This window comes from Notolepis coatsorum (genome assembly GCF_963971535.1).
Source record: "Notolepis coatsorum genome assembly, chromosome: 7".
NCBI classification, from domain to species: Eukaryota; Metazoa; Chordata; class Actinopteri; order Aulopiformes; family Paralepididae; genus Notolepis; species Notolepis coatsorum.
The window spans coordinates 177,478,988-177,551,076 of NC_140171.1; the positions used below are offsets into that span (position 1 = coordinate 177,478,988).

General features: G+C 46.2%; 1 long non-coding RNA gene across 1 annotated transcript; it reads left to right on the top strand.

The window, feature by feature from the left end:
* Positions 1 to 5,042: 5,042 nt before the first annotated feature.
* Positions 5,043 to 43,512, top strand: LOC311231901. The gene is made up of 3 exons (XR_014619890.1): positions 5,043 to 5,919; positions 42,867 to 42,968; positions 43,408 to 43,512. It is a non-coding gene; the product is annotated as an uncharacterized lncRNA (long non-coding RNA).
* The last annotated feature ends 28,577 nt before the right edge of the window (positions 43,513 to 72,089 follow it).

A 72,089-nucleotide genomic window follows, 5' to 3' on the forward strand; every position in this document is an offset into this window, starting at 1 on the left:
TGCCCAGGTGCTCGCTGTGCGGATGTGGCGTTTGCGGAGGGCCTCCTCCCTCGCTGTCAGCGTCTCGCGCCAAGTCTCATGCGGCCTGTACTTTCCGGGGGCAATCGGGATGAAATCACGTATCGGGCGGCCGAACACGCACATGGCCGGGGAAATCTTCGTGTCTGGGTCAGGCGTATTGCGGTATTGCAGAATCGCCCTCTGCACAGCATCGGTGTCGAGGTCGCCCTTCGGGCCAGTGTTGTCGGTGATCAGCCGTTTCATGGTCTTCACCCCAATCTCCGCACGGCAGTTGCTGTGGGGGAACGCCACTGATGAGAGGCGGTGGTGGACGCCCCATCTTCGCAGGAAAGACCTGGTCTCGGCAGAGGTGAACTCAGGCCCCCCGTCTGACGAGAGCTCTTCAGGCGTCCCGTATGTCGCAAAGGCGCGACGTAAGTGGCATATGAGGTCTGGAGCGCCGCCTGATGTCCTTGAGACAATCGGCCAGTTCGAGTAACGGTCCACCGTCACGAGGTAGTGTACCCCCCTGTGCATGAAAAAGTCAGAACACACCGCTTGAAATGGGTAAACGGCGGGGATGGGCGGGGTCGGTGGGGCCCCAGGTTGCGAGGGCGCCATCCGGTGGCACTGCTTGCAGCTGTTCCGAGCGGCGCTGATGTCGGCTGACATGCCCGGCCAGAACACAGAGGATTCCGCACGAGCCGTCATCATCGAGACGCCCTGGTGTGCAGCATGGAGGGCGCTCAGTACCTCACCTCGTAGTGAAGGCGGTATGATCACCCTGTCCTTGAACAGGACCACCCCGTCAGTGGATGTGATGACCTCACGGTACTGGTGGAAGCCGCGAATCGCCTCCGGCATCCCGACCCTTGACTCAGGAAAGCCATTAGCCACCATCTCCTCCAACGCGCGCATATCGCCGTCGCTGCTAGTGGCATCCCTGACACGATCCCATGTCACAGACCGTAATGACTCCAGCCCCGCGGCGCACCACGTCAGGTCACCATCCTCAATGTCGCTGTCGTCCTCCGGCTCAGCTCGGCGCAGGAGAGACAGCACGTCGGTGTGCATGCTGGGCGAGAGGTGGGTCACCTCGGCGGCGCTGTCGTCTGGAAGGTTCATGAGTGACGGCCGCGAGGTGCCGACCGGCCTGCGGGACATGGCATCTGCCGCCTTGTTCTTCATGCCCGGGACATGGACGATGCGGAAGCGATACCGCAGGGTCTTCTCCTTGAGGTTCCTGAGGCGGGGGTTGGGTATGTCGTCAAGTGCTCTGTCCACAAGGAGTTTCAGTAGCGGCTTGTGATCGACTGCCACAATCAAGTTCTCGCAGCCCAGTACGAAGTAGCGCGCCTTGTCTAGGGCGTCTGCAACCGCGAGGGCCTCGCCCTCCACAGGCGCGTATCTGGACTCCGCTGCGTGCGTGAACCTGCTGCCGACTAGGGTGATCTTCCACCCGTCAGTGCAGCAGAAAGGTCTGACTGGTGTGCACAGGCAGTGCTTCTGAAACAACCAAAATCCGATGCCTTCCTTCGACCAGTCTGTGGCAAGGCATGTCGGCCTGGCCTTGTCGAAGATGCGGACACCGCGCTCGATCTCCTGGACAATCATGTCCTTCGACTCGCAGAATATCTCCTCCAACTCTGGGGACCACTCGAAGCGCGCTCCGCTCTGCAGGAGTGTCCGGAACGGCAGCATACGTTTGGCCATACTGAAGGCGTAGGCCACTTGGTTGACAAGCCCAAACCATGATCTGACGTCAGTGATGTTGCGTGGACGTGGAAAGTCGTGGATCGCCTCCAGGTAGCGGCCACACGGTCGTACACTGTCCATGGTGATCGTGAAGCCCGCAAAGTCTACCGTGGACGCGCCGAAGACGAACTTCTCCGGGTTGAGGATGATCCCGTTCCTGCCGCACACATCCAGCCATTCTATCGCCTGGAAGTAACTCTCCTCGATCATGTCAGCCCACAGCAGTGTGTCATCCACGCATTTGGTTTTGTTACCAATGTCCGCAACCACCTCGTCGTACCGTCGTGAGTAACCATCCCCCGATGCCATGTACCCCTGCGGGGCCGAGAGGTATCGGTAGCGCCCCCACGGAGTGATGAACGTTGTCTTGTGGCGGTCATCTCTGTGCAGTGGGACGCTGTTATAGCCGTTCCACGCGGCGAACACGGTTTTCCGTTTCCCGCTCGGCACGCGTCTCGCTTGGTGGAATGGGGACTGCGTGTGGTGGGTTTCGCGGAACGCATGCTTGTTGAGCGCCTGGAAATCAACTGTGCGTCGCGGTTTGCCGTTCTTCTTCGCACAGATCACCATGCGGTGACACCACGTCACCGGTGTACCAACAGGTACCTCTTCCAACACCCCAAGGCGAACGTCCTGGTCGAGGGCCGCCTTCACCTCATCCTGCCAGTGTATGGCTACGGGGATGGGGGTGTGATGGGCGACCGGCGTCGCGTTCTCGTCGAGCATGAGACGGAGCGGCGGGCCAGACATTCTTGGTAGGGGCTGGTGGGGGCATGTATTGAATGTCCTTTGAGCGTATGCCTTGAGTAGGTGCTCGCGTAGGGCCTCCCTGTTAGCTTCCATCGCCGGCATGGGGAGCGTGGTCGACCTAGTTGGCGGCTCCGCACGCTGCGGGCAGTCGCATAGTCCTGAGGTCGCCAGATTCACCTCCCCAAGCGTTGGGAAACTGTCGGAGATCATACCCAGATCCACGCAGGCTGAGCGGGAGAGGAATATGCGATCGGACGAGTCCGTCACATACGCGATTTGGCGCGTCTCCAACCTCCGAGCGTCGTTGCTGTCACCGGAGAATCTGACCCGAGTATCCGAATGCCTTCATTGTTCGCCGCCTTCATGGTCATGGACACGGGAATGAGGTCTTCCGTACTCAGGCCCATTCGTTGTGCTACCTTTATCCCGATCAGGCAGCTCTGGCACCCCGTGTCGGCCATGGCGGGCAGGGTTACCGTGCGGGTGCGTTTCGGGAGGTCGAAGCCCAGTGCTCTGTAATCCTCACGCTTGGCAGTGAGGGAGAGGTTAATTTAGGGCTGCGGGTTGGATGTGCGCTTCATCCACTTGTCACACATATCGTCGTATAGGTGGTGAGCGAGGGGGAGCGTGTGTAGCTGGTCGCCCGCGCTGGCCACGGTGAGCGTGCATAGCTCGACAAAGGCTGCCGTCTGCTCGTCGGACACCTCGTTTGTCCTCTCGAATGGGGGCTTATCCGACCGACCACCCAGGCAGACCTTCTCAAGGTGGTTTTGGCGGCCACATTTCCGGCACGTCTTGCCATATCCGGGGCACTCGTCACGCCTGGCGCGCCACGGGGGCGTTTTGCCGTGGCCCATCCCGCCACAGTAAACGCACGTTCCTTCAGGCTTGGCCTTCGGTGTCTCAGGCCTGGTAGCCCCTCTGGTGCGGAGATCCTGCTATTTCCCCCGATGGTATGAGCTACTGACCATATCCGTGCTCTGGGGGTCGAGTAGGCGCAATGCTGAGCGCTTCCCAGACTCCTTTGCTTCGATGTATTCTATCATGTCCCTTAACGGAATATTCTGGTTCCTTTCACCAAGCAGGTCGAGCTGTATTTCCTGGTCCGCGATGCCGCGGGCGATCACGTCACGTAGTATTTCCTCTGTGAAGTCGTTGACTTGATCGCACCCTGTACAGTTCATCTTGTATTTGCATGTGTCCGCCTGCCCTTTCAAGCGGGCGTGGAACGACCGGATGGGCTCCTCGTGTCCCTGTCGCATGTTAGACAGGGCCACTCGGGCTACCATGATATTCTCCGCGCGGACGGCGAGCGTCTTCATGGCCGCGAGGACATCTCTCTCATCACTGTCCACCAGGCTCCTGCCCGCCGAGCGAGTGAGGTCCTTCCTCAGATCCTCCTCGCAGCACTCTAGAAGCTGTGTGACAACATCGGGTCCGACGAGTTTGGTGCCCCTCTTGTACTCGCCCCAGCGGGTTATAAAGTATGACCAAGTCTCTGCTGTCCCGGCAAGCGCTATAGAGGGGCGCCTGAGCTTCTCCATTTTGGTATTAGCCCTCGGCGTCCTGGAGGCTGCAGCATGTTCCGTTGCATGTAGGTTTAGCATAGCCACTACCACTGCTACCTCCTTATGTTCAGCTACATATTCACAATCCTCGACAGGGCATTCAACTTGCACAGACGTCATTGGCACTGTATTCCCAATAGCTCCACGAAATTAGCAAAGTAGATTTATCTACCAGTTTTGTCCTGCAGGTGGCACCGTTTGTATACAGATTCCCGGGTGGCGTTAGTTGCCGACTTCTCCGTGATCTGTTCGTGTATATACAGATTCCCGGGTGGCATTATTTACTGCCGTCTCCGTGATCTGTTCGTGTACAATACATGTGTCCTCCTTCTTGCTGGCAGTCTTCACTTGGCTGAGCTAATTTGTTTGATTATAAATAAGAACAACATTCTATTTGTTCACTTGCTTTAATAGGCGAAATGACAATAATCAAACAAGTCATGAGCCGGGGTGCAATATTCCCTAGTTACGATTATTTTTCTGTTGATCAAATAAAAAGCATGCCTACTGCAAATCAATATGATTTGTCGACCATGTCACAGCTTATTGTGGTCTGCAACCCCTTAACAATTGTGTGTATTGAGCTGTACTGTATTGTACCCATTCTGCAATCTGTTAATAACGTTTTCAATCACACGGACCACACAGGCTATATAAATATAATGTCTAAATGAAATGCACAAAATAAAAAATGTATGTATCATAACGTTACCCTGGTATAGATCTGTATGCATGTTGTGATGTATTAGGTTCGGGTTTGAACCTCTTTGATTGTCGTTGTTATTGTGACGTCACCAGGAAGGCGACACACACACGAGTTGAACGTGACAGATGTGAGCGACATGAATGGATGCAGATATACGAACGAGTCAATAAAGGAATCTTATTGAACCTCGGGTTAAGCCTCGTCAATATAACATGGTGTCAGAAGTAAAATTGGAATAAGAGGATGGCGCAGTTTCAACCTCCGATGCCATTGAGTCTGCAAGGCAATCTTGCTGAAAATTGGAGGAATTGGACACAGCGCTTCGAACTATTTAGCATCGCCAGCGGCGTCTCAGAAAAGTCTCAAAAAGTGCAGTGTGCGACGTTTCTTCATGTCGCCGGAGAGGAGGCGATTAAAGTATGCAATACTTTTGTCTTTACTGCAGAAGAAAAAGACAAAGTAGACATACTGAAGAAGAAATTTCAGGACTATTGTGACTGTGAGCCCCGGAAAAACTTGCCATATATAAGGCACATATTCTTCACACGTGCACAGAAACAGTCAGAAACAATAGATGCCTATGTCACGGATTTAAAGTATAATGCCAATGATTGTGAATTTGGTCAGTTGAACGAATCCCTGATAAGAGACAGGATAGTGTGTGGCATAACTAGTGACCAAGTAAGAGGCAGACTGTTAAGAGAAGCAGATCTGACACTAGCAAAAGCCTTGGATATTTGCCGTGCGAGTGAGATCACAACCAGTCAAGTGAAAGCACTGACAGAAGAGGTGGATGTGAACAGACTGAGAACAGTCAGGCCAAAAGACAGTAAAGTTGCAGATAGCACAGGTCATACTGAACCAGATGAGTCAAGTTGCTACAGATGTGGTTACAGACATGGAACAAGGACATGTCCGGCAATTGGGCAAACATGTAAATCATGCCACAAGAGAAATCACTTTGCCAAGGTGTGTAGAGTGCAGGGCCCACCACCGCACCAATATAAAAAAAAGCTGCATGCAATTGAGCAGAGTGAGAGTGATGAGGAGGAAATGTTCATCGGCACAGTCGAAGTGGAGCAGGAAAAACACACCAGACTGATGGAGACAAAATTCAAGGAAAATCCGTGGAATGAAACAGTGAGTATAAACAGAAAAGCAGTGACTTTCAAACTGGATACAGGCGCTGACTGCAACGCCATGTCAGTGAAAACGCTGAATGAACTGGACGTTAGAGGCAGACTCAGGGTGAGCAAATGCAAACTAGTTGCTTTCTTTGGGCAAAATATTTCACCACTGGGCAAGAGAGCACTGACATGTGAGTACAAAGGCCAAAAGCATAATATAGAGTTTGAAATTACACAGCAGGATGTACCAGCTACACTAGGCGGAGCCACTTGTGAGAAACTAGGTTTAGTAAAGAGAATGCATGACATTTCCAAGGAAAGTGACGTTCTTTTTTTTGTATTTTATTTTTTTTATTATTTTTTAAACAAACACATAAACAAACATGACAACACACGATTAGATATACAAGCATTGTTAACAGTGCACATCAATTAAATCACAGTTTAGATAAATGTCTTATACAAGATATACCCCTAATACCTGCTATCTATTCCCCTACACACATATGCTCTTGCTCGCACCCCCCACCCTGGACCCCCCAATGGATAATCCATCCATTATCATTCGCTCCTAACCAGACACTACCATTATATGCTAGCTTTTATTCTCTCTACCACTTCTAACCACATTGTCAATTTGGATTCATTGAGACCCAAAATTCTTGCTGTATATATTTCTAGATAAATCACATTGAGATATGTAAGAATCCAGACCTTTCTGCAATTTTTTTCCGGTTGAAACCATCGTGATGCTATCAGTTTTTTAGCCACTGTAATACCAGATAAAACCAATCTCTTTAGCTGTATAGGTACTGCATACTCAAAAACATCATTCAGCAGTAATACAGATGGGGTGTACAGGTATATTCAGAATTAAGAGATTTGATAATTGCTGGGTCACTTCTTTCCAGAATATCTTAACTGGTGGGCAGTCCCAGTACATGTGCATAAATGTCCCCTCGTCCCCATTTGTACATAAGGAGCATTTGGAGTCTTGTTTAAGACCCATTCTGTTCAGTCTTATAGGAGTCAAGTATGTCCTATGAATATAGTTAAGATTGATTTGTTGATGGTCCGGGTTCCTTGATGCGTCGAACATTTGCCCAGGCTTCTTGCCAATCAAAATCTTTTTCCAGGTCTGGTATATCCCTCCTCCAAACAGAGTCTAGGTGGAGGGTTTCATACGAGGCCGTTAGTAATTGATGATAAAAATCTGATACAAAACCTCTCGATGTCTCTCTTTCATAGAAAAAGTTGTGGTATCTGTGGTGTACAATTGGTATCCTTAATGGAACACTGTGAGCCTTCAAACATAACAATAATTGTGCGTAAAAATAATATGTGGAACCGGTGAGATTAAATCTTTTTCTATTTCATCATAACTACAAATACCCTGTTTGTTGAAAACATCTCCTAATGTATGTATTAGGGGTGCACCGATATATCCGTCGGGTATCGGCCGATAAGTGCCTTGTTGACTGCAATCGGCCTATCGGCCGATAAGCTCAAATGTGACGATAGCAGTCGCCGATAAATAACCATCAATTTGTGTAGCGTCAAAAGGCAAAAAAAAAAGTTCACTCGCGACCTACCTGCACAACGCCCGCCGTCCCCCACACACACACACAAGCTACTGCATCAAAGTTACTACTTATGATTAACAAGGCATTCGTTTTGTGGCATTAACGTTATATAGTTAGTGTTACACGGACAATAACATCAGCATATTATTATTACCCATAGCAGCAAGGCATTACTCCGAGTCCGTTCATTAGCTACCGGGAGATGCAAGACTAACGTTACTGGTGAAAATGTGATTTGCGTTGGAATACTCCTTTGCCAACTTGCTGTACTTTGCTTGCCGGTCTGCAGCCATTATTGCTGGATTATGAATAGCCCCAACTTTAGCCAAGGTAACGTTATGGCTAAACCTTTAACAATAGTTAACGCTAGCTTTCGGTTAGCTGTTCAATGCTATTAATAACACAACTCCCCGTCAACACCCTCTCTCGGGAAGATGGCATTTAAGAAAGTATCTGCTGTTAAAATGACACAAACATTCGTTTTGTGGCATTAACGTTATATAGTTAGTGTTACACGTTCAATAACAAGCATATTATTTACCCGAAGATAGCAGTAAACAAGGCATTACTCCGTTAGTCCGTTCATAGCTCAGTTCCATTCCGTACCCAACTACCCATTCTGCAATCTGTTAAAGGTCCCATGCATTATAAATGTCATTTTTCAGTCTCTAGCATTGTATTATAGTAATAGGAGTTCGTATCAATGTGTTTTAGGGTCTAAATACCATATTGGCGAATTGCTCCGTTTCAGCCCAACCCCTCTGTGCCTCTAGTAAATCGGGTCATTTTGATTTGAAGTCCCTCGTCACGTCACTGGGCGCTGTGGATAGACACAGTGATGCGATTGGCTCTGTGGTTGGAGCTAATGCCCGCCCCCATTCTACCTAGACTAGACAGCGAGTGGGGCTGCGGGGCCGAGAGGAAGAGAGAGCCGAGAGGGAGCCGAGAGAAAGGAAGAGAGAGGGAGGGAGGGAGAGAGAGGGGGCACTTGGGGGGGGGGGGTACCTGCCGGCCGCGCGCCACACGGGAGATTGAAAGAAAGAAAAGAAAAAAGTTGCCTCATCTCATCAGCGAGAGCCGAGTGGGAGAGAAAGGAGAGAAAGGAAGAGAGAAGGAGGGAGGGAGAGAGAGAGAGGGGGCACTTGGGGGGGGGGGGGGGGGGGACCTGCCGCACGGAGGTCCGCGCGACACACACCTCCGAACGGGAGAGTGATAGAAAGAAAAAAAGGAAGAGAGAGGGAGGGAGGGAGAGAGAGGGGGCACTTGGGGGGGGGGGGGACCTGCCGCACGGAGGTCTGCGCGACACACACCTCCGAACGGGAGAGTGATAGAAAGAAAAAAAGGAAGAGAGAGGGAGGGGCTTCTCTCTCTCTCTCTCTCTCTCTCTCTCTCTCTCTCTCTCTCTCTCTCTCTCTCTCTCTCTCTCTCTCTCTCTCTCTCATGGTATAAATGATTATTTGTGTAAATAAGGTTATACGCCGACCATTAAGAAAATACATGTTAGTTTAGGAATAAGGGGCAGGTAACTATATAACTATAAGATTTATTCTTCTTCCTGCTCCTTTTGTCCATGGAATGACTATTTATGATTTTTTAATGAAGAAACTAGGCCTGCCGCGATAAGCAATAAATCGATTAATTGCCGCGATAATTAAAATTAATGCAATGATTTTGACGGGCGTGATTAATTGCTATTTGCGCGTTTGTTTTAATGAGGCGGAACCAGTGCCCCTTGTCAGTCACTGTCCGTGTTGGGAGGCGGGCCGCTGGCTTTACTACAGAGCAGAGAGCACAGCACAGGAGCTCCGTGGGGCAACACCACATAGCTTAACTACATTTCTCAATAGTGTTGCTCCTTTTAACAAAGTAGCGTTATTTGTAGTGTAACGTTAGCGTTTTAACGTTAGTAGCTAACGTTAAAACTAACTTAAAGTTAGTTGTTCACCAACAATCTCAACATTTGTTTTATCATTAGCTCATGTCGATCTACTAGTAGCATCAGCAAGCTAACGTTAGCTGGCCCCAGTCCACTAGCAGCATGTCGATCTACCAGCAGCATCAGCAAGCTAACGTTAGCTGGCCCCAGCCCATTAGCAGCATGTCGAAGTAGTAGTAGCATCAGCAAGCTAACGTTAGCTGGCCCCAGTCCACCAGCAGCATCAGCAAGCTAGGATAATAACAACAATACTTCCGGTCCGGTCGGTGGGCTTCAAAATAAAAGTCTAAAACACCGGAAAAGACGGAGCGGTGGGCTTCAAAATAAAAGTTTTGGGAAATAAATTTCTCAAAAAAAAATTCTCTAACCGGTCGCAATAATATCGCTTATCGCGATATTTTCGGGGGCAATTAATCGCCCAGCAAAATTTGTTATCGTGGCAGGCCTAGAAGAAACTATGATTGTATTATTCCATGTGGCAAATAAAAACTCTGAACTGAACTGAACTCTCTCTCTCTTCCCCCCCCTCCCTCCCTCCCTCTACCAGTGCAGACTGTGGTCTGACTGTCACTCAAAGTGCTTATGGGCGGAGCCAGGCCATAACAGCCTGATTTCTCGAGGCTGAAAAATGATGGTTTCGAGTACTTGATTAGAAATATAAAACAATGAATTTTTTTGAAAAAAAAATTACAAATGTCTTCAATAGACTAACAGGAATTGTGTAAAGTTGCCCAAATAGTGCTAGGAATAGCAGTGCATAGCCCCTTTAATAAAGTTTTCAACCAGACAAATGTATAGAAAGGCTTTGTTTTATTATAACATTTGTTGCAGTAAAATCATTATGTCTCATTTGGTCATGCTGTGGAGCGCTGGTCGGCGGGCCGGGCAGCTAACGTATTAGCTACGTTAAGTTTGTTGTGCTCTCGCAAACAGAACAATGGCGGCATGCCCGAAAGTAGAAAATGAATAAACGCTTGCCGATTGGTGGTAAGGACAGCAGGAGGTGGGTGCTAGCGGTGTGGCGTAATTGGCCGAATCGACTGTCAATCAAAATGGTTATATTGCATTGGCTGAGAGCTCTGGTTGAGAGAACAGTATCTGTAACTGAGGGGTTACAAAACCCTGACTGTATTAAAGATTGTGATAGATTAAACCACTGCTAGTTAATTATGTACTTTAATTACTGGCCAGACAGTACATCAAATATAGATGGTGAACACCCACAAGAACACGGCATTGACAAAGAAATAGTATTTGAGGGTATTTTATTATTATGCAACATTAGGTTACAGAATGAGAATTAGGGTCGCGCTTGTATGGCGAAGAATATGCGTAAAGTCAGTCAATAGCATGAGTCACTAAGAATAGCAGGAATCCTACGATGGGTCTAAGTTGACACCACCTGTCGTATAATAGCAACTATATAAGGCAACGCTGGTACCGCCTGGAGACAATGGGTTCCCTCCGGGGTGTAAGGCCTGGAGGGTAGAGGAATGTTCGGATACTCAGTCTGATTCAATACAATGCGATGCGATCAGGTCTAGGAGGGATGGTTCTGGGCCGTTGGGGTCACGGTGGTCTCTCTGCCGCCGAAAACGCTCTTGGCGGGCTGGGGGGAGCTTCTCCAGTATCCGCTCCACATTAGAATTTGCATACAGTTCATATCTCCCCTTCTCCTTTTGGGACCCCAGCATCCCCACGAGGGATTGTACCTTGATAGAGAGGTCATCCAGTGCTCTATTGTCTTTGGCTGGGGGGAGGCGGTCGATATCCCGTATTTCTTGGATCACGTAATCCCATATGCGTCCATAGCGCTGGTCGAGGGCCACCAGAGCCGCGGAGTATGGGGTGCTTGAGTTGGAATATGCCAGCGCTATGTTATGCGCTCTGGGCACCTTGAGATGCTTGAGGAGGATGGCATATTTGTACGACTCGTCGTGGACATCGGACATCATAGTCTCCAAACACATGCGTAATTCCGTGTACTGTGCTCTGTCCTCGCGCGTAAAGTCTGGGAACGTCGGTGTGCCAAGGTAAGATGCCATGGATGGCTGGTACATTGGTGAGCGAAGGGAAGAGGCCTCCTGGGCGAGTCTCCCCGTACGTGTGGTCGTGGGTTAGTACTTGGTGGGTACCAGAGGCCGGGTCCCCAGGTGCTGTTCCTCGGTGCTGACTGTACGTCAAACTCACCCTTGAGTTGGGTCGGGGGTTTGTAGTGCAGTGACTCGGGGCTGAAGTTGGGGCTGTACTGGGCCTCCTGGTCCAAAGTATGTTCGTGCTGGTGGGCTTGATATTCCTCCTCTTCCTCTTCTAGGTCCTGGAGTCTTCTAGTTAGTCTCTCGGCGACGTAGGCCGGTTCTTCCCGTTGGCTGGGTCTCGTATGGACCGGTCGGGGAGGGGGCTCGGAGACGTAGACAGGTTCCTCCTGTTGGCCGGGTCCCGGGTAGCTTTGTCGGGTAGGGGAAGGTGCCCTAGACCCTTGTCGTGATGATCTCCGGGAGCTCCGTGCGGAGAGAGGGGGTGTCGCCCTGGCGATCAATTGTTCTATCATCTGCGCCTGCAGCCGGTCGCGCTCTGCTTCGCGCTGCGCATTGGCGGCGTCGCGCTCTGCATCGCGCTGTGCATTGGCGGCGTCGCGCTGTGCATTGGCGGCGTCGCGCTGTGCATTGGCGCGGTCTCGTTCGATGTTCTCTTCCGTCTGAAGGCGCCTCTCCTACAGTCTGATGCGGTCGTACTCACTCCTTTGTTGCGCCTGGAAGCGCTCTCGTTCCATTGCAGAGTGTTCGTGCTCGCTCAATTGTTGCGCCTGGAGGCGCTCTCGTTGTTCGCGCTCGCTCATTTGTTGAGCCTGGAGGCGCTCTCGTTCCACGGCAGAGTGTTCGCGCTCACTTAATTGTTGCGCCCGGAGGCGCTCTCGTTCCGTAGCAGAGTGTTCGCGCTCACTAAGGGCTTGTGCTTGGAGTTGCGCGTGAAGGCGCTCTCGTTCCGTGGCAGAGTGTTCGCGCTCACTCAGCGTCTTTGCTTGAAGCCGGTCGCGCTCACCCTGGAGTCGGTCTCTTTCGGTTGAAGCTGTCAGCGTGGCGATCAAGGCTTGCGCCAGTCTCTGGTCCGCCTCGCTGGGGGATGACACTGACGGAGGTGATCGGGTGCTGACAGGGCTTGTTGGAGATCTGTTCTCCTGGCGCGCTCCGAGGTCTATCTCCTGGGCGCGGTACTCTTCTCTTGGTTGTGTGTCGGGTTCTATCCCTGGAGCGCTTTCTTTATCCTGGAGCGCTCCGGGGTCTATCCCGGTGACGCTGTCTGGAGGTATAGTCACGTCATGTCCCACTTGGTCCCCCCTGTAACTGTCACTCTTGCAATGATGAAGCAACTCGTCTTTGATGTTTACTGATTGGCTTTATTTCCGTTCGAAGAGAACATCTTTATTCCGAACCGTAAAACTGTGAAAACATACATGAAATACAATCAATCACGGATCAAACCATAACAACATACATACAATTTATCGGTCGTTGCAAGGGTGGTTGTTAACCCAATGAACTTAACTACAAGCGCATTACGGCCCCAAACGTACCTTGTTGACTGCATGCAATATGAGAGGACAGTTATGGAGCTCTGGTGTCGATGTGGCTTGTCTGAAGATGGTGGAGAAGTGAAGGAACGAACCTTATAGGGTCTCCCTATTTATACACTATGGGCGATCTATTATGACATCACAATGTTCCAGGGCATTACACTATGGGCGATCTATTATGACATCACAATGTTCCAGGGCATTCTAGCCTGTTCTAACCGGTTCTATTATGACATCACACTGCAGCTAACTAGAATTACACTATGACACTCCTGCAGTTACACCCCCCGTGAGCTAAGTCAGTTTCGTTTGAACCCACTGGGGTCTCTACTGGTAGGATCGCCAAGTCGATAGGATTGGACATGCTTAAACTATCCGATTTATCCGTATTTAACGTCTGTTTAGATAAGCTAGGGGGTAGAACGAAAGCGAAGTCCTCCAGATATGGAGGTAGCTGACGTTTGCGCTGCGGGCGTTCTAGCTTAGGGGAGCCGCTTGGAGAGTGTTCACCGCTGGCCATGTCAATATTAATATTATATTAAATATTACACTGATACCCTCCGGCTCGAAGGACCAATTGTAACTGAGGGGTTACAAAACCCTGACTGTATTAAAGATTGTGATAGATTAAACCACTGCTAGTTATGTACTTTAATTACTGGCCAGACAGTACATCAAATATAGATGGCGAACACCCACAAGAACACGGCATTGACAAAGAAATAGTATTTGAGGGTATTTTATTATAATTTTTTTTTAAACTTTGACCAGTCGGCTGGTTCTTTTTAGCGTTTATCGCTTTTTCATCGCACTCATACTTGGTCAAGTTTGACCGACAGAAGCAGGCTGAAAGGGTTCAGATGGGGGGGAAGACACTCTGGGAAAGGCACGGCTGCCGTCCGGGATTCGAACGCGCTCAGCCCCAGATCCGCGCGAGCGCGGTTGTCCACGGCGCTGAAATAGCACTCGCGGTACGTGGTGAGCTACTGGAGCTCCCCGAGGGTATTTTATTATTATGCAACATTAGGTTACAGAATGAGAATTAGGGTCGCGCTTGTATGGCGAAGAATATGCGTAAAGTCAGTCAATAGCATGAGTCACTAAGAATAGCAGGAATCCTACGATGGGTCTAAGTTGACACCACCTGTCGTATAATAGCAACTATATAAGGCAACGCTGGTACCGCCTGGAGACAATGGGTTCCCTCCGGGGTGTAAGGCCTGGAGGGTAGAGGAATGTTCGGATACTCAGTCTGATTCAATGAAGAATAAAGAGACTCCAAGTACAGGAGTCGGTCCTTGTAAATCCCTCGATCAGCAGCAAAGCAATAATTGTAATCCAAATGCTCGATAGCACTGATGACAGCTAGCCAGCCTCTGTCCACGAGGCCAGCCCGAGTTGTAATCCTCACGAAGTTGAATCCCAAACGACAGTGGGAATCAACGATGCTCTTCTCCGGGTAACACGTTCCAAATCAATATAATCCAACCGGTAATGGTTCTGCAATCGCCGACGCCGGTTCTCCTGTGCACATGTCCAACGGTTCTCCGACTAGGCCTCCTCGGGTGTGGGCGACGTATTTAGGCCACACACCCTGGCTAAGGTACACTAGTTAAAACACGACGAACCACACGAACGAACTGTGGCCGCACGATATACAATAAATGAACGACTATTTACTTCACATTAGATTAGGTCGAACTTGACGTTACTACATTAAACTCTGACACTTTACTATTCTATTCGCACATGTTCTCAATGCACGAGTTGCTCACTTCACCACGATGAACTACGTTGGCTTGTTTAGATGGACAAGCAGGTGCTCGGAGTAAGGTGGGGTAAGGTACTGCTGTGCGCACCTTGCGCTGTATATATACTTAAGTGACTATCTAGTCCCAAACCGCAGTCTTTGTCTGGTATCAATACGCTGTCTCCGGGCATGTTCTGACATGCCTGAACTGGTCTTTGAACCTGACATTGGGGGCCTGCGAGCTGGTGCCTAGGGGCGCTGTCCAATAAGGAGAGCGAATATTACTCTGGTTTGAACGCAGGTAAAGGGATATTCCGTGTATATATAAATAATATACAAAGTATATCAAACAATAAAGGTAGATTCTCAGTTTTAATCTGGCCCTTCACAACAGTATCCATCTGCAGGCCGCCAGACGATACTTGAACTGATACAGGCTACTGGGAGAGGGATAGTGCTACATGGCATGGTGGAATTAATACCATAAACATATTTCTTGATGTTTCCTTTTTTTAAGTAAGTAAAGAGGCCTACAAATACAAACATACACATACAAATATACAGTAGTTTCATTAAAAAAAATATATATTACAAAAAAATATATTAAAAAAAAGAATATTAAAAAAAATTACAAATACTATACAAATAATACACAAATATCGGTATCGGTATCGGCCGATTGTGTTACTTGAACAATCTGTATCGGTATCGGTGGCCAATTTTCATATCGGTGCACCCCTAGTATGTATGCCTTGCTTTTCCCATCTAGGGAATCTTATAGGTCGTTTTCCAATCAGGAGTGCAGCATTGTTATTGAATAAGGGAGTATGATTATGCCATTTATGTTGGTTAGAATATTTTTTGTGTGTTTCACGCCATATCCGGATCGCATGAGTAATTATGGGGCCAAATTTCAGTTCGCATTGCTTAATTGATACTTTGGTGTATACTATGTCCTGTAGTCTCTGTGGTGCTACTATATTTACTTCTAAATTTCTCCAGGATACTGATGCTTGGGGTTCAAACCAGGTTGTCAGTGGTCTTAAAGTGTACGCCTTAAAATAGTGGAAAGAATTTGGAAGTGCCATCCCTCCGTCGGCTTTGTTTCTCTGTGCGGTGGATCTTTTTATACGTGGTGGTTTGTTATTCCGGAACATAGGGCTGGGCGATATGGAAAAAAATCATATCGCGATAACGATATGATAATTTTATTTTATTTCTCGATATCGATAATTATCGAATTGTTATAAGTATAAAAAAAATAAAATAATTTTTTTTTTTTTTTTGGAACAGATGTATGTTTATTTTGCAGCAATTCTTTGTCATTGCCGCCATCTTTAGTGTTACATCCCCTCACACTCCAGTTCTCAGGCTGCAGCTGGTTTAAAAGCTAAAGTAAACCGGCTTCTCTGCTGGCTGTGGCTCCAGAGGAGTTGAACAGTTCTGGCTCTGCTAGTTTATTTTCAATCTTTTGGCGCTTTTTTGGTGGACAAACCACCGCACATGTGCACTGTGACTCGTGACTGGAGTCTAGTTCTGCTAGCACACATAGCCTACTGTGTACAGACGGTTTCAATGTATTTTAAATTAGAAAGCAAACAAAATAAATGGACAAGAGAAAAATAAATCTGAATTCTGGTCAGTATTGTCATTTGGACAAGCAAAGCCATTACTTTAAGTTGCAGGCAAGAAAGACAAGTCTGTCCACTGTCTCTGGTTTTAAAACTGCCATGTTGCAGGTAAAAAAAAAAAAAAAAAAACGATTTTTCGATTTTTTTTTAATTTCGATATTCGATATCGATTATTAAAATATATCGCGATATTTATCGTTATCGTTATATCGCCCAGCCCTACCGGAACATGTAAATTTTTCCAATAACCATCTGGAGGGGGTAACGGAAGCATTGAGCTGATGAAGTTGATTCTAGGTAAGACATCATCTTAATTATTGAAACCCGTGCCTGTACTGAGTTTTTAAGTTTTGACCACCTGTCAAAGTCGTATTTTATTTTATTTTGGATTTCTATGTAATTGTGTTTCACCGTTTGGCTTATGGTAGGGAATACTTCAACTCCCAAACATCTAAAGTGTTTAACCATTGGTATTTCTTCTGGAAGACTTGTATTTTTTGCAGGGGCGTTCAGTGGAAGGAAAGCCGACTTTGGCCAGTTTATCTTAAATCCCGATAGGTCGCCAAAGTCATCAATCAACTTGAGAAGATGAGGCATTGCGGTGTTAGGGTTTTGCATGAACAGTATTAGGTCGTCCGCATAATAGACTAATTTTGTGTTGTGTGCCCTTGATTACGATTGGTTCTATGAGTTGGGATTGTCTTATATATTGTGCTAAAGGTTCTAGTGATAAATCAAATAGTCCGGGACTAAGAGGGCAACCCTGTCTAGAAGAACGTGATACCGGAAATATTCCGGAGGTGATTATACCTGTTGTAATCATGGCCGATGGGTCTTTGTATAATACTTTAATCATATCAATGAATCCTTTTCCTAACCCCATCCTTTCTAATACTGCCCATAGATACGACCATTCCAACCTATCAAAGGCTTTCATTGCATCCAGGGACAGCATCGCCTTAGGTGTGGTGTCGTCCTTGCTGGCATCTAGTACGTATAGTAATCGTCTTATGTTGTCAGTGATCAAGCGGTTTCTTATGAAGCCAGTTTGATCCGGATGAACTAAAGACGTCATATGCTTTTGAAGTCTGATGGCTAATACCTTAGAGAACAGTTTGATATCGGTTCCGAGGAGGCTTAAGGGTCTATAACTACCGCTATAACTATCGGTGGGGTCTTTGTCTTTTTTAAGGAGAACTGTTATGAGTGCAATATTGTCGTTCTTATGAAAGTTCCCCTCCTTGACTGAGTATAAAATCATATTAAGTAATAGGGGTCCAATTATGTCCCAACATGAGAGGTACATTTCTGGTGGGATACCGTCTCTTCCAGGAGCCCTACCACTTTGCATTTCGGATATGGCCTTCCTGAGTTCCTCTAGTGTGATTGGTGTTTCTAACTGTTTAGCATCATCCTCTGAAAGTTTGGGGAGGTTAATTTGATTAAGATATGTGTCCATTTTGTTTTGATCAAAGGTCGTTTCTGATTTATACAAGTTGGAGTAGAATTCTTTGAATGTCGCGTTTATTTCTTTGGTGTCTGTTACAAGTCCTTGTTGTGCTCTAATGGAAGTTATATCTGCAAATTTTGCGTTAATTCTTAGTCGCGTAGCTAGTAGGTGACTTGGTTTGGAACCTTCAGAGTAATTTGATTGATTGATTGATTGAAAACTTTATTAACAGATTGCAGAATTTGTACAATACAGTACAGCTCAATACACACAATTGTTAAGGGGATGCAGACCAGAGAAAGACTTTCGTCTTGTTTACATCAGGGTCCCCCATTTTCAATTAATCAGGACATATATGACATACATGACATACAGATAGACAGTACTGCTACATCTATACATTTATGACATATCAGATTTGCAAATACAGTACTGTTTGTGATACAAAAGTGTCCAGAAAAGGAGTGTATACATTTGGCATAGAAACTGTACATTGGAGGAGGTTGGTTGGGTGGGGTGGGGTTGGGTGGGTTGGGTGAGGGCTGTACATTGGAGGTGGGGGGGGGGGTTGGGAAGGGGACACACACACATTTTACACTGTACATTGGAATATTGACAAAGCCTTACTTGGTCATTTACTGTACAACTAGGTTAGGACATTTGTAGGGGCCAGTTTCGAATTGCAGTCTCACGTAGGTGTTTTTTGAGAGTGTTTTTGAAGGTGGGTAGTGATTCACATTCCTTTACAGCTTTAGGCAGGGCGTTCCACATTGATGTGGCATAATTGCGAAACGTGTTTAGTCCCTTGTTTGAGCCGAATCTGGGTTTTACATGATTTGTGGAGCTCCCTCTGGTGTTGTGATCGTGGTATTCACTGACCTTTGGGAAGTATTTTGACATGTACATGGGTACCTTGGTCACGTAGTGTATCTTGTAGACCAGGCCCATTGCAAGTTGCTGTACTCTGTCGTCTACTCTAAGCCATCCTAGGTTGTCAAAGTGGGCAGGGGTGAGGTGGGTTCTAGGAGTCAGGTCAAGTAGTAGTCTGACTAGCTTGTTTTGAGATGTTTGTAATTTGTTTTTTAGTGCCTTTGAGGTGCTTTGGTACCATGAGGTGCAAGCATAGTCGTAGTACCCTTGAATGAGTGCTCCTGCTAGAGTCTTCAGGGTATTCTTGTTTACCAGAGAGGAGATCCGGTACAAGAAACACGTTCGTTGGTTGACTTTTTTTATTACATTGGATGCCATTTTGTCACAGGAAAGATTAGCCTCTAGGATGGAACCCAGGTAGGTAATTTCATCTTTCCTTGTGATAATATTGTCACCCACTGTAACCGAGAAGCCGTCGGTCTTGCTGAGTTTGTTATTTGAACCGAAGAGAATGGACTCTGTTTTGCCCATGTGTAATGATAGCTTGTTGTCGGCGAGCCATATGCAGATTTTGCCTAGTTCCGAGCTGAGGGCTTTTTCAACCTGTAACTTGTTCTTGTCAGAGACCAGCAGGGCTGAGTCGTCCGCAAACAGGAACAAGTTGCAGTCACAAGCTGACGACATGTCATTTGCATAAATTAGGAATAGTAGCGGTCCTAGTATGCTTCCTTGTGGAACACCACAGCTCACTGTGAGGGGGGGGGATAGGGTACTGTTTACTTCCACCATCTGTTCCCTCCCCTCCAGGTAGGATTGTATCCAGCTCACTGATAAACTATCAAAACCAATTGCTTTTAGCTTGTCAATCAGAATGGTGTGATTGACAGTGTCGAAGGCCTTTTGTAGGTCCAGCATGACCATGCCGCAGTATTTGCCCGCGTCCACCTCTTGTTTGATGTGGTCGTTCAAGTAGAGAAGGCATGTGTCAGTGTAGTGGGATGTTCTGAAGCCAGATTGGAATTCGTAGATTAGATTTTTTTCCGCGAGGTACTTTTCGATCTGTTCGTATACTATTTTTTCCATGACTTTCGAGATGGATGTAAGGATAGAAACAGGGCGGTAGTTACCCGGGTCTAATTTGCTGCCCTTTTTGTGCAGGGGTGTTACTCTCGCAATTTTGAAGTCCTTGGGGACGTGTCCCTGTTTTATGGAGAGGTTTATTATGTGTGTGATGACTGGGGTGATGGCTGCTGCTGAGTCTCTGAGGAATTTGGAGGGGATGTTGTCATGGCCAGTGGCCTTGTTTGGTTGGAGGGCGCTCAGTTTTTTGAGTACCTCATCTGTAGTTACTATTTCCAGTTTGAAGTCGTCTTTGTGGACGCCTAGGTTCTTGTAGTATGCTACTATGTGTTCTACCCCATACTGCCCTGAGTGGGAGGGTAGTTTGTTTACCAGTGTTGTGGCTATGTTTGTGAAGAAAGTGTTTAAGTAATTGGCTACATCCAGCTTGTCTGTGATGAGCGTGTTGTCCGTCTTTATGTTTATGTTTGAGAACCTGGTTTTGAGTTTTTTACTGCAGCCTAGTTGATTGTTGAGTAATTTCCAAAGTTCACGTGGTTTATTTTTGTTTTCCTCGGTTTTGTCATTGATGAAATTTTTTTTAGCAGTTTTGATCATGGAGTTTACGTCATTTCTTAGTCTGTTTCTTTCTAGTTTGAGTTCAGTCACGTGGTCTTGGAGTTCACTGCTCGTGCTTTTGGTAAGCTTTGACACACACACAGGGAAGGGGAGAGAGTGCCCCCCCATTTCCCTTTCCCCAGTCCACACTGTGTCTGCTGGCTCTGCCTCTGATCAGGATTAGCTTGTTAGCTTGCTAACGTTGTAGTGATTGTAATGGTACATAAACGTTAATTTCGGGCGATGTGCGCATAAAGGAATGGCGACGGTGCAAAGCATGTAGATGCATTTGACCCGTTGCGATAAAAAAAAACACCACAGACTTATTTCGGGACGTGTAGGCGCACTGCTGTGTTAACGCAGCAGTGCGCACCAACCGACCAACGCGCTGCTCTGCTTGCAAAAGCACGGATAGGGCGGATATGACTCGTCGAGTTGTCACAAGAGTTTTTTCAAAATAAGAGTATCATATGCACCTGAACGTTGCTAGCTTTCGGAGCCTAGCTGGAGCTGCGCGTGGGCAGAAATGAGACCCGCTACAGGATTTTCAAAATAAGAGTATCTATATGAACCGAATCCCTATCGCACCAGTGCTATTGAAGTAAATCCATCCATCGCACAGACCGCTGTTGCTGTAGCACGTGCGATATATATGTCGCACTGTACTGCCCTGCAGATTGGAATTCGTAGATTAGATTTTTTTCCGCTAGGTACTTTTCGACCTGTTCGTAGACTATTTTTTCCATGACTTTCGAGATGGAGGTGAGAATAGAAACAGGGCGGTAGTTGCCTGGGTCTAATTTGCTGCCCTTTTTGTGCAGAGGGGTTACCCTCGCAATTTTGAAGTCCTTGGGGACGTGTCCCTGTTTTATGGAGAGGTTTATTATGCTGTTGTCTTGTGCTACGTATTTGTACTTCAGATTAGGGATGCACCGAAATTTCGGCCACCGAAAGTTTTCGGCCGAAAATGGCCAAAAATGGCCTTTCGGCTTTTGGCCGAAAGAGTTTTTTCACCGAAAATATATCACTGAAACAACCTGTAACCTAACGCGTGTTGTTGTGATGATGTCATCAAAACGCGGATTCAGTCATTACATGCGCGCAGGGGGCGAAACTAAAGCCTGCCACCCGCCATTGGCGCTCAGTTTTTACGTTTGGCGCCTCCCACTGAGAGGTCTGCCCGCCGTGTGGCGGGCAATCAAATAGTCATGTGAAAACCGAAAATCATGATCCAATTCTTTAGCGGAGTTCTCACTCGCTGTCTCAGCACAGACACGCAGCGCACTGCTGCCCCTACCCCTCCCGCACCTGTTTCTGTATGCTGCATGTAAACAGAGGCTATTGCCTCCAACAGTCACCGTGACGTTAGTCTAGTCAGTGTGGGACCTTCGTGAGATAACGTTAGCTACCGTTACAAAATGACCCAGTCAACTATTCACTTAGTTTAATACATGAGGCATTGTTATCCAGCCGGCTAGCTACTGATAGCTCCCGACATCAACAAATGCTCCAGCAATAGTCCAGTGCATAATACCTCCGTTGGCTAGGTAGCTCACTAGTCACTACGAAATGTTGCAGTAAACTAAATAGTTCACTGAGGCGTTGTCCCAACGCCATCCAGCAGTAGCTACAGATAGCTCCTGACATCAATGTCCTACAACATGCGTATTCGAGTCCCTGGCTTACATCGCATGAGGGCTGCTGAATAGGTCCAGCTGTAGCGCAGGAGAATCCTTTTGCATGCTGAATGTAGAGTTTAGGGTCCTTGCTGGAGCTGGAGGCCACTCGAGTATACACACAGACAGTGGAGCTGTTTGCAGACAGCGAGGTGGCGATGTCTCGCAGATAATACAACTACAAGTATGATTATATAATATATATATTTTATTAAAAAAAAAAATTATATAAAATAATATTAATTATTTTTTTAATAAAAAAAAAGTTGGCAGGTAAGAAATCTGCTTGGCGGGTAGATTCTTCCCATCTACCTGCCACTGGCCGGTGAGTCAAAAAGTTAATTTCGCTCCCTGCATGCGCGCTGTGAGCTCTTCAGTCCTCCTCTTGGGACTCGGGAGTCGCGCTGTTTCTATGTAAACTCTGCGCGCAACGAGTCCAATAAATGCATCTTTAACATGCTTTATCCTTATTTACTATATGCCCGTCGCGGTTAATCACTGAGTGATCTAATATGCATATTATTCAGAGCGAGAGGGGGAGGGTTTGTGTTTCTCACATTGACGCTGTCTGTCGCGCGTCTACTGTGCCACAGTCAAGAGAGCGCGTTCATCTGGGGACTAGAAAGGTGCACTCAGTAGTAGAGCTGCCGCGGTATTGATGTTTTCCTTACCGCACACATTTGCAAAATATTTCCTACCGCCGCGGTTATTACCGCACGCACACAAAAAATAAAAAAAATAAAGTTTGAATGCATTTTTTTTTTGGTAGTAGTCTACTCTTTATAGCATATAGCCTGCCTCTAGTCTAAATGTCTATCTTTAGAGGATGACTTTGCAGCATGAATATTGTTTGGGATTCGGCAAGCACGCATTAGTTATTGAAAGTGAAACACGGATTCGAAGTTTCCCCTCTGGTCGTGCGCAGTTCACTCGGTGTCGCGGGCAGGGGTGGTTACCCCTAACCCCCCCGACCCTTTCTTATTATTATTACTATAAAGTTACTACTTTATAATAAAGGCATTCGTTTGGTGGCATTAACATTATATAGTTATACGTTCAATAACATCAGCGTATTTACCGGACCATATCAAGGCAAGCAATACTCTATTCATATCTCAGTTCCTTTCTTTGCTCAGAGCGTGCTGAGTTGTCCCATTCTGCGGTCTGTTAATAAAGTTTTCAATCAGACAAGTGTATAGAACGAAGGGCTTTTATTATAACATTCGTTGCAGACAGTAAAATCATTATGTCTCGTTTAGTACTCCTGAAGAGCGATGGTAGTCCACTCCGGCGGAGAGTTAAAGCTAACGTTATTAGCCGTGTTGTGATGAGCTGACATTCAGGAAGTAAAAACCTAATACTCGCTTGCCGATTGGTGGTAACACACTGCATGACGCTACAACGTGTGACGCGACTCTCTTCTGACCAATCAGTGGTCTGCAATATTTCACGTGACTTTTCTGGTACCCAATAGGGTCGCTTGGAACCTCGAGAGAGGAGTAGGGTATATCTGCAGAGCCGCAAGCCCAACGAGAGGAGGACAATTTATTATTATTATTATAAAAAACAGCGGTGACGCGGTATTCAGCCTACTCTGCGGTGGCCGTGATGTAACAGCGATACCGCGGTAATGCGGTAATCGCGGCAGCTCTATGTGACGCGTCTCTCTTCTGACCAATCAGTGGTCTGCAATGTTTCACGTGACTTTTCTGGTACCCAATAGGGTCGCTTGGAACCTCGATGGAGGAGTAGGGTATATCTGCAGAGCCGCAAGCCCAACGAGAGGAGGGTAATTTATTATTATTATTATAAAAAACAGCGGTGACGCGGTATTCAGCCTACTCTGCGGTGGCCGTGATGTAACAGCGATACCGCGGTAATGCGGTAATCGCGGCAGCTCTACTCAGTAGAGCACAGATGTCCGCCTCTCTCTCTCTCTTTCTATCTCTCTCTGATTGATAACTTTATTAACAGATTGCAGAATGGGTACAAATACAGTACAGCTCAATACACACAATTGTTAAGGGGATGCAGACCAGAGAAAGACTTTCGTCTTGTTTACATCAGGGTCCTCCATTTTCAATTCATCATAACATATATGACATACATGACATACAGATAGACAGTACTGCTACATCTATACATTTATGACATATCAGATTTGCAAATACAGTACTGTTTGTGATACAAAAAGACCCATAATAGTGATTATTTATTATTTAAGTAAAGTTTTGCCATAATCATATATTTTTCTATAATCCGGTAGCTGAACAACATTGGTAAAAAAAAATCTATTCTATGAATCATTTTCGGCCTTTCGGCATTCGGTTTTCGGCCAACTGTTTCCTATTTTCGGTATCGGTTTTGGCCAAGAATTTCCCATTCGGTGCATCCCTACTTCAGATTGTTGTTTATAAATGGCGTTAATCTCTATTTTTAGTAAATTAACTTGAGATTCCAGTCGAACCGAGTCGTTATATTGTAAAGAAGTAAATAACGTAGAGTAAAGCGTTTCTAGTTCCACCAGTTTTGAGCATCGATTCTTGCGTATTTTGGATGAAAAGCTATCAGTGAAATCCTTGATCATTCCCTTTACCGAAATCCATAATATTCTAGGGTCCCGAGTTCACATTCTCTAGTAGAAATACTGAAAGAGCTTCTTTGAGTTGTGTAATGAATTCCTTGTTATTCAGCAGTGTCGTGTTAAAGCGCCATCTTGGGGCTCGGGATGATAGTACACCAAATTATCCTTTTAAGAGTAAATAACAGTGATCTGATAATGCATTGGGTACCATCTCCACTTCATAGTAGGGGTGGACGGTATAAACGGTATACGGTATAAACGGTATGAATTTGCTCTACGGTATGGATTTTGACTATACCGTGTAACCGGTAGGGCAGCTCTAAAATAGCAATGACGTCATGTAACCACAGCGCGACTATTTCACTCGCATTTGCCCCTAAAAATAGATAGAATTAGTCATAGATAATAGATATGTGCGAACTGGAAAAAGTTATTTAGGAGGCTTCGCGCAGTGGGCGTGCCAGCCCCTACCGCACGCATGTAAACACTGGTCTAGTAGTCTAGTGGGACGGGACACGGGAGCTGTCGGGAGGACGGCAGCGTCTCCCTGAGCTAACGTTACAAAATGACCCAGTCAACTATTCACTTTTAGTTTAATACATGATGAGGCATTGTCTAACCGAACGGTATCTAGTCGGCCAGCTACCGATAGCTCCTGACATCAACAAACGCTCCACAAAGTCTAGCAGAGACGTGTATGCTTCCTGTTAGCTCACGTTAGCGCAAGTTAGTTCACTGTTCAAAACGAAATGTCCCATTGAACTAAATAATTCACTGAGGCGTTGTATTAACGTTATATATCCGGCTAGCAGTAGCTACAGATGGCTCCTGATATCAATGTCTTATAACACTGATTCGATGCGTATTCGAGCTGAGGGCTTGCTGAGCACAGTTAAGTAACGTTATAGCAATAGGGTCCAGGTGCAGCGCCGGAGAATCCTGGCCGTAGCTCTGCTCGAGGCTACTCGAGTATAGGTCCAGGTGCAGCTCCGGGGAATCCTGGCCGTAGCTGGAGGCTACTAGAGTACACACAGACAGTGGAGCTTGTTGCGTGGTGGCGATGTCTCGCAGATAATACAAGTACAAGTCTAATTATATAATATATATATTTTATAAAAAAAAGAAAATTATATAAAATTACATTTTTTTTTAATCAAAAACGATGATACCGTGATATATACCGTTACCGTCTATGCTTCAAATTATACCGTGATATACATTTTAGACCATACCGTCCACCCCTACTTCATAGTTATCAAATAGTCTCGGGGTTGCGAAAACATAATCTATTCTGGAGAGTGTTTTATGTCTTGCTGATCGACAAGAGTACTTCCGGGTCGTGGGGTTGAGTGATCGCCATAGATCATTTACACCTGTATTCTTTGTCCAATCCTTTAACGCTTTAGATAACTTTTTTTGTTCGTTGGAAAAGTTGGGATAAGACTTATCCAACCCAGGGTCCCAAATGGCATTAAAATCTGCACCAATTATAAATGAGTATTCTGGAAGGTTTAACATTTCCCTAGTGAGTGCAGTGTAGAAATTAGTTTCGTATAGATTTGGGGCATATACCGCTACCAACGCTATTTTCCTATTGTGTATAATCTTAGCTATGGTTTCCGACCATCTGCATCAGACCATACTCCCTTCAATTCAATATTCAATTTCCGTTTCACGACTATAGCAACTCCACGGGTTCTCGTTCCAAAGGAAGAGTGACTAATGTTATGGTATGTGTTGTCCGTTAACATAGCTTTGTCTCCCACTAAAATGTGCGTTTCGCTTAAGAGAGCCACATCAACCTGTTTGTTTTTCATCAATGTGAGCACGCTTTTGCGTTTATGTTGATTATTTATTCCCCCAGTGTTCCAGATCATTATATTCAAACTAGCCATAATCTATACATATTGATTTGTATTTGTTGGTAATATTTCTGTAGTGCGAATTCACAATGGATTTACATCCCACTGTTGAGGTCCTGTTGAGAGCAGAGCATAAAAACATACATATATACAAAAAAAAACCTGATCCCCCCTCCCTTACAGAGTCGTACAAGGTACCTATTTGATACCTCCTTTGCGTACAACTTCTTCCTTTCCTGCACCTCCGGTCTGCCCAGAATGAGCAATTTATCCTAAGCTTTCCTATGTATACCATAGAATCTATGCTTTTAATTCTAATTTAATAGAATGTCACCTGTGACCAAGCCTCTCTCCCGTTAATGTAATTATAACAGAATGAAAATTATACCTCAATTGGTATACTCATTTAAACCTCTTTTTTTCTTTTTTTTTAAACCTTCTATTAACATTTATTGGTTAGAACATTTCAGAATAAAGAAATAAAGAATAAGAAATAGTGATGTTTAGAATTAGATATCGAAAACCCATATAATCCGGGAATATCTACTTAAATTATTTTTTTTGAAATACCTTTCCATGTTTACATATCTAAACGACAAGGCGATTTTTAAATACTTGTATGCAGATCGTCCCCCGTCATGCGTGATCATTAATCTGTTATGGTGGTCGTTGTTCTTCACATCTATTTCATGACCAAGTCTCATATCGTTGTTATTTCACGGGGCCATCATTGAAAAAGGTATTGTATTCCAGAGTGCTGTCAGCCGCTCGTGACTTGCAGATTGATGTTTTAATGTTCCAGTACATTCCTCGTGCCATAGAACAGCGGTTCCCAAACTTTTTTGGCCGTGCACCCCCTGTCACCTCCCGACCTAGCTCGCGCACCCCCCAATGGGTTTCTGTTAGAAAAAATTGTTGCTGGTCTCCGTGCACAGATTAAATTTTTTATTTTATCTCTTCCCACGGCGACTATGGATAGGGAATTTCTTTATTTAATTAAAATGTTCACGACGATACTCTGCCAGTATGTTTAATATCCATAATACTAAAGGTTTGACTAAGATTTGTATGAAATTTTATTGTAAAAAAAAAAAAAAAAAAAAGAAAAATGTTTTACCACCATTAGCCTTTTCATGTCACGCACCACCTAGAGGGCGCTCGCGCACCACCTAGAGGGCGCTCGCGCACCACAAGGGGTGCGCGCACCACAGTTTGGGAACCACTGGCATAGAACAATAACAATCCAGTGTATTCCAGAATATTCCGTTATGACTCACTCATAGCCTTCAAGTAAGAAAAATAGAATAGAAAATTCTAGAATGTTCCAAAATGGTCGGTTTCAAATCATGACCTGCATATTACCGTGAATCTATATATATATGGTGTTTAGCGTTTTATATCAAATTACTTATTTCTCAATGTTGTCAAAAGCTTGTATGTTGCCGTTTTTGATGTCCATGCAATTGTAGAGTTATCCATGAAAGATGAATCTTGTCATCCACTTTTTATATTCTTCATGTAATCTTCTGCCGCCTCAAGCGAACGTAGCACGAACTCTTTCCTTCTCCCTCAACTATGGAAAGAATAGCTGGATACCGTAAGACGGGGTGGAGACCTTTCTCATATAGCCGGTGTACTACACCCTTGTAGTGGGCCCGCAGAGTTATGGCTTCCTTGCACATGTCTTCATAGAACCACGCTCTTTTCCCTTTGTACATCAGTTTTCCCCCATTTCTTGCGTGATTCCCTGATAATCGTGTGTCTTGTTGCAGTTTCCCGTAGACTAGCAATTATCACTCTTTCCTTGTTGTTATTATAGTTTTCAGATCCAATTCTGTAGCGTTTGTCCACTATCGGTTCTGTAGATAGGATTTCAGAACCTAGGATTTCGACTAGCACTGCAGCAAACTTGTCATCTGTGCAGTTGACTGATTCATCCAAACCCACTATACGGAGATTGAATCTGCGGGCGTGCCGTTCTATTTCTAGCAGATGGATCAAGTTTTCCTCCTTGTTGTCATGGATCATCTGCCGGAGCTGTTTGTTTTCCAGTTGCATTTCCTTCGATACTTCGGCGATAGCTTCAGATAGTTCCTTATTCTTCTCCTATTGCTTCCGTGAGTATTCGATCCCAGTATTTGCAACCGCCGTTATGCGATCGGATTGTGCTACAACCTGTGTCTTGATATCTTCAAGTTTAGCCTCTATGGCTATCTTAAATGCGGTAGCATTAGTCTTGGCTCTTTCCACAGCTTTAGCAATATCATTAACCTTGTCGGTTAAGATCTTCATCATAGCTGTCATCAGCGTTTTGAAGTCGGGTGAAATACTCTCCATGACTGTCTCGGCTGAGGTCGTATGAATGTTAGAATCCATGCTATTGTCTGGCTTTTTATTCTCAATAGCGTCTGCTTTTCCCTTCCCTGTGGAACGTGTCACCGCACCGTCTGCCGTTGGAGAATCTGCTTCACGGCTTTTTGAGTTATCTTTCTTTGCTGGCATGCTGCGTTTCACTGTTGATATAGTTAGTTGAAGGTCTTAGTTAATATATACGTCGAGGTTTAAACACATTAGTGTTGTATAAAGTAGGTTTTTAAGCTAAATTAACAAAAAATGGAGCGGAGAGCTTGTGACAGATGCGACCGTCACATACTGTCGTCAAACCGGAAAGTGACATTCTTAAGGATTATGATGATCTGTTCAGTGGACTGGGCTGCTTACCCGGTCAGCATCATATTCAAGTTGACCCCACTGTTACACCTGTAGTGCATGCTCCCAGTCGCGCTCAGAGACAGGGTAGTTGAGGAACTACAGCGCATGGAGAAATTGGGGGTAATAACAAGGCAGATTGAGCCAACTGAGTGGGTTAACAGTATGGTGACTGTGGTCAAACCAAATAAAATCAGAATCTGCATGGATCCTAAGGACTTAAATGAAGCTATTAAACGGGAGCATTACCCATTGCTCACTGTGGAGGAAGTAGTTTCCCGTATGCCAAACGCCAAGTTCTTCTCAGTGTTGGACGCTAATCAGGGTTTTTGGCAAATAAAGCTTGACGAAGAAAGTTCAAAGCTATGCACCTTTAACACTCCCATAGGTAGGTACAGATTCTTACGTCTACCGTTTGGTATTTCATCTGCGCCAGAGGTGTTTCAAAGGGCAATAGCGCAGATGATTGAAGGTCTAGAAGGTGTCGTAAACATCATAGATGACATGCCTGTATGGGGAGACACCAAGGAAGAGCACGACCACAGGGTGCTTAAACTGTTAGACAGAGCAAGGGAATACAACTTGAAACTGAACAGGAACAAGTGCGCTGTCAGGACAAGTGAAATAAGATACATAGGACACATACTCAGCGCCAGTGGGCTGAAACCAGATGGGGAGAAGGTGAGAGCAGTGACACAAATACCCCCACCACAGAACAAACAGGACCTGCTCAGGTTCAATGGTATGGTTCAATATCTCGCCAAGTTCATACCAAATCTGTCAGATGTCAGTGCACCGTTAAGGAAGCTGCTTGAAAATGACAGAGTGGCACTGGGAGGAACCACAAAAGAGGAGTTTTGAACAAATCAAACAGCTGGTCACTAGTGCTCCAACCCTGAAGTTTTATGACGTCAACAAACCAGTGACTATGTCAGTAGATGCCAGCTCAGAAGGCCTCGGAGCGGTCCTACTACAAGATGAGCAACCTGTAGTTTTTGGGTCTAGGTCTCTCACTGACTGTCAGCGCAGGTATGCCCAGATAGAAAAAGCGCTACTTGCTATAGTCTATGGATGTGAAAAATTCCATCAGTATGTTTATGGAAAAAGCATACACGTTGAGAGCGACCACAAGCCTTTGGAGAGCATCTTTAAAAAGCCTTTACACCAAGCTCCTATGAGGCTACAGTCAATGCCGCTTAGGTTGCAAAGGTACAGCCTAAAAGTCACCTACAGGCCAGGCAAGGAACTTCATATTGCAGATGCTCTAAGTCGAGCGTTCCTGAAAGAGCAGAAAGAAGATCTATTGGAGAAAGACTTGGAGGTGAATATGATCACTCTGCAGCTGCCGATATCAGAGGAGAAACTGCACACATTCAGAACAGCAACGGCAGAAGACCCCGAAATGCAGCTACTAAAAGAAACCACACTCAAGGGATGGCCGAAAGACAGAAGTGCTAAAGGAAATTCAACCCTATTGGACATTTAAAGAAGAAATCTCACACGCAGATGGTCTGATGTTCAAGGGAGCGAAGCTCATTGTTCCGCAGCAGTTGAGACAAGAAATTATTAACAAAATCCATGAGTCACACTTAGGAATTGTTAAGTGCAAGGAGAGACATTTTATATTGGCTGTTGTGAAGGGCCAGATTAAAGCTGAGAATCTACATTTATTGTTTTATATACCTTGTATATTATTTATATATACACGTTATATCCCTTTAAGCCTGCGTTTGAATCCTAGTAATATTCGCTTTCCTTATTGGATGACGCTATCGGCGCCAGACCGCAAGCCCCCAAAGTCAGGTTCAAAGGCGAGTCCGGGCAACATGCCCGGAGACAGCGCATTGATTCGAGACGAGAACTGAGGTTCGGCACTAGATAGCCACTTAAGTATATATACGGCGGCAGGTGCGAACAGTAGCTGTTCATCAAGTTCAGTGTGATTCTAATGTAGTGAGAAGCAGTTCGTCTAACAGAGCGTTGAGAACCACGTGCGAAGTGAATAGTAAAAGTGTCAGATTTAATGCAGTAACGTCAAGTTCGACTTAGCTTAATGTGAAGTAAAGAGTCGTTAATTATTGTGTATCGTGCCAACAGCAGTTCGTTCGTGTGCCGCTAGGCCTGCCGCGATAAGCAATAAATCGATTAATTGCCGCGATAATTAAAAGTAATGCAATGATTTTGACGGGCGCGATTAATTGCTATTTGCGCCTTGTCAGTCACTGTCCGTGTGGGGGGCCGCTGGCCTTACTACAGAGCACAGCAAGGGAGCTCCGTGGGGCAGTAGCAACGCCACATATAGCTTAACTACATTTCTCAATGGTGTTGCTCCTTTTAACCAAGTAGCGTTATTTATAGTGTAACGTTAGCTATTTTTAGACCCAAGTAGTTACTCGCTACTGCCCGGAGAAACTGGACTGCTAAATAAAGATGAAAGATCGAGTGTTGATTCTCATTCAAAGCTAACAACATTAGCTAACAAACGAAATACAACGTATAGCATAGCTACAACACAGAATAACGTTAATACAATTACATGCATCATTGTTTACAATGAACGGGTGGGGCTAGTCAAAGGACTGGACACGGGGACAAGTTAAACATGAATTCATTTATTATAACGTAGTAGGTAGTTTCGAGTCGTGCTGCAGTGCCTACGCGCCACAGCTAATCTATTATATACTGCTTTGACGCTTCCTCCTCATCGTTGATTGCCTGTAGTAGCTGCATCTAACGTTAGTAGCTAACGTTAAAACTAACCTAAAGTTAGTTGTTCACCAACAAACTCAATATTTGTTTTATCATTAGCTCAAAAACACAACCGGACGAGACAAGTTGGCCGCTCATAGGTGGCGGTGCCGCTAGGATAATAACAACAGTACTTCCGGTCCGGTCGGTGGGCTTCAAAATAAAAGTCTAAACACCGGAAAAGACGGAGCGGTGGGCTTCAAAATAAAAGTTTTGGGAAATAAATTTCTCAAAAAAAAATTCTCTAACCGGTCGCAATAATATCGCTTATCGCGATATTTTCGGGGGCAATTAATCGCCCAGCAAAATGTGTTATCGTGGCAGGCCTATGTGCCGCATTACCCAGCAGTTCGTTCGTTTAGCTAGTGGACCTTAGCCAGTGCGCGTGGACTAAATACATTGGTACCAGCACACGAGGAGGCCTAGTCGGAGAACCTACTGGACATGTGCACAGGAGAACCGACGGCGGCGATTGCAGAACCAGTATTGGTTGGATTATATTGATTGTGGAACGTACTACCTGGAGAAGAGCATCGTTAATCTCCACTGTCGTTTGGATTTAACCACCTTGAGGATCTACATTCGGGCTGGCCTCATGGACCGAGGCTAGCTGGCTATCATCATTGCTATCGTGCAATTGGATTACAGTTATTGCTTTTGATGCTGAGCTTTGGATTACAAGGACTGGCTTCTGTACGTGAAACCCCTTCTTCTTCAATTGATCAGACTGAGTATCCGAACATTCCTCTCTCCTCCAGAGCTTACAACTCTGGGAGGAACCCCATTGTCTCCAGCGGTACCAGCGTTTCCCCCATATAATTGCCATCCTACGCCAGGCGGCGTTAGCCTAGTACCCCATCGTAGGAATTATTCTATTCCCATTGACTTATGCTACTGACTGACTTATGCATATTCTTCGCCATACAAGCACGACCCTAATTCTCATATCTGTAACATTTACTGCATAATAATAAATACCCTCAAATGATATTTCTTTGTCAGTGCCGTGTTATTATGAGTGTCTGCCATATATTAGATGTACTGTCTGGCCAGTAATTAAAGTACATAACTAGCAGTGGTTTAATCTATCACAATCTTTAATACAGTCAGGGTTTTGTAACCCCTCAGTTACAATTGGTCCTTCGAGTCGGAGGGTATCAGTAATCTTTAATATCATATTAATATTGATATGGCCAGCGGCGGACACTCTCCAGACGGCTCTCCCAAACTAGAGCGCCCTCGGCGCAAACGTCAGCCACCTCCACACCTGGAGGACTACGCTTTCGTTTTACCTCCTAGCTTATCTAAAAAGACGTTAAGCACGGATAAAACTGATAGTTTAAGCATGCCCAATCCTATCGACTTGTCGGCCCCACCAGTAGAGACCCCAGTGGGTTCTAACGAAACTGACTTAGCTCACGGGGGGGAACAAGCGGGACATGACGTGACTATACCCCAAGACAGCGCCACCGGGATAGACCCCGGAGCGCCAAAGGAGAAAGACGGCGCCACCGGGATAGACCCCGGAGCGCCCCAGGATAAAGAAAGCGCCACCGGGATAGACCCCGGAACGCAAGAGACCCAAGAGAGCGCACCCGAGATAGACCTCGGCGCGCACCCCAGAGAAGAGTACCGCGCTCAAGAGATGGACCTCGGGGCGCGGGAGAAATCAAGAAGCAGCGCTCAAGAGATGGACCTCGGAGCGCGCCAAGAGAACAGGTCCCCACCAAGTCCTGTCAGCGCCCGATCACCTCCATCAGTGTCATCCCCCAGCGAGGCTGACCAGCGACTTAGCACAAGCCTTGATTGCCACACTGACAGCATCAACCGAAAGAGACCGTCTCCAAGCACAGACACTTAGTGAGCGCGAACACTCTGCAGCGGAACGAGAGCGCCTCCAAGCGCAACAACAGAGTGCGCGCGAACAGTCTGCAGTGGAGCGCGAACGTCTCCAAGCTCAACAACAGAGTGAGCACGAACGCATCCGACTGGAAGAGAGTCGCCTCCAGGCTGACGCAGCGATGACTATCAGACTGGAAGAGAGGCGCCTCCAGGTTGAAGAGAACATTCAGCGAGACCGCGCCAATGCACAGCGCGATGCCGCCAATGCACAGCGCGAGATGGAAAGAGACCGTCTGCAGGCGCAGATGATAGAACAATTGATCCAGAGGGCGACCCCCCCCTCCTCCACACGGAGCTCCCGGAGATCATCACGACACAGGTCTAGGGCACCTTCCCCTACCCGACAAATCTACACGGGACCCGGCCAACAGGAAGAACCTGCCTACGTCGCCGAGCCCCCTCCCCGACCGGTCTATACGGGACCCAGCCAACGGGAAGAACCGGCCTACGTCGCCGAGAGACTAACTAGAAGACTCCAGGACCTAGCGGAGGATGAGGAAGGACAGCAAGCGAGGACAGAGCACAGTACACAGAATTACGCATGTGTTTAGAGACTATAATGTCCGATGTCCACGACGAGTCTTATAAATATGCCATCCTCCTCAAGCATCTCAAAGTGCCCAGAGCGCACAACATAGCGCTGGCATATTCGAACTCAAGAACCCCCTACTCAGATGCTCTAGTGGCCCTCGACGCGCGCTATGGACGCATTACGTGATCCAAGAAATACGAGATATCGACCGCCTCCCCCCAGCCAAAGACAATAGAGCACTAGATGACCTCTCTATCAAGGTACAATCCCTCGTGGGGATGCTGGGGTCACAAAAGGAGAAGGGGAGATATGAACTGTATGCAAATTCCAACGTGGAGCGGATACTGGAGAAGCTCCCTCCAGCCCGTCAAGAGCGTTTTCGGCGGCAGAAAGACCACTGTGACCCCAACGGCCCAGAACCATCCCTCCTAGACCTGGCTGATTTCCTCGCCAGGGAGGTCAGTAGTCTACGATTGGACACATTCGTGTGGAGTGGCTCTAGCCCTAGAGATGGACCGCGGAGGTTCAATGACAACCGCCGGTCAGTGACAGTTATGCACCAGGCCGAGTCAGTGCCGCAGCACAAGAACCACAACACCCCCCACGCGAAGGGAAAGTGGAAGATTGCCTGCCAGTACTGTGAAAATGAACATTGGCTGTCTCAATGTGACACCTTCAAGAAGTTGACTGCTGACGAAGTGAGTCAGTGGATCAACGCGAACCGCCGCTGCTTCCGCTGCGCGCGCAGCCATATGGCAGCTGAGTGCCGCCTGAAGAAAAGATGCAGCAAGTGCGACGGCGCCCACCTGGAGGTCCTGCACGACAGCAACAAGAGGAGACCCGTACCACAAAGCAGCTCGAGAGTAAATGTCATGTATATAGACCCTGCGAAGAGCGGGAGCTCCCGAGTGCTCTTGAAGGTGGTCCGAGTGCTCCTAAGCTACGAGGACAAGGTCCTGGACACTTACGCCGTCCTCGACGATGGGTCTGAAAAGACTCGCTTCCGCCGCAGCCCAGTTGGGCCTGCGGGGTACCGAAGAAACAATGACAATCCGTACTATTCGGCGAGACCTAAAGACCATAAAGGGTGAAAACGTCTCATTCACAATAGCAGCGGTCGAGCAGCCCGAGAAGCGGTACAGCATCACTAACGCCTTCACAAGCCATGACATAGGTCTGTCACGTTATACCTACCCCATCCCACAGCTGATGGAGAAATACGTGCACCTACGTCAACTACCTATACCGTTCATCGACGGCGCCACCCCGACCCTGCTCATAGGATCCGACCACGCAGACCTCATCGTCCCAACGGACCAGGTCCACATCGGACCCAGAGGCTGCCCAGCAGCGGTCAAGACCCGCCTGGGTTGGACGCTACAAGGCCCCCTTTCCGGGTCTTCCAACCGACCGACAGCCACCCGCTGCCTCTACACGAGGATAAGCGAAGACGACACCACCCTCTTGCAGCACGTCGAGAGACTATGGACATTAGACTCGATGCCCTTTAAGAACGAACGGAAACTAGTTTGTTCAAAGGAAGACACGTATGCCATAGCTCTCCTCGAGCAGAAGACAAAGAGGGTCGAGGTCGACGGAGTGATGAGATACGCAACTCCACTCTTGAGGCGAGAGGGGATGCCCACCCTCCACGCCTCAAAAGAAGCGACACAACGCTATCTACTGAACACAGAGCGGCGCCTAGATAAAGACCCCACTCAAGCCACTATATACCGTGCGGAGATCGACAAACTGATCACAGCGGGACATATCAAGAAAATTGACAATCAAGAGGCAGACCAGACGACTGAATCCTGGTACGTGCCCCACCACAAGGTCCACCACAACGGCAAGAACCGCATTGTATTCAACTGCAGCTACCAGATCGGACTACAGAACCTGAATAAATTGCTCTTGCCCGGCCCGACACTCGGCCCCTCCCTCCTCGGCGTACTACTACGTTTCCGCCAAGACAAGGTGGCCATCAGCGGTGACATCAAAGGGATGTTCCTGCAGGTGCGACTGATGGAGGAGGACAAGCCCCTGCTGCGGTTCCTGTGGAGAGAGAGGATCGACGATGAACAACCCTCCATCTATCAATGGGAGGTCCTCCCCTTCGGCACCACATGCAGCCCATGCTGTGCCACGTTCGCACTACAAAAGCACGTGACCGAAGACCCTGGAGCTGACGAGGAGGTCAGACAAAGCGTAGAGAGGAGTTTCTACGTGGACAACTGTCTACAAAGCGTATCAACGCCAGAAGAAGCCGAAGCCATCCTACTTAAGCTCCGAGCCTCCCTGATTAAAGGCGGCTTCGACCTTAGGCAGTGGGCCAGCAGTGACCCTCAAGTACTTCGCAGCCTCTCCCCAGAGACAAAGGCAGCAAGCAGCGAGACCTGGATGGCGACCACCCCAGGTGAAGCACAGGAAATGACATTGGGCCTCGTCTGGCGCTTCAAAACAGACTCGCTCCATTATAAGCACACACCCCTGACCCAGGAGCAGGGAAGGTCGACCCCTCTACCGACCACTCGACGGAGCGTATACAGAACACTCGCAAGCCAATACGACCCGCTGGGGTGTATCCTACCTTACACCACTCGGGCGAAGATGCTTGTGCGAGAACTGTGGGACAAGGAGCAGGGCTGGGACGACCCCATACCCGACCACCTAGCTTCCACCTGGAGAGAGTGGGAGAGAGAACTCGACTCGCTCCAAAATGTGAACATTCGCCGGAGCTACTTCCCACCCACAGTGCGGCTGGAGACGTGTCAGATGGACCTGCACGTCTTCAGTGACGCCTCAGAAGTAGCTTACGGTTCGGTGGCTTACTTGAGAGCCCGAGAGGAGGGAGGAGAAGTACACACAGCTTTCGTCCTGGCTCGCTCAAGAATAGCCCCCCGCAAGCAACAATCTATCCCGCGTCTAGAGCTCTGCGCAGCTCTGGTAGGCGCGCAACTCGCCACGCTGATACAACGTGAACTCACCATAACGGTGCAGAAGACAATCTTGTGGTCAGACTCCATGACTATGCTCACATGGATCCAGTCCGATTCTTGTAGATACAAAGTCTTCGTCGGAGTCAGAGTCACCGAGATTCAAGACTTGGTAGGATCAGCGTGCTGGAGGTACGTTGACACCAAGCAGAACCCAGCAGATGTCATCACACGGGGGATGTCTCTAGACGACCTCACACGTCCCAACATTTACAGTGACGGTCCTGAGTTCCTCAAGCTCCCGGAGGAGGAGTGGCCTACCCCCACACCACGGGAGGCTAGTCAAGAGGAGGCAGAGATCAAGAAGTCTATGTTCTGCGGGCTGACGCACGTCCCAGCTCCAACAGACCCTAACATAGACGACTGCTTAACCTTTGAGAGTGCGCAGAAAAGGACATTCTTGTGGCACCACCCTGAGGTTCCCCCCACCACAGACATCGACGCATCGAACTACGCAGAGGCGACACTCCTTCTGCTACAGCGAGCCCAAAGAGACTCATTTCCAGATGAGCTAGACTGCCTGCAGGGGAAAAAGCCAATCCCTTCAGACAGCCGACTGCTCACGTTGGCCCCCGAGCTCGACACCCATGACCTCATCAGGGTGGGTGGTCGTCTGAGACGGGCCCCGGACTTAACGGATGACGTCAAGTATCCTATCGTCCTCAACAGCCGACACAAGGTAACCGAGCTTATCATAAAGAAGTACGACGAGGATGTGCACCACGCGGGGGCAGAGAGTCTTCGCTGAGATCCGACGCCGTTACTGGATACTGCAAGGGAGAGAAGCAGTACGTCGCTTCCAACGGACCTGTCTAGACTGTCGCAAGTGGCGAGCACAGCCCAGTATACCTATGATGGCCGACCTGCCTCCCTGCCGCCTCCGACTCGGCGAGAAGGCCTTCCACTCCACAGGCGTGGACTGCTTCGGCCCGCTCTACGTCAAGAAAGGAAGAGGGACAGAGAAGAGGTGGGGCATTGTATACAAGTGTATGACCACACGGGCCGTTCATATAGAGATCCTCCAGACCATCAGTACGGATTCATTCCTCATGTCCTTCCGGAGATTTAAATCCCGAAAGGGAAGCCTGTGTGTGTTGTTGTCCGATCAAGGGACAAACTTCAAAGGCGGAGAAAGAGAACTGAGAGAGAGTTTCCAGGCCATGGGCCCAGAACTTAAGACCCACCTCACTCCCTATCAGGTCGAATTCCAGTTCAACCCCCCGAACGCCCCTCATTTCGGGGGAACCTGGGAAAGAGAAGTCCGTTCTATAAAGACAGCTCTGTACGCCGTGCTTGGGGCCCAGACCGTGGCGGAAGAAGTCCTCACGACAGTCCTCACGGAGATCGAGGGCGTCTTGAACTCGAAGCCCCTCGGTTACGTCTCAAGTGATGTAGCAGACTTCGACCCAGTCACCCCAAACTATCTCTTGATGGGGCGGCTGGACCCTGCCCTTCCACAGGCGGTGTACAGACCTGAAGAAGTGAACGGCCGAAGAATGTGGAGATACAGTCAGGTATTGGCTGACCAGTTTTGGAACAGTTTCCTCCTCCACTACCTACCGTCCCTCCAAGCCCGTCAGAAGTGGGTAAAGGACAGGGACAACCTGAAGGTGGACACAGTCGTTATGATCATAGACCAGTCACTACCCCGAGCTATGTGGCCGGCCGGCCGCGTAATCAAAGTGATTACTGGTGCCGATGGGAAGGTCAGAGCGGCAGAAGTCATAGTCCAAGGGCGGACCTACACCCGACCCGTGGCGAAGCTGATAGAGTTGCCGGAGATCCCTGACTCCCCTGATGACGACCATGACCCACTGACTTTGTAGATTGCCCTACTCCTCACAACAAATATTGAGCAGTTGACTGGACTATTAATCTGTCTCCCTTAACTAATTAGGTGCGGACTAATTAGGAGGCGGCTGTTGTGAAGGGCCAGATTAAAGCTGAGAATCTACATTTATTGTTTTATATACCTTGTATATTATTTATATATACACGTTATATCCCTTTAAGCCTGCGTTTGAATCCTAGTAATATTCGCTTTCCTTATTGGATGACGCTATCGGCGCCAGACCGCAAGCCCCCAAAGTCAGGTTCAAAGGCGAGTCCGGGCAACATGCCCGGAGACAGCGCATTGATTCGAGACGAGAACTGAGGTTCGGCACTAGATAGCCACTTAAGTATATATACGGCGGCAGGTGCGAACAGTAGCTGTTCATCAAGTTCAGTGTGATTCTAATGTAGTGAGAAGCAGTTCGTCTAACAGAGCGTTGAGAACCATGTGCGAAGTGAATAGTAAAAGTGTCAGATTTAATGCAGTAACGTCAAGTTCGACTTAGCTTAATGTGAAGTAAAGAGTCGTTAATTATTGTGTATCGTGCCAACAGCAGTTCGTTCGTGTGCCGCATTACCCAGCAGTTCGTTCGTTTAGCTAGTGGACCTTAGCCAGTGCGCGTGGACTAAATACATTGGTACCAGCACACGAGGAGGCCTAGTCGGAGAACCTACTGGACATGTGCACAGGAGAACCGACGGCGGCGATTGCAGAACCAGTATTGGTTGGATTATATTGATTGTGGAACGTACTACCTGGAGAAGAGCATCGTTAATCTCCACTGTCGTTTGGATTTAACCACCTTGAGGATCTACATTCAGGCTGGCCTCATGGACCGAGGCTAGCTGGCTATCATCATTGCTATCGTGCAATTGGATTACAGTTATTGCTTTTGATGCTGAGCTTTGGATTACAAGGACTGGCTTCTGTACGTGAAACCCCTTCTTCTTCAATTGATCAGACTGAGTATCCGAACATTCCTCTCTCCTCCAGAGCTTACAACTCTGGGAGGAACCCCATTGTCTCCAGCGGTACCAGCGTTTCCCCCATATAATTGCCATCCTACGCCAGGCGGCGTTAGCCTAGTACCCCATCGTAGGAATTATTCTATTCCCATTGACTTATGCTACTGACTGATTTATGCATATTCTTCGCCATACAAGTGCGACCCTAATTCTCATATCTGTAACATTTACTGCATAATAATAAATACCCTCAAATGATATTTCTTTGTCAGTGCCGTGTTATTATGAGTGTCTGCCATATATTAGATGTACTGTCTGGCCAGTAATTAAAGTACATAACTAGCAGTGGTTTAATCTATCACAATCTTTAATACAGTCAGGGTTTTGTAACCCCTCAGTTACATTGGCCATGCATGTCTTCACAAATTGAAGAGATGGTATCTCAGTGTGCCATATGTAATGAGAACAGGAACAACAATCAGAGAGAACCGTTGCTCCCACACCCAGTACCAGACAGACCGTGGTCAAAAGTAGGGAGTGATCTCTTTCATTATAAGGGATCTGAGTTCCTGCTGTGTGTGGACTATTTCTCAAAGTTCCCGGAAATCACAAAACTGAGAGACACTACCAATGGCAGTGTCATTGTCGGACTGAAATCAATATTTGCCAGACATGGCATTCCTGATGTTGTCTTCACGGATAATGGTCCTCAGTATTCCAGTGCTGAGTTCAATGACTTTGCAGAAAGCTGGGAATTCATCCACACCACGTCGAGTCCCGGTCACGCCCAGTCAAATGGGCAAGCAGAAAGAACAGTACAGACTATCAAAAATATGCTGAAGAAATCAGAAGGAAGTAATGCCCCTACATATCGCTATTGGAGTATCGCAACACACCGCTGGAAGGTGTAAGACTATCACCGGCACAGTTGCTCATGGGACGGCGGCTGAAAGGAAAACTGCCTGCCTGGACATCACTGCTCACTCCAGAAGGAACTACATACGTGCGTAGGCAGTTGAGTGACAAACAGGAGAAACAAAAACTCTACTTTGCAAACAAAAAGACTGCCTGACCTACAAGCAGGAGAAAACGTCAGGGTTCAAAGAGGTGAAACATGGCAGCCGGCCGTGGTCCTGCACAAACATGACCAACCGCGTTCATATGTGGTTCGCACACCGGATGGGAGACAGTACAGGAGAAACAGAAAATACCTGAGACAAACGGAGGAGAGAACTTTTCCATCTACAAATGAACAGGATGCTTACCAGAACATGGACTGTGACACGAGAGAATCTGGCAACACGCACACGTTCAGCAGAGAACACAGGTGTTGCAGACCAAACAGAGACACATGATGGACAATCTGAAACGCAGCCGTATCAGACTAGGTCTGGTAGACCAGTTAAACTACCTCCTAGATACAGAGAGTAACTGGAGTGTTTTCATATGCATGTTGTTGGAGTATTTTCATATTCAAGTTTTCGCATTAAGTGCTTTGCATTATGTCATGGTTCAAGTGGGTTTAAGTTACAGGATCCTTTAAAGTGAAAGTTGTCTGTGACTAACATTGTTATTTCATTTACAGCAGGTGGATGCTCTGAGTAGGGTTGGGCACCGAAAACCGGTTCTAATTAGGAACCGGTTCCTAACTTCCGGTTCTGGAACCGGAAGTAACATACCTGCATTTCGATTCTTAAAAAAAAAAAAATTAATTTTTTTTTACTTTGTTAATTAATACCCTAGTTACAGTACAGCAACCAAATTAAACTGTATCAAGTCAACTGAAAATGTGAATAGTATGAAAAAAAATTAAAACGTTAAAAAAAAAAAAAAAATCCTGCGAAATAAGCTGTGACCTGAGCTCAAAGAATCGGAATCGAGAATCGTTCAGAACAGGAATCGATATGGAGAATCGGAACCGGAATCGTTCAAATCCAAACGATGCCCAACCTTAGCTCTGAGTAGACATTTAAGTTGGGAAATGTTTGTTAAGTTTGTTTTGGGGAAATAGGACGTGTTTGCAAGAGTTCAAGCTAAACAAAGGTAGAATACTAAGTTCTGTTTGAGAAAAATATTTAACGTAAAAAAATATGTTAAAGAGAAGGATGTGATGTATTAGGTTCGGGTTTGAACCTCTTTGATTGTCGTTGTTATTGTGACGTCACCAGGAAGGCGACACACACACGAGTTGAACGTGACAGACGTGAGCGACATGAATGGATGCAGATATACGAACAAGTCAATAAAGGAATCTTATTGAACCTCGGGTTAAGCCTTGTCAATATAACACATGTATTTATTCATAACGTTATACATATTCGTTAACGTTAGATTGTGCATGGCTTTTACATTGAAAAATGTACTTGTCACGTGGTTCCGTTCTCCATTCTTCACATCAAAAACGAAAATCGAACTATCAAAACGTACACGGCCCATTATGTACTCCTTTTTTCATTTGATTCTGATACCAAAATACGAAAAACAGGTCCGTATTTCAGTTTTTCCCCGTTTTTTCGATTTTGGTTTCAAACGGAAATAGGAAACGCCTCGTATTTCCGTATTTTTTTCCGTTTTTCCTTTTGAAACGAAAAACGAACTATCAAAACGTACACGGACCCTTCACCTCTGAGATCTACCTCCACAAGCACCTGAAGAGGATTCATAATGATCTGTACTTTCAGCTGCTGACGAGTGGACAGATCCGCCCAGAGAGGCTCCTCCCCTCCACAGCCTCTCAACCAGGCACTTCCTTTGGGACCCCGTCTGCCCCGCCCCCCTGCAAGGTAATGAAGTGAAAGAAGGTCATTAGTCAAATAGTATCTGCAATTCATTTAAAGTGTTTGTTTGATCCAGTTTGGAGCACCAGGTATGTGGGGTTTTTTACAACGCAGGACAATATCTGAAATATTGTGATCATAATCACCAGCAATTATCTGGTCCAGGTCCATCATCTGTGGCTTTGTTTCTCTACATGGAACAACACCGTGAGCTGGCTACTTTTACTATGTGTGTCCACTAGTCTCTTTCAGAGAGCTATTTCTTTCCTGTTTTAAGATGTTACCCACTCTGCCCCTAGTGGTGACTGCTGCTCCGAGCAGTCTGACCCCTCCTTGTGTTCTGCTCCTAGCAGTCTGACCCCTCCTTGTGTTCTGCTCCTAGCAGTCTGACCCCTCCTTGTGTTCTGCTCCTAGCAGTCTGACCCCTCCTTGTTTTCTGTTCCAGCTGACCCACACAGGAGAGAAGCCCCACCAGTGTGAAGAGTGTGGGAGGAGCTTCAGTCGGTCAGGGCACCTGAAGACACACCTACTGACCCACACTGGAGAGAAGCCCCACCTCTGTGTACAGTGTGGGAGGAGCTTCAGTGTGTCAGGGCACCTGAAGAAACACAAGCTGACCCACACTGGAGAGAAGCCCCACCAGTGTGATCAGTGTGGGAGGAGCTTCAGTCAGGCAGGGGTCCTGACGCGCCACCTGCTGACCCATACAGGAGAGAAGCCCCACCTCTGTGTACAGTGTGGGAGGGGCTTCAGTCAGTCAGGGCACCTGAAGAAACACCAGCTGACACACACAGGAGAGAAGCCCCACCAGTGTGATCAGTGTGGGAGGAGCTTCAGTAGGTTAGGTAGCCTGAAGAAACACCTGCTGACCCACACAGGAGAGAAGCCCCACCTCTGTGTACAGTGTGGGAGGAGCTTCAGTGTGTCGAGTAACCTGAAGCAACACAAGCTGACCCACACTGGAGAGAAGCCCTACCTCTGTGTACAGTGTGGGAGGAGCTTCAGTCTCTCGGGTAACCTGAAGACACACCTTCTGACCCACACAGGAGAGAAGCCCTACCTCTGTGTACAGTGTGGGAGGAGCTTCAGTGAGTCACGTAGCCTGAAGATACACAAGCTGACCCACACTGGAGAGAAGCCCCACCTCTGTGTACAGTGTGGGAGGAGCTTCAGTCTCTCGGGTAACCTGAAGACACACCTTCTGACCCACACAGAAGAGAAGCCCCACCAGTGTGTACAGTGTGGGAGGGGCTTCAGTAGGTTAGGTACCCTCAAGAAACACCTGCTGACCCACACAGAAGAGAAGCCCCACCAGTGTGATCAGTGTGGGAGGGGCTTCAGTAGGTTAGGTACCCTGAAGAAACACCTGCTGACCCACACAGAAGAGAAGCCCCACCAGTGTGATCAGTGTGGGAGGGGCTTCAGTGAGTCAGGTAGCCTGAAGAAACACAAGCTGACCCACACAGAAGAGAAGCCCCACCAGTGTGATCAGTGTGGGAGGAGCTTCAGTCGGTCGAGTAGCCTGAAGACACACCTACTGACCCACACTGGAGAGAAGCCCCACCAGTGTGATCAGTGTGGGAGGAGCTTCAGTGAGTCACGTAGCCTGAAGAAACACCTGCTGACCCACACAGGACAAGACACACCAGTGTGAAGGTGAGCGCTCCGCTCGCACCTCTAGGTTCTGTATATATATATCAAAATCATATTTAAGACTTTTAGATGGCAGGCCGAGTGTGTCTAAAGTGAACTTGATTGATCTGCGTTGGGAGACTACACAATTCTTTGTGTGTGATATCTAGTTATTATGTTGAGTCAAAATACGTTTGTTGGGCAGCCGTTTTGTGGTCAACGTTGTTAGTAATCTTACATTTAAATTAAATGTTTGCTCATGCATATCTTTGGACACCTCTACAGGGCTGTACGCTAAGCTTTTTCACTAGGGGCACACTTGCCCCTAAACTCGGACCATGAACAAACAAAAAAGGTGTTGAGAAAGACAGCGAACACTACAGAAAGGAGGAACTTGGGGATTGAATGGAGAAATTAAGTAAGAGATGTAAAGATTATGCATTACAATTTAATCAACAATAATGGAAAACCAAACTATTCTTGCTCTTTACCATTTTTTGTTTTTCTTCCCTTCCACCCTCATCTCCAAAACAGTTGGCATGAACAAATAATACTAGAGACAGAATGAGTTTTGCTTCTTTTTTTGGTTTTTCTTTTAATCAGTGAAATATATTCCCATCCATATCCCTAACTTTGTGATTTTTACATACTGATCAGACGGAGGCAGAATAGCCTGCACATACATCAATGCATCTCTTGTAAGATATGAATTGCGGCATAAATTTTCCCAGACATGGTGCTGTTGGCGTCAAGCACAGGAGGTGAGGGGTGGATTGTCACCACCTGTTTAGCTAGGGCAGAGCGCATGTAGAGGGCATAGAAGAACCAGACGAGGCTGAAGATGCACAGGCCGATGGAGATGTTGATGAACACTTTGCCCATGTCAACCTTCTTCTTCTCCTTGTGGTGCAAGGCAGCAGGATTCTCCTCTTTCCTCTGGAGGGGAGCAGCTTCACCGGTCACCACCCTCTTCCTCTGCCTTCCCATCCTGCCCACTGGAGCTGAGTGGAGAAGTGCAGAAGAGAAGATGTTTAGGTTCAAAGGGACAGTCAATGGCATGCTTGAGGAAGACCGGTAAGGTCGAAACGTTGCATCTACTGCCTTTTTTGTTTATTAAAATCACCTTGGAACTACAAGTGAGTTGCGAGCCCCGCTTTGTTCTTATGTATTACTGTTTTTACAGTTTGGCTCAGCACCAACAAACGGAGGATGTGCGTTATTTATTTTTTCTGACTGTTCAAATAAATAACATGTTATTTTCACACTTGTTATTGTGTTATAATTTATGAATGTTGATTGATTGATTACGTTATTAACAGATTGCAGAATGGGTACAGTACAGTACGGCTCAATACACACAATTGTTAAGGGGATGCAGACCAGAGAGACTTTCATCTTGTTTACATCAGGGTCCCCCATTTTCAATTCATCATAACATATGACATACAGATAGACAGTAAACAACAAGAAAAACAACAGCACAGGGACCATCCAATATCAAACTATTGTTAAGGGGATGCAGACCAGAGAAAGACGTTTGTCTTGTTTACATCAGGGCCCCCCATTTGTAATTCATAGTGACAACAGCATCTAAAACAATATATTTATATGTATATTTATATATTGGAAGAGTATATTTATGAGACAGTATATTTTGTACATATGTAACGGTTGTGACAACGTCACCTCAAACTTCTAACATCACGGGCAACAACACAGACCGCTATACCATAGTGTAACACACAGCAAGAATGTGAAACAAGTTACTATTATTAGTATTGGGTTAGAGTTGTTTGATTTCCACTAACATAATGTTAGATTGCTATCTGAGAAAGTTAAAATGCTAACGTAACGTTAGTCTATGTGAGCTGGCTACAACATTTTCCAATGTGTAATCGGAAGTCAAAACGGACTGCATATAAACTGCTGATGACTCATAACTTCCTATCACGTTTGAATAATGCTGTAAAGTTAAGTAAAAATGCATTTCAATAGTAATGTATATGAATTGAGAGCTTACCGATGCAGAGCTAAATCCACTGTTGTCAACAGACGAGACGCAATATTTACTCTCAAAAAACACCTACGGGAGACTGCAATTCGAAACTGGCCCCTGTAAATGTCCTAACACAACCCCCTCCAATGTACAGTAAATGACCAAGTATGGTCTTGTCAATATTCCAATGTACAGTTTTGTTTGTACAGTTGTACAGTGTTTTCTTCTTGCAGCCTCAGCAGATGTGTGATTCTCTCCATTTCCTGTATCCCCTCTACCAACTCTATCCATTGATCCTTTGTCGGCACTTCTACCTTGTACCACAGTTTAGTTAAAGCTTTCTTGGCTGCCACTATCAATATCTTAATCAAATATTTGTCTTCCCCTTGGATTCCTTCCTGTGACAGATTCCCCAAATACAACACTTGGCCTCCCTGGGGTATTTCGTATCCTATTATTTCATTTATTATCCCTCCTATCTCTTCCCAGTAGTGCCTTATCTTCTGACATCCCCAGAATATGTGTGTATGGTTCGCCCCTTCCTGTCCACACTCCCTCCAACATGTTTTCTTTGCTGGTGTGTAATTGCCCTGTATTTCTGGTGTTATAAAGTATCTAATTATATTTTTCCACCCAAAATCCCTCCATATCCTTGATCCTGTGGTTGTTTGTTGTGTCTTACACGTGTCATACCATTCCTCCTCTGTTATCTCTATTTCCAACTCTCTTTCCCACTTTTCTTTCACATACAATGTTGTATTTCCCTTACTGTCCATTATTGCCTGATATAGTGCTGATATCACCCTCCCCTTCCGTCCTTCGTATGACTTTACCATTATCTTAATTACCCCATTCTGTTCTTTGTCTCTATCTTGCTTTATTTCCTTGTTATAGTAGTCCCTAATCTGTAAATATCTAAAGTGGTCCCTATTCTCTAGTCCGTATCTTTCTTTCAATTTTTGTAGAGTCTGCATCTCCCCTCCTTCTGTCATCGTGCACATTGCTGTTATACCCCCCGTTCCCACCTCTTGAACCCATGATCTTCTATCCCTGGTCTGAATTTGTTGTCGTGTGCTATCCATCTCAGTATCTTAGATTCTTTTTCTAGCTTGTATTTCTTTACTATTGTGTTCCATATGTTTATAGTGAATCTGGTAATTGGATCTAGTAGTTGTTCCTGTCTTCTGAACAGCTCCCTATCTCCTATCAGTGCCTGCACTTTGAATCCCTCTCTTTTGGTTTCTATATCTTTCCATTTGGCCTCATAGTTCACATTGCACCAGCATGCTACTGTTCTAAGCTGTGCTGCATAGTAATAGCTTTCTAAACTGGGTACTGCCATCCCTCCTTTCTCCTTTGGTAATTGTAGAGTCACATATCTGATCCTTGGCCTTTCCCCCCCCCAAATTAATCTTGATATCTGTCTATCCCATTCCCTAAATTGTTTTTGTGGTATTAATATAGGTAGGGATTGAAATAGGTATAGTAACCTTGGTAATATGTTCATCTTAATGATTTCGATCCTTGAACTGAAATCTAGGGGCATCACCGTCCATCTTTCTAGATCTCTCTTGATTTTCTGATTTATCTGTGTATAGTTTGCATCGTATAGCCCCTCCCCCCCTCTTGTGATGTTCACCCCTAGGTACTTGATCCTGTCCATGTCCCATTTGATTTTGTATTTTTCTTTGATCTCTATCATTGGTGTGTAGTTCAGTGCTAATGTCTGTGTCTTTGTCACATTAAGTCTATACCCTGAGTAATATCCATATTCTGTCAGCAGATCCATCAGTGTCGGGAAGCTTGTGTCTGGTTGTCTCATATATACTATCACGTCATCTGCGAATAATCCCAATGTATGTTCCGTCCCCCTTATCTCCACCCCTTTGATGTCTTTGGTCTGTCTAATTAGTTGGGCCAGTGGTTCGATGAATACATCGAAGAGCGTCGGCGAAAGACAACAACCCTGTCTGGTAGCTCTCTCTAGTTTAATCCGGTCCGTCAGACTACCATTCACCTTAATCCTAGCCGTCGGTTCTTGATATAATGCCCTAATTGTTTTCATAGCGTTTTTGTCTAATCCAAATCTCTCTAATACTTTATATAGAAATAACCAGCTTACACTATCGAAGGCTTTTTCTGCATCTAGGCTAACTAATACTGCACTCCCTCCTTCCTTTTGTATCTCCTCTACTATCTGCACTGTCTTCCTTATGTTATCCTGTGTCTGCCTTCCTTTAATGAATCCAGTCTGGTCTTCGTCTATTATATCTGTCATAAATGTCTCAAATCTTTTGGATATTATTGATGTATACATCTTGTAATCTACATTAAGTATGGACACAGGTCTGAAACTACTACACAGTTCTCTATCTTTCCCTTCTTTTGGAATTGTAGTAATGATGGCCTCTTTCCATGAAGGTGGCATTGTGCCTTTTTCCATTGTGTGTCTGAATGCTGCTTCTAACATGGGGCTCAGTTCCTGCCTAAATGTCTTGTAGAATTCCGAGGGGAATCCGTCGCTACCCGGTGACTTACTACTCTTTGCCCTACTGATCGCATTCCCCACTTCTTGTTCTGTGATTTCTGCATTTAATGTTCCATTCTGTTCCTTCCCTATTGATGGTAAATCCAATTTTTCTAAAAATGTTTCTATCTCCTCCTCCCCTGTCGCTATCGGTTGTGTGTATAGTTTCCTATAATATTCTTCAAATGCCTTCTCTATTTCCGCTGGTTCTCTCAGTATTTTGTTTGTGTTTGTGTCCCTTATTGTATGTATTGTGTTTATTTTTTGTTGCGTCCTAATTCATCTAGCTAACAGTCTGGTCGCCCTTGGTCCCCCTTCATAGTATGTCTGTTTCATGTATCTAGCTTTCTTCTCTATTTCTGACAGCAGCTCCCTGTTTATCTGTCTTCTAACTTCCTTAACCTCTCTAAGTGTCTTCTGGTTCTTTGAGCTTTTGTTTTCTTTCTCTAATTCTTTCAGCTTCTTTATCAAGTGCTGGTATGTCCCTATTCTAGCCTTCTTGAGTAATGCCGTCTTTGCTATCAATTTTCCCCGTATTACTACCTTTAGTGCATCCCATAAAATGTTTGGATCTACCTCCCCATTATCGTTCTCTTCTCTATATCTAATTATGTCTTCCTTCACCTGGTTAACCAAACCTTTGTTGTTCAATAGTCCTACAAAGAGCACCTACGGGAGGCTGCAATTCGAAACTGGCCACCGTAAATGCCCAAAACCCCCACCACCTCCTAATAGACAGTCTCCTCACCACCGCATGTATATATTCCCTCCCCGCCGTATGTATATTTCCCTCCCACCCACCCACCCCCTCCTAATGTACAGTCCCCTCCCCATCATATGTATATACTCTGTCAGGATCTAGGGGTAACAGTACTGTATATTTGAATACCGTTATGTCACAAATGTACCAGTACTAAATACCTATATGTCCCTATGCCATAAATGTCATGTATGTTGTGTATGTCATAAATGTCTATATGAATTGAAAATGGGGGACCCTGATGGAAACAAGACAAACGTCTTTCTCAGGTCTGCATCCCCTTAACAATTGTATGTATTGAGCCGTACTGTATTGTACCCATTCTGCAATCTGTTAAATAAAGTTTTCATTCATTCATTCATTCATTCATTCATTCATTCAGTCTCCAAACTGTATTCCTCCATCTACTTTTAAGATTTACTGTCAGATATATTGCGCTATGATCTGAAATATCCGTCACTCCTATCCTGCATTCTTCCACCCGATATCTGTCCCCTGTTGTCATGAGAAAATAGTCTATCCTTGAATATGTTGTGTGCGGGTGTGAATAGTGCGTATATTCTCTATCTAGCGTGTTCATTGCTCTCCATATGTCTATGATTCCTAATTCTGCCATATGTATATTCATATATTTGCTAATGTTTGTCCTCCATTTCTTTGTGCTAGTCGTGTCTATGTCATAATTCAGTACCACATTGAAATCACCTGTACAGATCAGGACCCCCTCCCCTTCCAACGCTATAATATCAAAGATCGTTTCAAATAGATATTTCTCACTGTCCGGTGGAGCATATACATTTATTAGTGTTACCATTTGACCTTCCATTTTCCCCTTGACCAACACATACCTTCCCTCCTTGTCCCTTATTTCCTTGATCATCTCAAATTTCACTGTGTTCTTAATTAGTATAGCTACTCCTCTTCTAAGGTTCTGTTTAAAAGAACTATAGAACAGGTTTTCATACCCGAATCTCTTCAGCTTTTCATGTTCTTGTGATATAAGATGTGTTTCTTGCAAGAAAATGACCTGCGCCTCTTCTTTTTTAAGTTTCGTCATCACCTTACTCCTCTTTATCGGGTTATTCATACCATTCACATTTAACGACATCATCTTTACACCCTTAACTTGTGTCATATTTCTTTTCCAATTGTTCTCCCGTTCTACCCATGTCACATAAAATAATATTTGTGGTTGTAGCCTCTGCTATCTCCTTCTGACTTACATACATATTTACATAATAAACATCAACATCAACATCAAAATTCACTCTTTGAACTTCCATGGCATTTGAGGGTCCTATTCGTTCCCCTCTTTTCCCCGCTGGTGGGTGGGGAGTAGTGGCTCTCCTAGTGAGAGGGCCCCCCCTAGTGGCTACATTGAGCGCACTATATATGTCCAGCTCTGTGTGTGGTCTGACCGAGCTCCCAGTCAAAAAGCTCCGCTTTAGTCACTTTCATGTTTCCGTCTAACTGTGTTATGCAACATGTGTTTTCCTGAGTCCCTTTAATGTCCGTCTCCATATCTCTTGAATGCACAAGTCCATTTTTTTTTTTTTTTTTATCACTTTCGGTTTAATTATCCCCCATGTATTTTGTCACATTCTTCCTGCCTAACAAGTCTCTTTCATGTTTTCACTCTCTTGCATTATGTGCGTCATACGTATATCAGTCCAATGTGCTTCGAATCTCTATGCCTTCCTTTCTAAATTTTGGTCTACCTATAATTATCTCATGTACATTACTATCTTCTCACTATCTATTTTGTGTGTGTGCATTGTACTCATCCACCCTTTGATCACCGTCTCCTCTCCTCTCCGCCCCCTTTCTCCGTGTCCTTGCGTCCTTCTTCTCAGTTGATCTGCTTTAAATCAGATCCCCTTCACCTTCCCGTTCTCCTCGTCTCCTCCTCGTCCCCCGCCGACCCTGGTCCATCTCCTCGCCTTCTCCAACCTCTGCAGCAGCGTAGGTCTCTCGTCTCCTCCTCCCGGCACCTTCCATCCTCTCTGGTTCATGTCCCTCGCCGCCTCCCGCACGTCTCCGTACACCTTTGCGCCTTCCTTCCAATGAACCTTCAGCGTGGTCATTGGTGATTGAAATCTGATTCCGCCTTCCTTCAGAGATTTTTTTATCTGAACATAGCTCCGACGCTTTACCGCCACCTCCGTTGCATAATCATGGTCAAAAGTAACTCTCTGTCCCCCCACCTCCATCTTCTTCTGCCAGGCTGTTCTAAGAATGTTCTCTTTCACCTCGAATTCCAAGAAGTTTACTATAACTGCTCTCGGTGGTTTGTCCTCCCGCGGCTTCGGCGCCAAAGTCCTGTGCGCTCTCTGAATCCCTGTCTTGTCGAGGGCTGTCATTTTTAATTCTCTTCGAATCAGGCTGTCCACATATTTGACCATCAAATCTCCTTCCATCCCCTCTTTCAGACCCCATATTCGTATGTTGTTTCTCCTCGACCTCCCCTCCAAGTCCATTAGCTTTCCTCTCAGCATGTTCTTTTCGAGCGTCTCTTTCAGAATATCATGCATTTCTGTATTCCATTCTTCCGTATCGGCCGTCCTTTCTTCCAACATCTTTATGTCTTTCTCTTGCTCTTGTATTTTTCCGTTCATTGCCTCGAGTCCTTTATCCATTTCCCCTCTGAGTTCGTCCTGTCCCCTCTTCAACTCTTCCCTCAGTCCATCAATGCTGTCTTGGATATTCTGCGTGCTCGCCTGGTTAGCCATCACGCTAGCTTGTATACTAGTTTGTAACTCTTGTTGGCTAGCCAACGCGCTAGCTTGCACGTTCCTCGTGTTAGCTTGTGTGCTAACTTGTATGCTATCTTGTATAGCTTGAATAGCCTTTGCATTAGCCTGCACGTTAGCTTGTAGCTCTCGGTTAGCCTTGGCTTGTAGTTCCTGCCCAGCCAGCATGGTCGTTTGTATTCTTGTTAACCAGGCGGGCTCCACGGGGTCTCCTTCCCTGCCTCCCTGCGTCACGCTCGCCTGAGCCATTACTTCAGTCATTTCCTCGAGGTTAGATTTTTACTCCGGTGTTTGTACGTCTTCTGGGGTCTTATTTCTCTCACTTTTTCTCGTGCACATCCTTCCTGTTCTCTTATATCTTTGAATTTTCACCTTTTATTCTGTTTTAGACGGTTTTACTTCCCTTTCTCGAGTTATTTGACCGGGAGCTCTTTCAGTGGTCTCCTATCCACCCATCTCAAAACCGGAAGTCCAATGTACAGTTTCTATGTCAAATGTATATACTCTTTTTTTTCTGGACTCTTTTTGTATCACAAACAGTACTGTATTTGCAAATCTGGTATGTCATAAATGTATAGATGTAGCAGTACTGTCTATCTGTATGTCATATATGTTACGATGAATTGAAAATGGGGGACCCTGATGTAAACAAGACGAAAGTCTTTCTCTGGTCTGCATCCCCTTAACAATTGTATGTATTGAGCTGTACTGTACCCATTCTGCAATCTGTTAATAAAGTTTTCAATCAATCAAAACGTCCTAGTTCCGGAGCTGGAGGAATGTCATTGGGAGAAATCAAGTCACTTGACATTGTAACGCGTTTTGATTGGTTCCGCAGCAACGCCCCTTTTCACAAACGTAGGTAGTTTTTAGCTTATCAACACATTCATTTTCATAAAGATATGACCCAAAAACCGTTGCCAACAAACGGAAATGTGTTATTATAGTATATTATGTAGTTCATATTACAATAACATATACTCTCTAAAACCAGATCAATCATTTCACTAACGGAAGCCTCTAGCAACCTTCGGCCCACCGTCTATTTAGGACTCTGCAGAAAGAAACCCTGCATAAAATCCGTTCCTAAAGGCCGTGTTCCAACCGTTGGACTAGTGCTGTCTTGAATGGTTCTGTGGTCATGTGCTCCTGTCTTCCCAGCCAGCGGCACGGTAGGCAGGGTTTGCACAAGGTCCTTGAAGTGCTCAACTCATTCAGCGCCAATCACGAGGAAAGTCGGGTTAACTCGCCAACCGTTGAGCGCCAATCACGAGAAAGGTCGGGTTTTAATCGTTATTTATTTTATTAGCTATATCCATAAATGTTTCATCCATCCAGCCTGATGTTATCATTGGGAATGGGTCTGAGCTCGCAAAGGGCAAATACCGCCCCCTTCCAGCCGGTATTGCACTCCATTAGAAACAATGTCGTTTCTTTTCCGGGCCGATCTGAGCCGTGCAGGCGGGGTTTAAATACTCCGGCAGGACGAGCGTTTACAACGATACATCTACGAGGCTTCCCCCCCCCCCCCCCTTCATATGCAATGCCGGACAATGTGGGACGGACCTCCGCAAGCAGTATTTGGAATGGCGATCAGATAATTGGATTATTTTTTTTGCATTACATCATGGGTGCATGAGGAAGGATAATAACGATAATCTAGCGTTGATTTCAGGAAGATTAGATAATTAGGCGAAAAATAACAACGTAATAATAAGTGGATTTCACTAAAGGGCTATTATCGTGTCTTTTCCTGGGATTACTAAGAATCACCCAAACTATACTCGTATTCAACGGTATAAAACGGAAATGTACGGATGAAAGTACAATCTGTTTTTTGCGTGTTGACCAGAAGCAACTCACTGACAATCTACGGTGTTATTAGACCCATGGCTAAGATATATTTTAAGCACTCGCAAGTTTCGCAGTCTCCCCATTGACTTACAGCGATGGCGTTCTACCCAGAAGGTAGACAGCGACCCCTGGCGCTGAATGAGTTAAAGTGCTTGATAATTTTTTTTTTAAAGTCGAGGCCTGGAAGTCCTTGAAATTAAAATCAACCATTCGTATTGAACGTTTTGTTCATCCATGAAAAACATTTTCAGAATCAAGAAATAGATTTTTTTTATTTAAAGTCTAACTAATTGTCGGAAATTGGTTTTAAGTCATAAATATTGGATCAGATTTTTTTCCTATAATAAAAAACAGCATTTAAAAGTTAAGTCACCCGTCAGAACGCTCTCTCGGTCCTGACCCCTCTGACCCCCGACGGAACGCTCTCTCTGTCCTGACCCCTCTGACCCCCGTTGGAACGCTCTCTCTGTCGTGACCCCTCTGACCCCTGTTGGAACGCTCTCTCGGTCCTGACCCCTCTGACCCCTGTTGGAACGCTCTCTCGGTCCGACCCCTCTGACCCCTGTTGGAACGCTCTCTCGGTCCGACCCCTCTGACCCCTGTTGGAACGCTCTCTCGGTCCTGACCCCTCTGACCCCCGTTGGAACGCTCTCTCGGTCCGACCCCTCTGACCCCTGTTGGAACGCTCTCTCTGTCGTGACCCCTCTGACCCCTGTTGGAACGCTCTCTCGGTCCTGACCCCTCTGACCCCTGTTGGAACGCTCTCTCGGTCCGACCCCTCTGACCCCCGTTGGAACGCTCTCTCGGTCCGACCCCTCTGACCCCCGTTGGAACGCTCTCTCGGTCCGACCCCCAACGCTCTCTCGGTCCGACCCCCAACACTCTCTCGGTCCGACCCCTGAACGCTCTCCCGGCTCACCTCTCGGTCCCGACGCCACGGGTTGAGTACCACCGGTTTAATACATTCCTCGTCGTCTCAGCCCTTCATTTCTGTTAGCTACCCGTCGTGGCTCATCCCGTGTCCTAGGTTTAATTTTGAATGTTCTCTTGTCATTTACTGTACTTACTGTACTAACGCCATGTTGAATGGTTCATTAAACATGGAGGAACACTGTAGGCGTATTTTTATTTTCAAAAGCTCTGCAGATTTCTGTGTGTAATGAGATTGGCAGGAAACGGTGTAGCTTAGCCGACATTAATGTGAAGACTTTGCAGAAGAGATTTGTCATTATTTTGGGGTGAACATAGTATGGCGGTCATATCAATGTGTGTCGAAGGGGCGGAGCTTGCTTTTGGTACATGAGTTATTTTTTAAAAGATGTCAAAGAATGTTATTTTTATATTCCCATCTTGGACAACGTGGAAGTTATTTTTATATTCCCATCTTTGATAACATGGAAGTAATTTTTATATTCCCATCTTGGATAACATGGAAGTTATTTTTATATTCCCATCTTGGACAACATGGAAGTTATTTTTGGCCGTAACATTTGAATAAAATGATGACGATGAACTTGCCGTGTCCCTGTCTTAACTCGGTCTCACCAGCAGATGGCAGCAGTGGTGCATGTAAAAATAGGAGGTGTTGAGGATTTTGAAGATGGACACAGTTGGCTTATTGAGCTGTTGGCCAACATTTTAGATTAGAATCAAATGGATTGTCATCATGCAGCACAAGTACAGTACAACGAAAAGAAGTGTGGCATCCAACCAGAGTGCAAATGTAATAGTAAAGTGTAATAGTAATATACAATGTACAGGTGATTAAACTGGACTGAGTGTAGTGCTTATGAGATGTATGTAAAGAGTTTTGGTATTATGTACACTGATACAGGTATTAAGACACTATGTAGTAGGTAAAGGATATTATGTACAGATATAGTATCTATAGCTACTTTAAAACGATTGAGTATGAGTAGGTAAGGGATATACAAATGTATATATATATATAGTAACTAGTACAGATATGTAGGATTATATATGCAGGTATGTGGATAGATGTGTGTGTGTATATATGTAGCGTGATGAATTCTGCGTTGTGTCTGGTGTGAGGTGGACGCAGACACTCAGACAATGGTACCCATGTGGTGGTTGTTTATTTGGCAATCCTGTTAATCAAAACAGCACGTACACAAGACATGGCGGCGTTATCGACCGTCCTCAAAGTGCAGTCCACCTCTGCTCTCCTACTCAGCCATACTCAAAGAAAGCGCGCGCGCACATTTAAAACAGCGCGCCGTCTACAGTCACGACCATTAGATACATTTAGCTCAGTGCAAGTTAGCTTCAGCAAAAACATAGGAAACAATATGAAATAAAAGACCGTGTGTAAGCATTCATTAAACCAAAATACAAAACCAACGGTTCATACCTGTTAATCAAAACAGCACGTACACAAGACATGGCGGCGTTATCGACCGTCCTCAAAGTGCAGTCCACCTCTGCTCTCCTACTCAGCCATACTCAAAGAAAGCGCGCGCGCACATTTAAAACAGCGCGCCGTCTACAGTCACGACCATTAGATACATTTAGCTCAGTGCAAGTTAGCTTCAGCAAAAACATAGGAAACAATATGAAATAAAAGACAGTGTGTAAGCATTCATTAAACCAAAATACAAAACCAACGGTTCATACCTGTTAATCAAAACAGCACGTACACAAGACATGGCGGCGTTATCGACCGTCCTCAAAGTGCAGTCCACCTGGCATTACCAAACAGAATACCGAGTTAGTACACGAACGTACTATGGCTGTTTTACACAGGGCGAATTAATGTCATTACACAACAGGGTATTTCAGTACCAAAACCAAACATAAATCAATTTTACAAGTTATACAAAGCAGTTAAATCCAATATTAGGTAAACGACAGCGCATACCTCTGCTCTCCTACTCAGCCATACTCAAAGAGAGCGATCACTTCCGTCAGCGTGTCGCTCGTCAACAACCCGGCGAAACCATTTTGTACATTAGTTGAACGTATTTACAATACAACAAATATTCAGTGGAAAGATATCCTATCTTCTCTAAACCCATTATAAAAGACCCAAAAGGGATTTCGTTTGGAGAATTGGTAACTCAATGTGAGGAAATTAATATATAGTAGTAACCAAAACACCCCTCCATAACACTAAAGTGGGCTCGGTCCACTTTGTTCCACTTTGTTCCTTCAAAGTAAGAGTGTCTCCGTTTTGACCTACTTATTTAAGATAAAGTATAACAGTTTCTGTCCATGATTCTAGCATAACAACTTCACTCTGCTACATACTCCCCCACTGACTTATGCCAGATCATGGACAGTGTTCCCTTCAATCAACTCAACAGCGTAAGTATAAACCAAAGAAACAGAAAATACCAAAAAAATTACAATAAGTCAACGCGTCACATGTAACCCGGTGTATTCCCTTAATTCCAAACCTAGAAAATAGGTTGACCAGCTCAAAAGCTATCTGATAAAGGATCAGGAAAAATAAAGGGTAGCGAGCCCCTCATCTAACCACAGGCAAAAAAACATGCCATGTACATATTTATACCATGGAATACACCAAAATTACCAAATCATGTCTAATGCAATAGACAACCGTAACTACCAGTATGACTCAAAGAAAATCAAACAGCAAAATCAATGAAAGAAAAAAAAAAAAAATCCAGTAATAAAAATAATTACTCAAAAGAAAACAAAAAAATTGTGTCATCTTTTAGGATGACAGCAGAGCCCTGACTTGTACAGCCATCGTCTGAATGAGCCTGTTAACTGGCCTGATTAGTCTCCCCCGCCTAGTGTAAACCCCTTGAGGTACCTCAACTACACTCGGTGTGACATCGACAATGGCCGACTCAGGTTCACTCACTGGTACAAATAAGGATGCACTACAAGGGGCCTCCTCCGAAGCAATCGTGTCTCCAGTAAATGATTCCACAGTTGTCGTGTCTGACGACTGATCACTATCCTGATAAACAATTACAGAGTATGACTCCTCCGATTCAACATCTGCATCTGGTCCCTCCATCCAAAAGTGGCGTGGTTTCTTCAGTTTACACTCCTGCTCCTCACCATTATGTGACTCAAGTGTAATTCTATGATGTTGATCACTACTCATGCTCCCCACCTGCTCCTCTGCTGGCTCTGATGCACCCATCCCTGTCGTGGTATCTACTACCCCCTCCACACTGGACTCAGGAAGATGAGCAACCCACCGGGCAGTTCTCAGCTCACCCTGATCAGAATCATCTGTCATCTCCTCACTCGGAACAGTGCCAGGAATAGACACCTCAATCTCTGGCTCATCCCATGACGGCAGGGGCAGGAAATTGACGGGCATAATCAAGTTCCTATGAACAGTCTTAATCCTCCCTGTGACAGGATGACGGATACTGTATACATTCAGCCCAGTGTTTTTACACACTACAGTATAGACGGCGCTCTCCCAGCGGTCAGCTAGCTTTTTCTTGCCCCGCTCCCCCTTATTTGCCAGTAAGACCCGATCCCCCTTCTCTACCGCATGTCCCTTTAACTGTCTGTTATACACCTCAGCTTGCCTGGTCTGTTGCTTCTCAGCATGCTTTTGAGCAAGTGCCATTGCTTCCCTTAGATCCTTTCCCAGTGACTGGACATACTTATCCACATCCACCGTATCTCCATCCAAAAGGACACTCTGAAACATGACATCGACAGGTAATCTTGGAGTGCGACCAAACATCAAAAAGAAGGGTGGGACCCCCGTGGTCTCATGCACTGTGCAATTATAAGCAAACGTCAAAGTGTTCAACATCTGAGGCCATTTCACCTTGGAACGAGGTGGCAAAGCACGGATCATACTACCTAAAGTGCGGTTTAGACGTTCTACTTGTCCATTTCCCATAGGATGGTATGGCGTGGTATGGGATTTTTCAACCCCTGCCATCTGAAGCATTTCTGCTATGAGTGCACTCTCAAAATTAGCTCCTCTGTCGCTATGAATGCAGGCTGCAAAACCATAAACAGAAAAAAAGTTATTCCAGAGCACTCTGGCCACCGTCTTTGCAGTTTGATTGGGACACGGATAAGCACACGCTAGTTTGGTAAAATGGTCAGTTATAACAAGCACATCAATGGACTTATTATTGGCATCCTCAGCCGACCAAAAGTCAATACACACCAACTCCAGTGGTGCAGTGGTGACTATAGATACCAGCGGAGCCCTAGCCTCGGGCTCAGGTGCTTTGCTCAGTACACACCTCCTACAATGACTCACATATTCTTTGACATCCTTTTCCATGGAATCCCAATAGAAACGTTGTCTAGTGAGCCACAATGTGCGCTGCTGGCCCTGGTGCCCGGCCTCATCATGTACCCCTTGCAGCGCCTGTCCTCTCAGAGCGCTCGGTACAACATATTGAAAGACCTTCTTCCCACTCACAACGTGTTTTGAAACACGGTACAACACTCCCAATTTTGTTGTGAGTTTTCCCCACTGTCTCAGTGTGCGGTTTGTTTCTTTCGACTCATGAAATCTCTCTCTTCGAGATGGGCGGCGGCCTCTATCTACAAAGAATTTGACTCTACCAGTGACAGGGTCCTGGCACTGTTTGTCGTACAATTCCTCATGAGTGAGGACAGGCAATGGGCTCTGTCCCATGGACACCAACCTTTCTAGCTGCTGCACGTGAGAGACTGCTCTCATAGCTGCGCCATCCTCCCAACAGCGATGTGTGTGGAGTACAGCAGATACCTCTTCACGAGATATGCTCCCACTGTCACTACCCACCTCACCACTGGCCTTAAGGGAACTCTGAATGGACAATCCTAGGCCCTTCCTCCTCACCTCTGGTTCCTCACAGGTAAGACGGAACATGTTCTGCACGTCATCCACCTCTAAACCTCTAGCCTCCCTCAACAAGACATCATACGAGGTCCTTGTCAGCCTGTGCATCACCCTAGGTTTAGCAAACGGCTCCCTGCTCAGTGCATCAGCTACTGTATTTTTAGGCCCAGGAATGTACTGAATGTCAAAATCAAAAGGTGCCAGCTTCGCCACCCATCTCTGCTCGCATGCATCGAGTTTTGGCTTTGTGAGGATGTACTTAAGGGGATTATTGTCTGTCCACACTGTACATTTATGTCCTCGCAGCCAATGGCTAAACTTGTCGTGTATAGCCCATTTCATGGCGAGAAACTCAAGCCTATGAGCGGGATATTTAGACTGAGCATGATTCAAAGATTTACTAGCAAAAGCTATGGGCCTGGCTGTGCTACACCCTTCCTGCACTTGTGAAAGCACAGCTCCCAGTCCACTAGTGGATGCATCTACGGACAATAAAAATGGCTGAGAAAAGTCAGGGTGAGCCAACAGAGTTTGTCCCACCAATGCGGCTTTTAACGCCTCAAAGGCCTCCCTACACTCCACAGTCCAGTCTGCTGCACTAAGCCTACGAAGGGGGGCCGCTCTCTTGCTTTTTACTTTGCCTCTCCGTGGCTTCTTCACACCCGTGGTCAACTGAAACAGTGGTCTTGCAACTACAGAGCAGTTCTCAATGTAATGTTGATAATACACCATCATTCCTAAAAATGACCGGATCTTATTGGCAGACGGGGTGACCCCATCCGACTCCATAATATCGCTCTCCGTCACACCCACTATCGCCTGCACCTTGTCGGGGTCTGTGGCTATCCCTTCCCGAGAAACAATGTGTCCCAAAAACTTCAGTGACTTTCTCAGAAACTGACACTTAGATGGAGACAACTTCAGGTTGTGTTCTCGTAAACGCTGAAATACCATCTCCAGCCTCTGCAAGCTCTCCTCTTCCGACTTGCCAAAGACCAGAAGGTCATCTAAGTAACAAAGAAGACTCAGTGAGTTCTGATCACCAAAGATTGTGAGCATCATTCTCATGAACGTAGCTGGACTGTTACACAGCCCCTGGAGCATACGGTTATATTCATGTAAACCGAGAGGAGAGGAAAACGCAGTGTATTTCTTATCATCCTCATGCAGTGGGACATTGTAATACCCGGATGTCAAATCCATGGAACTGAAAAAGGCATTGCCTCCCAACGCTGCAAGTACATCTGCTTGATGAGGTAATGGATGTGCATCTTTCACGGTACGAGCGTTTAACCACCTGAAATCTGTGCACAATCTCAATTCCCCATTCTTTTTCCAACAAAGAACAAGGGGGGAGGCATACTCACTACTCGACTTCCTAATTATCTCCCTGTCCTCCATCTCGTCCAGAGTCTCTCTCAACTTTTGGTAATGGGCGGGGGAGAGCCTCCGGTAAGGTAACCGGAAGGGCCGATCGTCAGTCAGTCGGATACGGTGACAAAAGCCACCAGCCTCACCACAATCCAACCGGTGTCTAGAAAACACATCCTCATAGTTCTCAATTAAATCAGTCAGTCTCTCTTTCCAGACTGGTGAGACCTGACAGTCATCAACTGACAGGTTCTGGAGCCCTAGACTAGCCAGTCTATCGTTCCCCCTAGCTACATTGTCGCTATCACAACTCCTAGCTGTCAGACTGCCGTGAGAGCTGCCACTACTCACTCTACCGGCATTCTGGTGGACTGAAGTGTCCGTATCATTGTCAAAATCTTCTAATGCAATGCATGGATATACGTCAGCCACTTTTGCATTTCTTCTCAAGGTGATAGCCTTGTTAGTCGGATTTATAATCTTGACAGGAAGCCACCCATCCCCCCAGAGAGGTGTAACTACCCTGCCAACTAGTATGTTACGGTGCACACAACGAGAGGCGCTGGGCTCAACGATAACAGTACTTCCCATAGACAGTTTTGTCTTGGGTGGGAGACGACCCCACACTACATGCTCACTCATTGGTTCAAGTGTTACGGCCTGTTTCAACTTGACTGTTCCCACTTTGTCAGGAATTTCCTCCCCCCTCCATCTCTCAAGATTGGCCATGAACCTGATAAACTGACTGTTTTCGTCCTGACATGGTGACTCAGCTTTTCCCAGTATGCGCCAGTAGGCCTCCGTGGATTTGAACTGCCTAATTAAGGGCTTCATCACATTGGTGCCTATAATGAGCTCATCTACCTGACCCTCCACTATCAATACTGGTACTATGTATTCAAAACCGTAAAGCTTAAGTTTCAGCTCACACGTTCCCACCGGGCTAGTTTGTTTCCCACCACACCCCACAAGAACAACCTTGGTGGTCGATATTAGATCACCCGTCACTACTCCTGCCTCCCTCAGCCGAGGAACCACATCAGCGCGCAGAGAAGTAGCCATGGATCCACTATCTAACATCCCCTGTAACTCAACCTTGTCTCCTGTCAATACGGTGGTGAAAAATAAACTGTCACTCTGGGATGTTCTGGTCACATTCTGCATAATTACTGTCTTGTCTTTGGGTGCTGCTTCACAAACAGACGTATATACAGACTGGATATCATCATTGCAATTTGAGGAAAAACCATAGGGGCCCACATTGTCCTCCTTTGAACGAGGGCCGGCTAGTTTCCCTGGGGAGGACCAGCCTGTCTCTGACCAGGGGGCTGTCTAGGAGTGGTCTGCCCACAATAGATACCAATATGCCCTGGACTCAGACACTTGAAACACAGCCTGTGCGTCCTGCAATGTGTCCTAGTATCGTGCTCCGAACTGCCACAAACCTGACATTCTTGAGAAGGTCTGGGGAGCTGTCTATGGGGGCCATTTTGTACATAAGGACCATTTTGTACAGACTGAGTGTTGTTGCCTAACGCCATTTCTAACACTCTCAGAACCCTATCCATTGTGTTATTCTCAGCTACAGGCGTCAGCTGCTCTAGCTCTGGACTACTGACAGCCACAGGGGACGCGCTTTGTTCGTGATTAACAACCACCCTCTCCTGTGATGACTCAATGGCGACCACTTGTTGTGTCAACCGACCTCGACTCGCTCTATGTTCTCTCAAATATTCATCCAAATGTCCCTGCACCTCACCTGCTGTCCACTCACGAGATGGCTTACTCTTGAACACTAAGGACAACTCCTTATCGGGGCAGTTACGGATGAACATGAGAACTAGATGCTTGCTCAGGCTAGTCTGAGATTCCCCCTTACTAAGAAGACACTGCTCTGTGGCTTCTGCTGCTTTGTTAAGCCTAATCCAATAGTCAAGAGGATTCTCGCTTGTATATGCTTTGACTGCATAAAAGTCAGCTAATGGAAGATCTGAGTGAATAATATCACCAAAATGTTGTCTCAAAATGCTAAAAATAACACCCACTTCACTGACAGTGGAGTTGCTACGCAGCCATACTTTGGTAACGTCCCGGGCCCTCCCCATTAGCTTGTTCATAACCTCCTCAACTTGTTCAGTTCCAGTACAGTTATTTTTCTTTCTGAGATACGTCCTCATGAGTTCCTCCCACTCAAAAACAGAACACTTATCCGTGCTGTCCCCTCTAAAATAGGGTGGGGCATTTGCATCTGAACGTAACACGAGATTCATTTTGGATGCATCAATCACAGTATTCCCACATTGGTCAGGTTGGAACGTCTGTTGGGGATTTTGAGAAGCTAATACCGGTGAAATCCCCGTGATTGTGTTCTGCGTTAACGTCATCCTAATAGCTTCCCCTATTTCTGACCCAATGGATCTTATCAAATTGGCCATTTGACTGGGGGATGTTTCAACACTAGTGTTGTTGATTTCACCAGGTGAGGGAACAACCGGAGTGAAAAGTAACGATTGGGCATTTCCCTCTAAGTGACCCTCTACACTCCTCCTTTCAGGACTAGAGGAACCTGAGCCACCTTGACTCCCCGGAGTAGACTGCATAACCGGTGTGTAATCGAGAACCCCTCTCCCTCTCCCCACATTCAAGTCCCTTGTAGGAGTGTTTCCTTCATTCAAAGTCATTTTCAATATCAAATGGTACTTTTACCGTTTTACTCTTCAGTGTGTTTTGGGTAACACACTCGAAATCAATAAACTTGATTAGAGACTATCTTTTTCAAAGGATTCAGTGCTCTCCAGCCTCCTCAGGAACAGACCTCAGGACCAGGCGGCGAATGCAGCGTCCCCGTGACTAGGTCGCGCCAGCAGCATCCACGCGTCTAGGCCGCCCCTGAAGCCTCCACGTCTCTCCAGCTACACCGGTGGTCGGCCTCTGCTGACCAGTTGATCCGGTTGTCTCGGCACCAGTTGTAGCGTGATGAATTCTGCGTTGTGTCTGGTGTGAGGTGGACGTAGACACTCAGACAATGGTACCCATGTGGTGGTTGTTTATTTGGCAATCCTGTTAATCAAAACAGCACGTACACAAGACATGGCGGCGTTATCGACCGTCCTCAAAGTGCAGTCCACCTCTGCTCTCCTACTCAGCCATACTCAAAGAAAGCGCGCGCGCACATTTAAAACAGCGCGCCGTCTACAGTCACGACCATTAGATACATTTAGCTCAGTGCAAGTTAGCTTCAGCAAAAACATAGGAAACAATATGAAATAAAAGACAGTGTGTAAGCATTCATTAAACCAAAATACAAAACCAACGGTTCATACCTGTTAATCAAAACAGCACGTACACAAGACATGGCGGCGTTATCGACCGTCCTCAAAGTGCAGTCCACCTGGCATTACCAAACAGAATACAGAGTTAGTACACGAACGTACTATGGCTGTTTTACACAGGGCGAATTAATGTCATTACACAACAGGGTATTTCAGTACCAAAACCAAACATAAATCAATTTTACAAGTTATACAAAGCAGTTAAATCCAATATTAGGTAAACGACAGCGCATACCTCTGCTCTCCTACTCAGCCATACTCAAAGAGAGCGATCACTTCCGTCAGCGTGTCGCTCGTCAACAACCCGGCGAAACCATTTTGTACATTAGTTGAACGTATTTACAATACAACAAATATTCAGTGGAAAGATATCCTATCTTCTCTAAACCCATTATAAAAGACCCAAAAGGGATTTCGTTTGGAGAATTGGTAACTCAATGTGAGGAAATTAATATATAGTAGTAACCAAAACACCCCTCCATAACACTAAAGTGGGCTCGGTCCACTTTGTTCCACTTTGTTCCTTCAAAGTAAGAGTGTCTCCGTTTTGACCTACTTATTTAAGATAAAGTATAACAGTTTCTGTCCATGATTCTAGCATAACAACTTCACTCTGCTACATACTCCCCCACTGACTTATGCCAGATCATGGACAGTGTTCCCTTCAATCAACTCAACAGCGTAAGTATAAACCAAAGAAACAGAAAATACCAAAAAAATTACAATAAGTCAACGCGTCACATGTAACCCGGTGTATTCCCTTAATTCCAAACCTAGAAAATAGGTTGACCAGCTCAAAAGCTATCTGATAAAGGATCAGGAAAAATAAAGGGTAGCGAGCCCCTCATCTAACCACAGGCAAAAAAACATGCCATGTACATATTTATACCATGGAATACACCAAAATTACCAAATCATGTCTAATGCAATAGACAACCGTAACTACCAGTATGACTCAAAGAAAATCAAACAGCAAAATCAATGAAAGAAAAAAAAAAAAAAATTCCAGTAATAAAAATAATTACTCAAAAGAAAACAAAAAAATTGTGTCATCTTTTAGGATGACAGCAGAGCCCTGACTTGTACAGCCATCGTCTGAATGAGCCTGTTAACTGGCCTGATTAGTCTCCCCCGCCTAGTGTAAACCCCTTGAGGTACCTCAACTACACTCGGTGTGACATCGACAATGGCCGACTCAGGTTCACTCACTGGTACAAATAAGGATGCACTACAAGGGGCCTCCTCCGAAGCAATCGTGTCTCCAGTAAATGATTCCACAGTTGTCGTGTCTGACGACTGATCACTATCCTGATAAACAATTACAGAGTATGACTCCTCCGATTCAACATCTGCATCTGGTCCCTCCATCCAAAAGTGGCGTGGTTTCTTCAGTTTACACTCCTGCTCCTCACCATTATGTGACTCAAGTGTAATTCTATGATGTTGATCACTACTCATGCTCCCCACCTGCTCCTCTGCTGGCTCTGATGCACCCATCCCTGTCGTGGTATCTACTACCCCCTCCACACTGGACTCAGGAAGATGAGCAACCCACCGGGCAGTTCTCAGCTCACCCTGATCAGAATCATCTGTCATCTCCTCACTCGGAACAGTGCCAGGAATAGACACCTCAATCTCTGGCTCATCCCATGACGGCAGGGGCAGGAAATTGACGGGCATAATCAAGTTCCTATGAACAGTCTTAATCCTCCCTGTGACAGGATGACGGATACTGTATACATTCAGCCCAGTGTTTTTACACACTACAGTATAGACGGCGCTCTCCCAGCGGTCAGCTAGCTTTTTCTTGCCCCGCTCCCCCTTATTTGCCAGTAAGACCCGATCCCCCTTCTCTACCGCATGTCCCTTTAACTGTCTGTTATACACCTCAGCTTGCCTGGTCTGTTGCTTCTCAGCATGCTTTTGAGCAAGTGCCATTGCTTCCCTTAGATCCTTTCCCAGTGACTGGACATACTTATCCACATCCACCGTATCTCCATCCAAAAGGACACTCTGAAACATGACATCGACAGGTAATCTTGGAGTGCGACCAAACATCAAAAAGAAGGGTGGGACCCCCGTGGTCTCATGCACTGTGCAATTATAAGCAAACGTCAAAGTGTTCAACATCTGAGGCCATTTCACCTTGGAACGAGGTGGCAAAGCACGGATCATACTACCTAAAGTGCGGTTTAGACGTTCTACTTGTCCATTTCCCATAGGATGGTATGGCGTGGTATGGGATTTTTCAACCCCTGCCATCTGAAGCATTTCTGCTATGAGTGCACTCTCAAAATTAGCTCCTCTGTCGCTATGAATGCAGGCTGCAAAACCATAAACAGAAAAAAAGTTATTCCAGAGCACTCTGGCCACCGTCTTTGCAGTTTGATTGGGACACGGATAAGCACACGCTAGTTTGGTAAAATGGTCAGTTATAACAAGCACATCAATGGACTTATTATTGGCATCCTCAGCCGACCAAAAGTCAATACACACCAACTCCAGTGGTGCAGTGGTGACTATAGATACCAGCGGAGCCCTAGCCTCGGGCTCAGGTGCTTTGCTCAGTACACACCTCCTACAATGACTCACATATTCTTTGACATCCTTTTCCATGGAATCCCAATAGAAACGTTGTCTAGTGAGCCACAATGTGCGCTGCTGGCCCTGGTGCCCGGCCTCATCATGTACCCCTTGCAGCGCCTGTCCTCTCAGAGCGCTCGGTACAACATATTGAAAGACCTTCTTCCCACTCACAACGTGTTTTGAAACACGGTACAACACTCCCAATTTTGTTGTGAGTTTTCCCCACTGTCTCAGTGTGCGGTTTGTTTCTTTCGACTCATGAAATCTCTCTCTTCGAGATGGGCGGCGGCCTCTATCTACAAAGAATTTGACTCTACCAGTGACAGGGTCCTGGCACTGTTTGTCGTACAATTCCTCATGAGTGAGGACAGGCAATGGGCTCTGTCCCATGGACACCAACCTTTCTAGCTGCTGCACGTGAGAGACTGCTCTCATAGCTGCGCCATCCTCCCAACAGCGATGTGTGTGGAGTACAGCAGATACCTCTTCACGAGATATGCTCCCACTGTCACTACCCACCTCACCACTGGCCTTAAGGGAACTCTGAATGGACAATCCTAGGCCCTTCCTCCTCACCTCTGGTTCCTCACAGGTAAGACGGAACATGTTCTGCACGTCATCCACCTCTAAACCTCTAGCCTCCCTCAACAAGACATCATACGAGGTCCTTGTCAGCCTGTGCATCACCCTAGGTTTAGCAAACGGCTCCCTGCTCAGTGCATCAGCTACTGTATTTTTAGGCCCAGGAATGTACTGAATGTCAAAATCAAAAGGTGCCAGCTTCGCCACCCATCTCTGCTCGCATGCATCGAGTTTTGGCTTTGTGAGGATGTACTTAAGGGGATTATTGTCTGTCCACACTGTACATTTATGTCCTCGCAGCCAATGGCTAAACTTGTCGTGTATAGCCCATTTCATGGCGAGAAACTCAAGCCTATGAGCGGGATATTTAGACTGAGCATGATTCAAAGATTTACTAGCAAAAGCTATGGGCCTGGCTGTGCTACACCCTTCCTGCACTTGTGAAAGCACAGCTCCCAGTCCACTAGTGGATGCATCTACGGACAATAAAAATGGCTGAGAAAAGTCAGGGTGAGCCAACAGAGTTTGTCCCACCAATGCGGCTTTTAACGCCTCAAAGGCCTCCCTACACTCCACAGTCCAGTCTGCTGCACTAAGCCTACGAAGGGGGGCCGCTCTCTTGCTTTTTACTTTGCCTCTCCGTGGCTTCTTCACACCCGTGGTCAACTGAAACAGTGGTCTTGCAACTACAGAGCAGTTCTCAATGTAATGTTGATAATACACCATCATTCCTAAAAATGACCGGATCTTATTGGCAGACGGGGTGACCCCATCCGACTCCATAATATCGCTCTCCGTCACACCCACTATCGCCTGCACCTTGTCGGGGTCTGTGGCTATCCCTTCCCGAGAAACAATGTGTCCCAAAAACTTCAGTGACTTTCTCAGAAACTGACACTTAGATGGAGACAACTTCAGGTTGTGTTCTCGTAAACGCTGAAATACCATCTCCAGCCTCTGCAAGCTCTCCTCTTCCGACTTGCCAAAGACCAGAAGGTCATCTAAGTAACAAAGAAGACTCAGTGAGTTCTGATCACCAAAGATTGTGAGCATCATTCTCATGAACGTAGCTGGACTGTTACACAGCCCCTGGAGCATACGGTTATATTCATGTAAACCGAGAGGAGAGGAAAACGCAGTGTATTTCTTATCATCCTCATGCAGTGGGACATTGTAATACCCGGATGTCAAATCCATGGAACTGAAAAAGGCATTGCCTCCCAACGCTGCAAGTACATCTGCTTGATGAGGTAATGGATGTGCATCTTTCACGGTACGAGCGTTTAACCACCTGAAATCTGTGCACAATCTCAATTCCCCATTCTTTTTCCAACAAAGAACAAGGGGGGAGGCATACTCACTACTCGACTTCCTAATTATCTCCCTGTCCTCCATCTCGTCCAGAGTCTCTCTCAACTTTTGGTAATGGGCGGGGGAGAGCCTCCGGTAAGGTAACCGGAAGGGCCGATCGTCAGTCAGTCGGATACGGTGACAAAAGCCACCAGCCTCACCACAATCCAACCGGTGTCTAGAAAACACATCCTCATAGTTCTCAATTAAATCAGTCAGTCTCTCTTTCCAGACTGGTGAGACCTGACAGTCATCAACTGACAGGTTCTGGAGCCCTAGACTAGCCAGTCTATCGTTCCCCCTAGCTACATTGTCGCTATCACAACTCCTAGCTGTCAGACTGCCGTGAGAGCTGCCACTACTCACTCTACCGGCATTCTGGTGGACTGAAGTGTCCGTATCATTGTCAAAATCTTCTAATGCAATGCATGGATATACGTCAGCCACTTTTGCATTTCTTCTCAAGGTGATAGCCTTGTTAGTCGGATTTATAATCTTGACAGGAAGCCACCCATCCCCCCAGAGAGGTGTAACTACCCTGCCAACTAGTATGTTACGGTGCACACAACGAGAGGCGCTGTTTTGTCTTGGGTGGGAGACGACCCCACACTACATGCTCACTCATTGGTTCAAGTGTTACGGCCTGTTTCAACTTGACTGTTCCCACTTTGTCAGGAATTTCCTCCCCCCTCCATCTCTCAAGATTGGCCATGAACCTGATAAACTGACTGTTTTCGTCCTGACATGGTGACTCAGCTTTTCCCAGTATGCGCCAGTAGGCCTCCGTGGATTTGAACTGCCTAATTAAGGGCTTCATCACATTGGTGCCTATAATGAGCTCATCTACCTGACCCTCCACTATCAATACTGGTACTATGTATTCAAAACCGTAAAGCTTAAGTTTCAGCTCACACGTTCCCACCGGGCTAGTTTGTTTCCCACCACACCCCACAAGAACAACCTTGGTGGTCGATATTAGATCACCCGTCACTACTCCTGCCTCCCTCAGCCGAGGAACCACATCAGCGCGCAGAGAAGTAGCCATGGATCCACTATCTAACATCCCCTGTAACTCAACCTTGTCTCCTGTCAATACGGTGGTGAAAAATAAACTGTCACTCTGGGATGTTCTGGTCACATTCTGCATAATTACTGTCTTGTCTTTGGGTGCTGCTTCACAAACAGACGTATATACAGACTGGATATCATCATTGCAATTTGAGGAAAAACCATAGGGGCCCACATTGTCCTCCTTTGAACGAGGGCCGGCTAGTTTCCCTGGGGAGGACCAGCCTGTCTCTGACCAGGGGGCTGTCTAGGAGTGGTCTGCCCACAATAGATACCAATATGCCCTGGACTCAGACACTTGAAACACAGCCTGTGCGTCCTGCAATGTGTCCTAGTATCGTGCTCCGAACTGCCACAAACCTGACATTCTTGAGAAGGTCTGGGGAGCTGTCTATGGGGGCCATTTTGTACATAAGGACCATTTTGTACAGACTGAGTGTTGTTGCCTAACGCCATTTCTAACACTCTCAGAACCCTATCCATTGTGTTATTCTCAGCTACAGGCGTCAGCTGCTCTAGCTCTGGACTACTGACAGCCACAGGGGACGCGCTTTGTTCGTGATTAACAACCACCCTCTCCTGTGATGACTCAATGGCGACCACTTGTTGTGTCAACCGACCTCGACTCGCTCTATGTTCTCTCAAATATTCATCCAAATGTCCCTGCACCTCACCTGCTGTCCACTCACGAGATGGCTTACTCTTGAACACTAAGGACAACTCCTTATCGGGGCAGTTACGGATGAACATGAGAACTAGATGCTTGCTCAGGCTAGTCTGAGATTCCCCCTTACTAAGAAGACACTGCTCTGTGGCTTCTGCTGCTTTGTTAAGCCTAATCCAATAGTCAAGAGGATTCTCGCTTGTATATGCTTTGACTGCATAAAAGTCAGCTAATGGAAGATCTGAGTGAATAATATCACCAAAATGTTGTCTCAAAATGCTAAAAATAACACCCACTTCACTGACAGTGGAGTTGCTACGCAGCCATACTTTGGTAACGTCCCGGGCCCTCCCCATTAGCTTGTTCATAACCTCCTCAACTTGTTCAGTTCCAGTACAGTTATTTTTCTTTCTGAGATACGTCCTCATGAGTTCCTCCCACTCAAAAACAGAACACTTATCCGTGCTGTCCCCTCTAAAATAGGGTGGGGCATTTGCATCTGAACGTAACACGAGATTCATTTTGGATGCATCAATCACAGTATTCCCACATTGGTCAGGTTGGAATGTCTGTTGGGGATTTTGAGAAGCTAATACCGGTGAAATCCCTGTGATTGTGTTCTGCGTTAACGTCATCCTAATAGCTTCCCCTATTTCTGACCCAATGGATCTTATCAAATTGGCCATTTGACTGGGGGATGTTTCAACACTAGTGTTGTTGATTTCACCAGGTGAGGGAACAACCGGAGTGAAAAGTAACGATTGGGCATTTCCCTCTAAGTGACCCTCTACACTCCTCCTTTCAGGACTAGAGGAACCTGAGCCACCTTGACTCCCCGGAGTAGACTGCATA